At 39.0% G+C, this 60,948-nt stretch overlaps 3 protein-coding genes across 7 annotated transcripts in view; 1 reads left to right on the plus strand and 2 right to left on the minus strand.

Annotated features, from left to right (window-relative positions):
• The window catches only part of cdh4 (cadherin 4, type 1, R-cadherin (retinal)), a 412,242-nt gene extending 411,534 nt beyond the window's left edge, over positions 1 to 708 (plus strand). For all 5 annotated transcript variants that reach the window (XM_046875037.1, XM_046875039.1, XM_046875038.1 and 2 more), the window contains one exon: positions 1 to 708. This exon is cut by the window's left edge and continues 967 nt beyond it. The gene's annotated coding sequence lies outside the window, so the exon portion shown is untranslated.
• A 21,317-nt stretch (positions 709 to 22,025) lies between these two features.
• Positions 22,026 to 40,637, minus strand: taf4a (TAF4A RNA polymerase II, TATA box binding protein (TBP)-associated factor). Its single transcript, XM_046874772.1, has 15 exons — positions 39,369 to 40,637; positions 36,977 to 37,104; positions 34,533 to 34,643; positions 33,407 to 33,499; positions 32,951 to 33,073; positions 30,737 to 30,826; positions 30,216 to 30,500; positions 29,145 to 29,286; positions 28,858 to 28,960; positions 27,936 to 28,105; positions 25,412 to 25,542; positions 25,077 to 25,202; positions 24,660 to 24,716; positions 24,411 to 24,530; positions 22,026 to 22,912 (listed from the first exon to the last, which is right to left on the minus strand). The coding sequence occupies exons 1-15, from the start codon at positions 40,072 to 40,074 to the stop codon at positions 22,745 to 22,747; spliced, it is 2,553 nt and encodes an 850-aa protein (XP_046730728.1). The 5' UTR covers positions 40,075 to 40,637; the 3' UTR covers positions 22,026 to 22,744.
• A 3,597-nt stretch (positions 40,638 to 44,234) lies between these two features.
• On the minus strand, positions 44,235 to 60,679 carry si:ch211-253b8.5 (dysbindin). The gene is made up of 4 exons (XM_046874773.1): positions 60,376 to 60,679; positions 45,543 to 45,692; positions 45,304 to 45,447; positions 44,235 to 44,956 (listed from the first exon to the last, which is right to left on the minus strand). The coding sequence occupies exons 1-4, from the start codon at positions 60,416 to 60,418 to the stop codon at positions 44,703 to 44,705; spliced, it is 591 nt and encodes a 196-aa protein (XP_046730729.1). The 5' UTR covers positions 60,419 to 60,679; the 3' UTR covers positions 44,235 to 44,702.
• Positions 60,680 to 60,948: the final 269 nt, after the last annotated feature.

Genomic DNA, 60,948 nt, shown 5'->3' on the forward strand with positions numbered 1-60,948 from the left:
GGACTTTGTTTTTTAAAAAGAAGCAAAAAAATAAGGGAAAAAAAGACAAAAAATAATGTAGAAAGACTTTTTAGCTCTGACACTTGCCTGCCTTTTTTTGCGCTGCTTTCCAATCGGCCAAAATGGCGTCCACGCTTAAAGGACTGCATCACCGGAGGAGCGCTTTATTCGTCTTGAACATTCCCCTTGTCGAGGTTTATCGACTGATCGGACTTGTACGTGCATGATCTCTCTAAAGAGCGGTGTCTCTAATCAGCTGCACTTGTTCCTTGTGGTCAGAATGTGAAAAGTAGTTGGCAAAGAACATACGATATACAGAACAAGCATAACCTGTATAGTTAAAAAAAAAAAAAGACTTGACTTGAAGAAATGCTGTAAATACATATTTTTTGGAAGTGTTACCCGAACATTTGCTGCTCTTGAGGTCCTTGCAGGGCTAAAAGAGAATTCTTTTGCGTCAGTGGTTTCGTTAGTGTGTACGTGCGCGAGCGTGTGTGGGTGCGCACGTGAGCCCGGTTGCCGTTTTGCTTTTAGCAGTCTCCCTTTTGCAAATGTTTTCATATGTTCCTTATTAGTTACGATTTAAGTTCTTTCTATATGAGCCGTGGTTACAATCACGCCTGCTTCTAATGTGTGTCTCTGAGTTACTTGTTCATTCCCGAAACCATTACTGGAATTTGTGCTTTAGAAAATAAAGACATCTTTTATTTAAAAGGCCTAGTGGCCTTGTGTGGTGGCCTAGTGTTGTATTCTGTTATTTAAAAACCCAAAGGCAGCTACTGCTTACCTGAAGAAGTTCTAGTGGTGGGCAATACATCGTATATCGAAGTACACCGATCAGGCATAACATTTTCACCACCTGCCTAATATTGTGTTGGTTCCTCTTTTGCAGCCAAAACAGTTCTGACCTGTCGAGCAGTAACAACATCGACTTCTTCGGCAGTTTGAGCTACAGGAGCTCGTCTGCCTTCAGCCTTCGCTCCTCACGTGCATCGATGAGCCTCGGCCGCCCGTGACTCTGTCGCCGGTTCACCACTGTTCCTTCCTTGGAGCACTTTTGATAGATACTGACCACTGCAGACCAGGAACATCCCACAAGAGCTGCAGTTTGAGAGATGCTCTGACCCAGTCGTCTAGAAAACGCGCTTAAATCCTTGTCTGATTCATAATGTTATGCCTGATTGGTGTATATCGTGATAAACATTCTGTATTCAAATTTTAAGACCAAAAGATACACCAACATCTATGTAAAAAAAATTATATTCAGATTAAGTCCATTTTCTAAATGGCATGATCACAATGTTATAATTGCCTGTGGGTAGTTCACACCTCCCAGGTCACCTAATGTTTCTTGGGCTTGGTTTTTTGTCCTTATACCCTAAATAAAACGGGCATTGAAAATGTTATAAATAGTCCTAATTATCACAAGCAAATTTGATTTAGTATGTAGTTATAGATAGCATAGTTCATATTTTTCATAAAATGTACAGCAGCAGAAAGTGTTTAGCTTTGATGTGCATGAAAAATACAGAGTTGCAGCACTTAACAGTCAAACAACTGTTCTATATTTTATGCCAATACTTTAAAGTTTAGGCAAATTAAAACAGATACAAAATCAGGGTCATGAAATATTATTTCACCTCTAATAATTCAATGTACCTACAGTTTGTACCTGGTACATTTACATCTTTCTTTACAAAAAACTATTATGATTTATCCATATAAAAATTTGCCTTGAGATCAATAGTGTCTTCAGTATTACAGACTTTACAGACACCTCAGTTTTCTTTAGTATGATTACAGCCACACTGTACTGGGGTGAAGTCGAACTCTCAGACAGTTGCCCTGACTTAATAATACCACAAGTTTGTTTGGAGAAACCCTGTGATTTTGGCATAAATTTAAAATAGAATCAAATGTTTGGGTTTTAAACCTGGACATATGCACATAAACTTTCAAAGTGAATCTTTTAACAGTATATAAAGTCTGTTAACTTCTAATGTGCATTATGTGCATTTTGTACATTTTTCCTCAGATTTGTTTCACTGCAGGATTACGTTTGAATTCAACTGTATCTGCAGTCATAATTATTTTTTTGAAGGATTAAAACCAAGTGCCCTGATGTTGTCCTATGCTTTGACTTGTGGACCAATGTTTCTCTGCACAGGAACCGTGTTTGTGCAAACTTGTGCACTCGACGGGACTATATATTATTACTGACCAAAGATAAAATAAAATGTATATGAAGGCATTGGAAAGCACTTCCTATGGTAATACACACTTAAAGCCTACAGGAGGAGAGAAACGATCCAGCCACCCACTCATTCCACTGGTGACGCATCTTTAACCCACTGCTGTGGAATATTTCATGACTTTCATCCCCCCTCGTAATTAAAATGAGCTGAGAGACGAGTGGCGTGACCCGAGCACATGAAGGCACGCTTCTCTCTGTGCACATTCGTCATCATTAAAGCAGCAGGCCTGCCAGCTATGATGAAGGCTCTGTAGAGGAACTGTGGGCTGCAGACCAGAATAACGAAGAAATCAAAGAGGAGAGAAAACAGTTCCCAGAAGTAAATGCAGGAAGAAGCTCAACACAGAAGATGGAGCTTTACTTTCATTTGCTAATTCGACAGAATTTATTTTGTTGGTCAATGATGAAATCTATATGAGGAATGGGTCTGAAATCATTTGTTCTTCTTCTCGAAACACTAGCTATCAAACTAGCTGATTCAACAAATTCTAGTTAGTTGGACAAACATTATTTCCTCAACTAAGCCCACAATCTCTGGAAAACTAAAACAAATTTTAAATAACATCCCACAATGACATTCAATTTTAGTTCTGATTGGTCCAAAGTTTCATTGTCTATGACAGCATTTTCCATGACATTAATTTTCCTTCACAGTATTCCCAGCTACAAGGCAAATCACTGGTTTCTATTGATGTGTTCCTGTTTCTATAGCAACAGCTTGTTCCCAAGCTCTTATATAGTGGACACACGACAGACATTTAACGATATTATTTTATGTGCAATTGGTTAACATGGTGAACTTTATTTTAAGGAGATATGCAATTAGTCTCCAGTGTCAGCACTTTAAAACTAAGTATAGCTGTAAGTTTTCAGGATGTGGGATTTTGTCTTATAGAGATTAAAAAAAGAGGAGTCGTAGTAAATAATAGTGGTGAATCATTATTTTTTGTAGTTAAAACATTTGTGATTACAATTTGTGATTATACATGTATGCATGATTTTTGTCATAATAAAAAAAAAAACGTATATTTGCCAAATTGCTGTGGTATAATGGGAATAAAACACTTTAGGACATACTAAGAAAGTAAATGGTGATAAGACTATAGGCCATATGTTTTATTACAAATGCACAATCCCAAGTCTTTTTTTACCTTAATGAACTCTCCTAATGTATTGTGAAATGTTTTGCATGTTCTTTGTTTACATTCAATGTTTAAATGTCAGAGAAAGAGCCATAAATGGGAGATTTTGTAACCAAGTCCCTTATCAACACACTGTGTTCTCTCTAATGGAGACCAACAACTATGGCAGCCTGCTGCTGAACAGCATGCTCTACTTTCGGGCTAATTCATTATTTCTCTGTTCAATTCCTGCTTTTTAAAAAAGAACAGGAAGGTCAAAACATGTAGTCTGATATTATGGTGTTCGAGAGGAAACAAGCAGAGAAAATGGCGTAATTTCTTATTCATACTAGAACAAGGAACAGATCTGGGAAGGAAATGACGCTGTTATACAAATAGTACTTCTAAAAGGTCATTTGCGAGGATCGCAATTGGTTTCACCGAAAGAGACTTAGTTTCCCAGCATCCTCTGGTGCAAAAGCCATTAATGCCCTGCTGATGGCCTGCTCTTTTTAAAGAAGTGCTTAATGCATGGCCGGTGGCCAGCAGTGTGTGCGTTATAAATAAAGTTTGCCTTTTCAGCCGTGCGGGCCATGCTCTTTTCATTTCCCCCTAAATTAGGGAGCAAATCTCTGCGCCCATCAGGCGGAACAATCTAATTTGAGAGTGACTCGGACTGTGTGTGTATGTGTGTGTGTGCGAGTGTGTGGGCATAATTGAATGTTTGCAGTTCAGTGCTGATAAAGTCGGCGTGCTGACGCAGCGTGCATTTGTTTTGACCGGGCCGAGCTATACTGACTGAGCACCGAGCGCAGGATATCTTGAGCTTTTGTCGCCTATTTTTTGAGGGGAAGGCATGAAAAAATCTAATTTGGATGTGAGCTTAGATTTCAGTATAAAAGAAAATACCACATTAGCATTCACTTTAAAACTTTAGACTTCAGGAAACCATACAACAAACTGATTTTTTTCTTAGTGGGGAAAATAATAAACTGAGCAGACAGGGAATTTTTTATAAATTAGGAGTGGATAAATGTCAACAATTCAGGCTACGAGCTGTATATAGTGCATCATAAATCAATACAATAGACACTAACTTGACATCCTGCTCAATTATGAATGAATCACCTGTATGGTGACTAAAAGTATTTAAAAAAATGATAATCTTTATGTGATGATTGAGCATTTAGCAGGCTTTACTAAATCATTGCCTCATTATAGTACACTCTAATGAGTCATGTCTAGGCTTCAGCAAAGACACCAAACATCATGCATTTCAAATTATGAACTCAGTTGAATGCAATATGTCTCGGGAAGGAAAGTTCATGGACCCTGCATCAGCAGAAAGCTTTTAATTTGATGACATCATCTTGCTGATGTCAACATTTAAAAAAACCGCACTGCTGAGTTTGTTTGTTTTTGCCACGACAGATTTGATCCCAAGTGTTTCGTTAGTTGTGGAATGCAAGAACTTAACTTCATGCTGGAAAAATTACATCTGCTGAGTTGACACGAGCTACGTTTATTAGCAATCGCGTGCAATCAGCTGCTCCTTGAGTATACTTAACCCGCACACTGTCCAGTGTGGTGAAATGTAAACAAACTGAAGTGTTTGCAGACTCAAGAACTGATGGACTTGAGGGACCAAATTTTAAACAAAATTGAGTATTTTTGTGTTTAATGATTCTATTCAATGGTGTGGCCAATCTGATAGCCAGCATATTTTTGCAATGTCATATGAAACAGGAAAACCTGGAACAACACAGAGCTCCAGATCGAACCAGGCATCCTGGACATGTGAAGCAGTATCACCTGCTGCCACATTGACAAAGTTCAATGCAAATTTACACCAAACATCAAAACAGAGGGGAAAATAACTGCTGATCTACAGGGATTTCAGACTGTACTGTCTCTAGAATTTATATAGAATGATGTGGAAAAAGGGAAAAACCAAAAGAGTGAAATTCAGTTCTGTGGGTGGAATTGGACTGCTCATGGGAGGTCAAAGAGGAATGGACAAACTGGTTTAAGCAGACAAAAAGGCTAGATAAAAATAACCAGTTTTTCAAAGGTTGTGAGCAAATAAAAAGGGTTAGGATGAGATCACACAACGCATAAAACCTTGAGGCGGATGGGTTCGAAGATCACATCAGGGTCATCAACTGTCAGTCAAGAACAGTAATCTGAGACTACACTGGTCACGGCTCACCAAGACTGGGCGGCTGAATATTGGACAAAGACTGAGCGATGTATAATGGTCCAACTGTACCGGCTCTCCCCCTATTATCGGAATATGAATCTGCTAAGCCAATAATATGGTGTCCTTCTTCTAAACTAGCTTAGGGCTGCAACCCTGTCACCGTAGTGTACAAAAACATTGATTGGCACAGCCATGGTTTCCTCATTAGTTAAAAAATAATTGACAGGACATACACAAATCTGGTGCCATTACGCATCCTTACAAACAAGCTTCCATCAATTACTGACAGAGGCGATGCGAGATCGACTCATTTACCGCTCCTGCTTTTGATCTCGTGCATACACCATGTCGAGGCAGCATTTTCTCCATTTGAAGTATGGATGAGTCGAAAATAAATAGCAGACCGTAATTCATCTTCCGTGTGCGTTCAGTCTGTTAATGGCCCCCTTTCTCACAGAAAGCAGGACATTCCATTAAACCAAAGAAGAAAAAAAAAACAACCACGGAGGTGCAAAGTGTATTTTGCACACACGTTGAGACAATTTTTTCCTTCGTTCCTGTTCTGAAACTTAACCATCGGTTTGCAGACAGTTCCCACACACGGTAGCATGATTGGCATATGAAAGACAATATCTATCTATGCACTCAATCGTGCATTTTGTTTGCTTTCGTCAATTAAATACACACACCGAGTCAAACAGTCTATTGCATGATGTGTTGGTGGGATTTGTTTATTTGCAATGCATGTTTGGGGAAGCGGTGTGCCAGAGTTCATGTTTGGTCTCAAGTTAGAAAAAGAAGAAAAAAAAAAACGATTCCCTCACAGCACGGCTCTTTCTTTTGGCTGTCATCCACCTAAGCAGAATGTGGCTGTTAGCGCAACATCTGAGAGACAAAAATTAAATATTTGTCTCGGTGTCTCGGCTTGTAACGAGACCAAAAATCTGTTCCTCTTCAATGAAATTCTTCTTCAGGCATCCAGCACTCTGATTTACAGATAATTAGCTGACATGCTTCATTGATGTTTATTTATATGAAATCAATCAAATGAGCCCATTGAAAATTGTGCATCAGTGACAAGATAAAACATTATTTCTGAAGAAATTGGCATACGCAATGATGCCAAGGCTTTTCAGGGGAAAGTTTGCTCAAGATGCTGTTAAAAATCGCCATTCGTTCGTAAATGAATAAAATTGTCTGTTTGTGTCGTCTAAAATTTGCTATGATGCTAATAAATTTACAGTAGTTATGAAAAGTACTTTGAATACTCCAAAGCGTTTGACAAGGAATCTATAAAGCCGCCAAACAGGAGGGGAGTCTGTATCTTAGGAACTTCGTGAACCAATGCAAAATTTGTTAGGCATCTTCAGAACTAGCAAATCTTGTTACAGCGCCACCTACTAGCCAAAAGTTACAATAACGTACAAGCTGCACTAACTGCCATTTGTGTATAGGATGAGGAATTATCTCAGCATTGCATCTAGTTATCATCACAAAACTTGATTAATGTGGACACATACTCGACATCTCGACATTGCGTCACCATGAGGTCAAGAACTTTCTCTTTCCTAATATCATTTGTTAATATACTTTCTGTTGACCATTTGGAATGTCAAAAAAAAATTTTTTTCATTACTGACACAAATCATGTACAATTAACACCAAATTTGGCACACATCATCCTTAGACCAACATGGAAAATGTTTGAAATAAATTTTCAATACTCCAAGCGTTTTACCGGTGATGGGACAACAAGCCTGACAGCAAAGCTAGAAATGAGGATGTAAGTCTGCAACAATTTTGCACACTAAAAAAGAATTGATAGGCATCATCAGGGCCCTCTCCTGGGGTTCTGCCAATATCAACAATTAACTTTTAACCACTGCAAATTTCATAAGCACGCCACCTATTGGTTAAAAGATAAATTAGCATGCTAAAAAGGCTTACATCTAACTGCCCCTTTGCTACACCTCCTTCAAATTCACCAGATTGTAGCTCACTTCATCTTGCCAGTTTGTTACTAAAAACCTGGCCTCCTACGGTCAAAGAGTTTGACCGCCGTCTGTAGTCAAAACATACACGTCATGAGTTACTCTTGAATCTCTCCTGTGAGGGTTTAGGCAACAGTTGTCTAGATGATGTGTTGAATTGAGTGTGAGTTCTTGTTCTGTTGCTGAGTTTGGGTTTGAGTCTCATTCTATACATGCTTTATGGTAAACTAAATAGCAGATGGTGTAAAATGAAATCAAACACCTTAAAAAGATCTTCAGTGCTTGCTGAAGCTGTTGGCTCAGTGGGTTAAGATTTTTAACTCAATGAGGGTCTTGATTATACTTTGAATCCCGGTTTAGGTAATGATGTTCTATAATTGTGTCTTACTTTATCAATAATTTCTCATTTTGGTAGCGGTATGAAAGATAATTATGTTGAAAGAAACACAAACACCAACCGCTAACTGAGGGCTGGTGGCTCACTGGGTTAAAGTTGGTGTTTTTAGGAGAAGTCAAATCCCAGTTTGACTCTTGGTCCAGGTGATGCACATGCGTCTGTTTCTTTCTTCATTATAATCTCTCTCTGCATGGAGGGGAATAAAAATGTCCAATGGCTTTGTGGGTTAATTCTCAATGCCTGTCTGATAGATGATGTTTGGTTCAAGACCCCAGCTGAGCCATAATTCTCAAAATTCTGATGAAGACCAATCTCTAACGCCAGTTTGCCATGTGACAATGAATCAACCAGTCTAAGATAGTTCTGTTTTCTTTGCGAAAAAACTAGGCCATATTAAATTGTTTTTAAGAGGGCACAGAGGTACAGAACCTAAACCCAACACACGAGTCAGTTCTCATAGCTACACTTCCTGATACTGAGAGAAACTACAGTACCCTGAGGTGCTAAAAGAAAAAAATGTATGTTCAAATGAGCCATTTATAAAGACAAGAGTCCAATAAGCAAGTCTGTTTGCTTGGCTTTGTTAGTGTAGTGGTTAGTGTTGCCACCTCTGGTGAGTGAAGTCCCTGGTTTAAGTCTGAGTCTTATATTTAACTTGTTAAGCTTTCAAATTCCCTTTCAGTTAAACCATTAAAAAAGATAAGTCCAGTAAACATCAATAGGTACAACTACTACCAGGTATAGTGGTTAGCGTTGCAGAATCTTAATCTAAACCTCCCTTGTTCAAGGCTGTACTTAAATTTTTATGTATTACTTTTTCATGTTGGAGTAAAATTGAGCAATTTGTAAAGACAAAAGTCCAATAGGCAACCAACACTCCTGTTCTGTGTTGGTATAGTGGTTAGCATTGTGGAATCTCCAAGCTAATGTTCCAGGTTCGAATCTGAACTCTGATTTTTATTTGTTACTCTTTTATGACTACGTTTAATTGAGCCATTTACAAAGACAAAATTCCAATAAGCAATCCCAAACTCTATACCAAATTGGCCTAGTGATTCTCTCTGAGGGGTGAAATATGTGTATTAAGTTTGCACTTCAGGTTTTATTTGTCACTCTTTCATATAGGCGGTCATGTGAGCTGTTTATTAAGACAAAAGGTCAATAAGCAAGACTAGCTGCAGCTCTATATTTGTGTAATGGTTAACGTTGCAGTCTCTCACGTGTGACCTCTCTGGTTCACGGCTGCACGTTGATTCTTATTTATCACTCTTTCATGTTGGCAGTCAAGTGAGCCATTTGTAAAGAAAAAAGTCCAATATGCAACAGGTAGCCCCATTGGTCTAGTGTTTAGTATTGATGCCTCTGATGTGTGAGCTCCCTGGTTCAAGGTTGCGATTTTTTATTTTTTTATTACGCTTTCAGGTTGGATCGTAAGTGAGCAATTTGTAAAGACAAAGGTCCAGTATGCAGGAGTGATCCTTGTTCTGTGATGGTGTAGAGGATAGTATCGCAGACTTTAGTGTGTGGTCTTCCTGGTTTGAGGCAGTGCATTAAGTCTAATATAATACTTTTTCATGTTGGAGTGTTAAAGACATAAGTCCAATATGAAATTTCCACCCTGTTTTGTGTTGGTGTAGTGGTTAGCTTTGTAGACTCTTAAGCCTAACGTGTCAGGTTTGAGTTTGTGCTTAAACTGTTCCGTGTTGGTGTAGTTTGTGTTTATTAATACAAAGTCCAGTCTGCAAACACAAAGACTTGTTTAAGCTTTAGGCTCTATTTGTTTCTTTTTTATGTTTTATTGAGCCATGTTCAAAGACAAAATTCCAATAAGCAAACATCCTCTCTGGTCTTTGTTTGGTGTAGTGGTTAGCATTGCATTCTGTAACAGAAGACCTCCTGGTTTGAGTCTGTACTTCTATTTTTATTTGCTAGTCTTTCATCTGTACTGATACTTCAGCCATTAACAAAGACAAAAGTCCAATAAGCAAACACAAGCACAAGAGTTTGTTGGTGTGATAGTTAATGTTGTAGATGTGAATGTATAACTTCCCTGGTTTGAGTCTGAGCATTAGATTTTTTTGTTACTTATTTGTGTGTTTGCAAGTGAGCTGCTTAAAAAAACAAGTCATCCAAGCTAAAGCGAGCACGTGGTGTAGTAGTTAACATCACAGGCTTTGACACAGCATTTAGTGGGTTGAGCTTTTGTGTTTATTTGTTAGTCTTTCATGTGCCCTGTCAAGTGAGCCATTTATTAAGCTAAAGGTTCAAAAAGCATCAAAGACCATGTACTGTGTTGGTGTAGTGGTCAAAATTGCAAACGCTACTATTTCATCCTCCCTGGTTCAAATCTGAGCTTAAGCTTTTTTGTTGTTACTTTGCTTAGGCTTGCAACTGAGATGCTTATAAAGACAAAAGTCAGCTAAAGAAAGGGAAGCCCATAGTGTAGTGGTTAGCGTCACAGCCCTTGACGCTGGTGTGCGCCGGAGTTTTTGTGTTTATTTTTACTCTTTCATGTTCACTAAGTGAACATTAGGCCAAAAGTTCAAGAAACAACAGTGAGGCTGGTACTGCGTTGGTGTAGTGGTTGAAACTCGGACTTCAAATGATAACCTTCCCAGTTTGAATTTGACCTTATATTTTAGCTTTTTGCCCTTTCAACCCATGTAGCCAGTTATAAAGACAAAAGCCCGATAAGCAACATAACACATACCAGTCCTGTGGTGGTACAGTGGTTAACAACTCAACCTCTCGTGCTGGACATCACTGGTTCACGGCTGTGCATTCATTCTTATTTATCACTCTTAAATGTTGGCAGTCATGAGAGCCATTTGTAAAGACAAAAGTCCAATATGCAACGTAATGCCCAGTTTTGTGTTGGTGTAGTGTTTAGTATTGATGCCTCTAATGTGTGATCTCCCTGGTTTGAGGCAGTGCTTCAATTCAAATTTATTACTTTTTCATGTTGGCGTGCCAGTGAGCCATTTGTAAAGACATAAGTCCAATATGCAAGTTTCCACCCTGTTCTGTGTCAAGGTAGTGATTAGCATCACAGACTCTGCTAGCTAACCTTCCTCGTTAAATCTGAGCTCTTTAGCTTTAATTTGTTACTCGTTCATGACTTAATGCGATTGAGCCATTTAAAAAGACAAATGTCCAATAAGCAAACTCATACCTTATACCAAGTTGGTTTAGTGGTTAGCTTTGATGGCTCTGCTGTGTGACTTCCCTGGGTTGAAGCTGAGCTCATTCATGTAAATGTTTTATTAGAACATGTGTTTAATAAACATGGCTAAGTGCTGTTTATTATTGGTGTGGTGGTTAGCATTCCAGTCTCTAATGTGTGGCCTCTATGGTTTAAGTCTGCTCTTTTGTTTATTACTCTTTCATGTACACGTGCAAGTGACCTGTTTAGAAATACTTAGAAGTTGAGTAAGTGAGAGTGAGCACTGTTATGTGTTGGTGTAGTGGTTAGCATCGTAGATTCTCGTGCCTAAAGTGGCAGGTTTGAGTTTGCACTTTAATTTTATTTGTTACTCTTTCGTGTGGTCATGCAAGTGAGCAGTTTATAAAGACAAAAGTCCAATAACTAGGAATCAGCCGTGTTTTGTATTGGTGTAGTGGTTAATATCGCACTCTCTGATACTTAATGTCCTAGGTTCAAGTCTTAGCTTGCTTTTTTCTTTGCTACTATTTTATATTTACTTTAAAATAAGATGTTTATTAAGACAAAGTCCAATTTGCAAACACAAGGACTACACACGTCCCTCGTTTAGGCTTTAGGTTCTATTTGTTTCTCTTTCATGTGTGTGTTCAATTGAACCATGTTCAAAGACAGAAGTTCAATAAGGAACCAACCTCTCTGGTCCTTGTTTGGTGTAGTGGTTAGCATTGCATTCTGTAATATATGATCTTCCTGGTTCAAGTCTGTATTTCCATTTTTATTTGCTAGTTTTTCTTCTGTACTGACACTTGAGCCATTTACAAAGACAAAAGTCCAATAAGCAAAGACAAGCGCGATGCTTTGTTAGTGTAGTGGTTAGTGTTGTAGCTGTGGATGTATAACTTTCCTGGTTTGAGTCTGAGTATTAGCTTTTTTTTTTACTTATTTGCATGCTTGCAAGTGAGCTGCTCATAAAGACAAAAGTCATCCAAGCAAAAACGAGCCCATGGAGTAGTGGGGTTGAGCTTTTGCGTTTATTTGTTAGCCTTTTATGTGCCCTGTTGAGAGAGCCGTTTATTAAGCCAAAAGTTCAAGAAGCACAAACCAACCATGAACTGCGTTGGTGTAGTGGTTAGACTCGCCAGCTCTAATGGTCACCCTCCCTGGTTCGAATCTGACCTTAGAATTTTGCTTTTTGCCCCTTCAACCCATGTAGCCAGTTGTAAAGACAAAAGCCCAAAAAGCAACCTGACATCTACCAGTCCTGTGGTGGTACAGTGGTCAACAACACAGCCTCTCATGTTTGACATCACTGGTTCAAATCTCAGGTAAAGTTTTCTTTTGTCAGTTTTGTCCTAATATAAGAAAAAAAGGAATAAAAAAAAAACCTCTTAAATAAGATGGGGCTAATGTGAGACCTGGTGGCTCATTTGGATGGGTAGCAAACCCTAAACTGAGAGATTGCTGGTTCGAGCCCCACCCAGGACTTCAGGGTTTGAGGTGGTTCGAGGTGTCAAAAAGTGGGCCTTAAAACAGGTGCATGAAAGGCTGAGGAGGGCAGAAGGTATTGGAGGGCGTACCTTGTAACATAAAGAGCTTGGTGGGAGTTCCATGCCACAGAAAGCATTGGAAAGGTGGCTGAGTGACTCGGTGGGCGTGCCTCCCAAGAGCAAGGGATGGAGAGCGGGCTGAAGGACACGGTGGGCGTGCCTCCCAACAGCAAGGGATGGAGAGCTGGCTGAAGGACGCGGTGGGCGTGCCTCCCAACAGCAAGGGATGGAGAGCTGGCTGAAGGACGCGGTGGGCGTGCCTCCCAACAGCAAGGGATGGAGAGCTGGCTGAAGGACGCGGTGGGCGTGCCTCTCAACAGAGAGAAGGTGGGAACTGGCAGAGGTTAAGTTGAGAAACATAAGACTGAAAGAGAGGGTAAATTTTAAAAAATTTATATCAATATTTGTCTTTAATAGTTCCTATTATAACCTTTTCCTTGTCCCATTCTACCCTGCCCACCCCTACTTTCTCCACATCATCTGCCCTTACCTTCTTTCATCACACTCACCAGCCCATTCCACCACACATACACAGCCACCTTTCTTTGTCACCCAGCATGAGGACATAGCCGATTTGAACCAGCAACCTCAGAGACTCCCACCACAAAGCCATCACAGTGCTTTAACCCACTGAGCTATCTGGGGTGACATACTAAGAGCTTTTTTTGGGGGGTTTATCTTTTATTTCTCTACCAACCGCAAGAGAAATTATCAAGGAAAAAGACAAAGCACTTACATTAGCCGAAACAGGATTCGAACCCTGATCGGTAACAACAAAGAGGTACCAGCCTTAACCCACAGAGCTATCAGCCAGCACATAAAAAAATATTTTTTAGGGGTTATCTTTTGTTTTACGCCACCTGCTGCTGGATTAAACATAAAACATGCAGAATGAAATTCAAAGCCAAAAGTGCCAACAGAACAGGCAATTTTTGTTGCTATCTTTGTTGTTTCTTCCTTAGAACCACAAAACTTACACACCTGAAGACACACAGATGCATGTGTAGACACTGTAAATCTTGCCTTTTAGTTGCTCAGTAAAGGCTCAAGGCTCCACAACCCTATTATCATACACTTTATACACACACCCATCACCATTTTTAATGGCCAAGCACCCAGACACTGTGAGCCTTAACAACTGTTGCCTACACACTCACAGGAGAGCAGAGCCTTAACTAAGCAAAGGGATTAAAGAGAGATTTGTAATATTACTCATGATGTGTATATAAACCCAGTCATTAGGGAGTCACAAGCCAGTGCCGGTCCCAAGCCTGGATAAATGGGGAGGGTTGCGTTAGGAAGGGCACCCAGCATAAAACATGTGCCAAATCAAATATGCGGGTCACTCATTATGTGTATAGGACTGTGCTGTAATTTTCTGACAGCATTGGAAAAGGTCCAGATGAACAAATGGGCAGCAGGGTGTTGAGATGATTAGCAGGGTTAGTAGCAATAATGGCAGTTAGAAGTAAACATTAATTGCATGCTATCCTTACTTTTCACCAGTAGGTGGCCGGCTAAGATTTGTTGCACAGTTGCAGGTCCTGGTGCTAAAAATAAATTAATAATTAATTTTAAAGCTAGATAGATAGAACTAAAAACAGGCACACAAAAAGAAATTAGCAAATGAAAAAAAAAGTATTTTTAAAAAGTGAACATTTCAAGTCACATCTGAGCAAAGAAAGCATCTTTATGAATATTTTCAAATTAATTTAAGCCAAACTTTCCACAAAACCTTTTGGATTTCCCTTGTTAAAATGTCTTCACAAAAGACCTGACTGAGTAATACCATTTTCTGATGGCATTAAAAGTAGAACAGTTCAGTAAAATGTGCTGTAGAATCAGGAGTCCTGAATGGCTCTTCACCCGATTAATAAAAATATATGGGTTATTCCAGAGTGACCTACGCAGCATGTTACATATACGCAAGTCTTTCTTCTGCCAACAACAGGATTGATTGTATGCAGATTGTTATCATTTGCATCCAATTTGTTCCTGCCACTTCCTTACAATATAGTAATGTTCTCATTTCAAGTCTTTGAATAGCTTTGTCTGCATGCTCATTACCAGAGACCACTCAATGACCTGATAGCCATCACAAAAACAATGCAGTACTTGATCTGTTTGCGTAAAGGGTACACTTTAGACAATATGCAGACTATTACGCTTTTTTAATTAAACAAACAAAAGTGCAATAATTATGGTTCTTCTTCTTTCGGCTTCACCCATTAGGGGTCACCACAGCTAGTCATCTGTCTCCATACCCCCCTGTCCTCTACATCTGCCTCTCTCAAACTAACTACCTGCATGTCTCCCCTCACCACATCCATAGACCTCCTCTTTGGCCTTCATCCAGAGCAGGGACCCAATGTCCCTGCTCTGCACATGTCCAAACCATCTTAATCTCACCTCCAAAACATCTCCAAAACGTCCTACATGCGCTGTCCCTCTAATAAACTCATTTCTAATCCTGTCCATCTTTGTCACTCAACATCTGCAGCTCTGCTACCTCCAGCTCCACCTCCTGTCTTTTACTCAATGCCACTGTCTCTAAACCATACAACATCTCAGGTCTCACCACAGTCCTATAAACTTTCCCTTTCACTCTCACAGATACTCTTCTATCACAAATCACTCCTGCTATCACTCTTCTCCACCCACTCCACCCTGCCTGCACTCTGAAAAAGACGTTCTAAGTAAATTGTATCAAGGTATACCAAGTATACATTTGTATACTGCATGTATGTATAGAATCATATAGGTAGCCAAATTCAATTTAAAATGCAATATGCAAAATGGCAATGTATTTCTGTATTAAAATGTACATTTTTCATTACTATATGTGCAAATTCAGTGCAAGTTAAAGTGAAATTATATAATTTACATTTGCTATTTCCAACAGTAGTTTTAATATGTAAATTACCTAATTGAAACGCTTTATATGTTGCAAATTTTAAATGAAAACATAATATCGAAAATGTTTTTTTATGTTTAATATGTCCATGCAGAAATGGTAGTCAAACGATCATTTAACTGTTGTTTGTCACTTGTAACTTGCATTTTCATCATAATGCTGTGGGATGTTGGTAGCAAAACCAAATTTAATGCACTGAAATTTAAGACGTTTGAAAATGCATTTTATTGAACACCCCGCTACGAATGTAGTGGGTGTGGATTTGTAAATGAATTCAGAGCTGACTACGCCCACCGTCTGTCATGGCGAGGTTCTCAGAGAAGCTGCCCAAGCCCTGGAGAGGCAAAGTGCAAGTTTTTGCTCTTCAGCAAATCCATTGTCTGGTCTGCTGGGAAGTTGGCAGATAAAAACCAAAGCAAAAAGAAACATGCTAAGGGGCTATCATAAAAACAGTTTGTGCTAGAGTTGCCAACTTTCAATTGGGATCTGGGCAGGTGGGCTGTAACTGAGGATCCCATTCGTTGAACATTGTCTGTATGAAAAATAGTACAATTTGGGCAGCTTCTCGCAGAAACTGTGGAAGAACTTTGCTAATTCATTTTCAAATGCAAATTGACTTAACTACATTCGTCGCGGTGTATTTAACGAAAAAGCATTTTCAAACGTTTCAATGGATTAAATGCATTTAAAAAAAGACATTTAAAATCACCGTTTTGCTATTTTTACCTTTTTAAATATACCTTTTACTCAGAATGCATTTATTAATCATACAATTTTTATTTTCTTTTTGCACCACATATGGTAATTGAAAATGTAAATTTAAATACAGAAATACATTTCCATTGCTATTTTCCATATATTGAATTTTGATAACTCTATGCTTCCAGATGTATGACATTTTCTTTAAAGAAATGTTTGAATATCAATATAAATATTGACCTTTACATAGGATGTCGTCTAAATGATATTCCATAACCTTAAAATTGAAGAATTTTATCTACATTTAGACTTATGGTGACCACATCACAATAAAATATAAAGAGTAGACAATAAGATATATAGGCAATATACGACAAATCACTGTCTGTCAAACATTAAATTGGGCTGAACTTGGGAGTGCATCCTGAATCTCCACAGCTTATCGACAGGGGGCATCCACCAACCACAGCTAAGACACTAGTAGTCAGTAGCCAATAGAAAGCTTACAAAAAAACTTTCTTATGGCACTCAAACATTAATTCTTCTGTGTCTACTTTATACACTTTACAGGCATCAGGTGGAAACACATACAACATTGTCATATTGAAAGCTCCCCAAAACACATTTTATATCATCCTGCACCCTATTTTGTCTGCCTGGAAAGAACGGATGGAGTTAATCTGAAATCTTGGATTTTTCAGTGGAAATAATGGTATTCAGTCAAATAATTTCTCTCAACTCATATCAACTCATATTTAGAGATCAGAGATTTAGAGCTATTTAGAGTAAGTTGTAAGACATCAAGCAGAGTGACATCTAAGTGATTGAGAAAGAAAACAGCAAAAGGAAAAGTTAGATGGTTCTGGCAGACCCTTATTTGTAAACCTGATGGTTCTCAAACAGAAGAAAGTGCTGCTCGAACAAACAGACAGACCAAGAAGATGAAATTGCTGAGAGCACCAGATTTATGTCTTCACACTCCATATTTCCCGCTGACACAAAGCTCGTTATTAGCTATCCAGCCTACCTGTCTCTCATACAACATTCACATAGATGCCTAAAATATGCTCATCAACATCATGGAACAAAGGTAGATATTTTTAGTGAGCAAAAGCCTTACCTGGTGTTACATATATCAAAAGTGTCAACACTGCTAAGAGGAAAAATCCTAGCAAGCAGAATTTTACCACAGAAAATTAAAAATATATATACTGTATATTTGGCCGACATCCTCCATTTCACAGTCTGGACCGCCAGTTTTCTAACGGCTCACAAGACACCATGATATTCACAATAAAACATTCACTATAGTAGACAGTGCAAATGTAAAGGACAATCTGGACTTTATTATATTTTGCCAATAAAGAAGTCGAAATGCTAAGCCACACAATAAGCAGTTACAAAACTCACTTCTATCCTGCTGCTTCCATTAAAATCATCACACAACATGAAAGAACTACATTTTATAGTGAATTGTTTTGCCAGTTGTTCCAAATTGAAGTAAATTCGATTAACCACCAGGCTAATTTTGGAATGTACATGTAAATTGTTTTGCAGGATCTATGTTGTCTAACAAGACACAAGGTAGTGTGGGGAAATCTAGAAAATATTGATGGATTTTGTCAATAAGACTAGCTTCTTATACAAAATCCATCCAATTTTTTCCCCCACATTCTCTCCTACAAAATAAAACGTAGTCCTGACATTCTCAGAATACACTACTGGTTCCACCTATGAGAATATTTCTTTGTTAGGAGTCAGTGATACAACATTTCTAGTACAGACACAACATTTATCTCCTTTTCCATGCAGCGTGTTAGCGGCTGACATCATTGTGCAAAATGATCTTCTACCACCGTCGCTGTTCATCAACATGAAACAGATCAAACTGGAAAAGGAAATTGTGCTTTTTTTTTTTTTTTACTTATCAACTAAACTTAACGTAGTAGCTAAAACTGAAGTTCATTTACTGTTGTAACTAAAAAACATTTTCTTTTTATTTAACTCAGCAGCCTAACCATTTACAATGCTAGGCTGACCTAGAGTATTGCAAATAAAAGGATATACTCATTTGCAGACTGGTTTCGAAGCAGTCCCAAAGTCAATCCTTTCAGCATCATCTGTTTCTCCAACCTCTCCTCTTGTTGATGACACCTCATCTTCTCCCTCTGACTCCGCACTCTTCTGCATCACCGTGTCCTCCGGATGAGATTCTGGAGGTTTTGACTGTTGACAGCTACTGTAATCTCAACTCTCTCTGTCGATCGGCATTCCGAACAGAGTTTCCCAAACGTCTTCATCATCTGAGCTGTCACAGTGCGTACGATTTTGCGGTGTTGATCTTTTTTTCTCCATGCTTTTCTTCTTGTTATCTTTTCCAGGTCCTCCAGGTAGATGTTTTTTTTCTACAGGTAAGTAGTCATATGGTAAACAACAGGTTTGCTTGTTTTTCCCTTTCCCATTTTCAGCTCAGACTTCATATACGGCACTATCCGGATACTTCCTCTGAGTGACAACAAACATTTGCTCTTTCCAAAATGGGAAAAAGGTTTTCCAGGTCCATTTCACTGTTTAAAGTTACAGACAAGTACTCTATTAACAGAAAACAATTCAACTTTCTTGTCATACAAAGCTTTTCCTCTCTCCTTCTCTTTGTGTGACGCTCTTGAGGCCAACTTATAAGCTTCCATCATTCTTTTCCTTCAGCCCTCCAGAAGATATCACTTACAATGTAGATTGTTTGTGAGGTTAAAGCTTAGCATCCTTCAGTGAAAGTACAGATTCCCGTTGATAAACAGCGATGGTGGTAGAAGATCATGATGTCTGGTGCAAACACGCTGCATGGAAAAGGGGAGATAAATGTTCTAGTTTTATAACCATAAAGACTGTATAAGACTGTAGAAAGAACATTACTTATAATCTTATACTCCAGTACTCATGTTAGTTCTCACTCTCCAGTGTTCTGTATTGTTGAAAGATTTGTGATCAAACTCTTGATGTCACCCAAATGAGGATGGGTTCCCCTTTTGAGTCTGGTTCCTCTCAATGTTTCGTCCTCATAACATCTAAGGGAGTTTTTCCTTGCCACAGTTGCCACGGCTGCTCATCAGGGATAAATGCACACCATTTACCTTGATGTTAATTTCTGTAAAGCTGCTTTGAGACAATGTCTGTTGTGAAAAGCGCTATAGAAATAAACTTGACTTGACTTGAGTGTGTGTGGCGTGTAAAAGTATAGCACGAGTACTAGAAAAGTTGAATCACTGACTTCTAGCAAAGAAATAATCTCGTAGGTGGAACCAGTAGTGTATTCTGAGAAGTCTGTGAATACATTCTCTTTTTTATACTCACAGCTAGGCGATGAGTGTCCAGCAGGTGGCAATATAAAGAGGGAGAATCCCCAGAGTAGGCCTGAAAGAGAAGAAGAAGTTAATTGTTGTTGTTCTTTTTTTTGAGAAGTTGCAATAGTACCGTCTTCTGCTAAGAAGCTGTGGTGAGATCTGTCTCTGGTAACAAACATACTGGCTGAATAAAAAGAACCCAAATCAATCACACGCTTGTTGCCTTCTTCAAGTGTGCTACAATAGTTATTCTGCATCAGCAAGTTCTCTCCCAGACAAAGATTTCAGAGCAGAAGAGGGTTTCAAGATGTGCTGTTCAAGCTATATTGTAGATGTACAAAATCTGTCTGATCAGTAGTCTGACCAGTAGTGGTCTTCATGGAAGAATGATGTCAAAAGTCAAAAGAAACAATTCTGAAGAGCCGCCATCTTGTTTTGACCCTCAATCTTTTTCCACAAAGTGAGCGTTTTTCACGGAAAACTCCAAATACAAGCTGAAACTGTACTATTTATCCATTCTCAACTTTAACTTTAAACTAAAAGTTGTGCTGTTTATCACAAAACAATGAGGTGTGTATCCCTCTGTTTGAATTTCTTTCTCATCTCAATGGTTTTACTTTCCGTATAATTCCCTTGCAATTATATTTTTCACCTTCATTTCAGACAGCGATCATTTATGTTTTTGTCTATTTTTACAAATGATTACAAAGCATTTTAAGAAAAATATTAAACCTTGAAGTGGATGATCAGCAGACCACACTGGGTTCCACACCTCAACATTAAAAAAACAGGAGTAGGTCCTAGAGCGGTTACTTGTGTGGTTACACCTCAAGGTTCGATGTTGGTTGAATGTTGAGAAATACTTTTCAGCTCACCCCAGTTGTAAAGAATGATTGAATTACTATATCCTTTCTCAGAACGCAAACCAATCTGGCAATTTACCTTTACTCATCCATTTTAACCCACAGCACTGTCCCTCACTTACTGTTTTTTTTGTTTTTCACACTATTCTCTGTCCTGATATGTGACAATCCCAGATCAGCTGAAATACTCAAACCATAATCATCTGGTGCCAAATGCAATGTCACGGTTCAAAGCCACAGAGACCATTTTCCCCACACCCATTTTGAGTTTTGAAGTGTACATTCGCAGAAGCTCTTGAATTGATATGTATGCAGTTAGGGATAAATGTGCACTGGGTTATTAGCATTGCACGTTCACATGTATGTGTTTACAAGAACTGCAGGCACCACCGTTATACTTTACCTGATCTCAACACAGTTTACTGTAATCGAGCTGCTGTTATTTCAGATCCCCTTCATCCTGCAGCTTCATGCATCCCTCACGCCCAGCTTTGCATTTATCTCTATTTAAACAATTCTCTTGTGCCATCTGGTGGTCAATAGATGCATTTCCCAAGAAATCCTGCCATTATCACGGCTCCTAGTATTATATCTTACTTTATGAGCATCTAAAAACATCTCAAGTGATTTTACTCAGAACAGCTGTTCGACTTACAGCGTCTTTACACTGAAACCATCTGGTGACCATGAATATGTATAAGTATACACCCCTGGGTTATGAATATTCATCAGCTGACTTACAAATATGGAAAAAGAATGCCAGCAAATAAATACAAATGAATATTAGATTGTTCATCATACAAAAATAGCTTTCAGAGTTCAAATATTTTTTTATTTAAATGATCCAGCTATTATTAGACTTAACATTCGGATGTGTTTGATAATAATGTGGGTATTCACTAAAGCCAGTAATTTCTTGGAGCACTTTTTGCTCTGGGATTGTCCACTCACAGAAAACATTTGTTATTAAAATGACTTGTGATTATTGAAAATTATTATATAAATTATATAACCTATTAATAAGTTGTTGTAGTACTAGCAGAAGTTGTTGTGGTATTATTAGTAGTATGGTATTGCATGTTTTGTGATCCCCTGAATCCATTTGGAGAACAATTTGGCTAATTAATATCAGAAATTGTATACTTTTTATATTAACAAATAAAAAACAAAATGACCTGCTTTTCTTCAAACCGTGAGCAGCAATCGGTCTACTTATCAATCAGTTGTTTGAGGTAGTAATGACCTTCAATCGATACTGTCCCGAGAGACTCGTCTACATCGTTACAAGATAAAGAGCTGCAAGAGTATGAAGTATAGCAAATAATCCGTATTATAATACGGATATCACAAATAATATGAAGCTGGGACACGGCCAGTCACAAACGAAAAAAGCTGCAACTAAAGTGGCAAATTAATGGGCTTCATAAAAATGACAAAAACAGGTGTTTTATAGAAACATTTGTGATTTTTATTTCGTAAAACCTCTTTTATAAAAACACAAATACAAAATGAACGGGCAGTTTCATTGTGTATTCTTTCTTTTTTTTTTCTTTTTCTTTTTTTTTTAAACATCGGCAAATTTGCGCATTACAAAGCCACCCTCTAAGAAAAAAAAACATTGGATATATAACTGCAAATTTCTTTAGACACATTTTCATTAGATTAAAATCAAGAGCACAGGGAAGCTAAAACCAACATGAAACAGAGTGGGCCGGGAAACAAAGGGGTGAAACAGGAGTGTGTGAGAGAGAGAGAGAGAGAGAGAGAGAGAGAGAGAGAGAGAGAGAGTGGGCGTTTGAATGACTAAGTTAGAATAGAGTGTAGAGGAAACGAGTGAAACAAAGACAAAGATGGCATGAGAAAGAAGAACGAAGATAAGATGACACACAGGAAAGGAGAGAAAAGACGATGGCCGGACGCGAGACGGAGCAGTAGAGACAGGTTGCTATTTGAGCGGCGCTGCATACGCGTTCCGCTGCTCGAGCTGTGCACAGTAGAGGATTCGTTAATAAAGCAGCATCCGGTGGAGCTGCAACCATCAGAGACGCTGCTGTCTGAACGCAGCCTGTCGACTCGACAGAGCCGCTGCTGTCTGAACTCAGCAGCTCTGTAAATCAGACTGCTCTCGAGTGCTCATTACTCCGCCTTCTATTCGAGCACTGCTCTGAAATGCAGCTGCGACCTGAGCGCCGCACAGTAATTGTGCTGCTCCGTAATCAGCGGTTCGTGTGAGCGCTGCTCTCTAATCGAGCTGCTATTTGAGCAGGGCCCGGTAGAGCAGCTGCGAGCGACTGCTTTCTCTCTCGTTCTCTAAGCAGAAAAGCAGATCCCTGAGGTTCACACGCGTGATGCGGTGGCGGGTGAATTGCCGCGATGCGCCGCCACTTAAACCTGCAGACGAGCTCGATGAAGACCCGGAACCCTGAGAGAACAACACACACACACACACACACACACACACACACACACACACACACACACACACACACATTGAGAAATGTAATTGATTTTCCATGTTTAAAGAGAAACCAATGCATTCTGGCTCGTCAGTACACGTCAGACTTAAATTGCTCAGAAGGGATTATGGGACGAATGCCCAGTGTGCGCTCTAAACATAATAGAAATAAATAGAATGAAATAAATAGCACGTGGAAAAGAGAGACAGTGATAGGCCACTCCCGTCAGTAAAAAAAAAAAAAGATTAATAGATATGTCAACTAAATAGTCTGACAATTATTCGCTCCACTCAACGCAGAACAGGGACAAAAGCTTGGCAGCAGAGTGTATGGATTTAGTACGAGAGAAAAAAACAGAGAAGCGAAACGTGATTTTATTCTGCTACAGTGATAAATAAACACCTTTATAAAGTGCCCCAGAAAAAAAGCTATGTATTCTGTGTATGTAAAAATACCACGACCTTAACAGCAAAAACAATTAACTAAAATTAAAATAAAAATTGGACTGGGAGGTTTAAAAAGGACATGCAAGGGTTAGGATCAGATGTCCACAAACTTTTGCCATTTGTGTATAAGGTGTTTTATTTGCTTACTAGGCAGATTCCAACGTAATGCTTGTCAATCCAATGGTTTGGCAGCGGATTTATTATTCCATTCACATGGCTTTGATTTATACAACAAATGTAGCCAATAACATTATCAGGCCATGGATCATTTGGTAACAGAGTAAGAATAAAAACTCTTACAATTTAATTAATTTAGATTTTTTTTTTTACTTTAACGGTCTGGTTTAATTTTCTTTTTTAAAAACGACCACCTCCACTTGTGGCAATTTCCCACACTTGTTTATTTTTCTTATTTTTATTATAAGAATCAATAAATTAAACTCCTACACATTTCCCCCATTCGACAGATGATCTTATCAATATTATACAATCAAGAAGTTGAAGGTTAAGGGTCTTGTTCAAAAGGCGCAGCAGTGGCAGCTTAATGGTGGTGGGATTTGAACCTGTAACCTTAACGAGGCAGAGTCTAATCCCTTAACTTGTTTCATTGTGCTACGTTTTTCACTCAAAGTGACTTAAAACCTATGTGAGATACAACTGAGACAAAATTCAATTGAGAAATTAAAGTCTTACAGAAAGACAATGGGGTCTGCTTGGTGTTGCTGAAATTTAAACTCATGTCTCCCCTCACAGATTACTTTCCAATCAATAGTCCAAAAGTGTAGTGCTCCATGGGAACAAAGTGACTAATCCTCATAGGATTCACACTGTAGTGGAAGATAAACTACAATATACAGTGTCTAAAGTCTCATTAATGCCTTATAGAGTTTCCTCAAGATTTCCATTTTTAAAGCTTTCAAAACATCGTCTCAGCACTCCTAATGAAGATGGAATAAAAGGCTTGTTGAAAGGCTTTCAAGTCAAAAACTTAGAGCTCATATAAACTGCTATTTTGTACCTCTGCATCAGTGCCGAGAGCAGGTGAGTCAAGTTTCCGCTTTTTTCTCGGCCCGATAGCAGCCAGCGCTGTCAAGTTTGCATCTCTCTGTCTTATCTGCGCGAGCTCCTGTTGCTGCATCTGTTACACACACACACACACACACACACACACACACACACACAACAATATATACAAGGAAATCGGCTAAATATCGATCTCCACGCTCATTCATTTAAACAAGTGCAGAAACGGAGAACACCGACGCACCTCTTTGGCCTTTTGTTTCAACCGCAACTGCTCCGGATCCTCCTGCCGAGACCGAGACTGCAAAACATCGTCGCAGAAGAATTAGCAAGAGTGAAATCACACACACGTTGAGAGATCAATCACAAACCATGTCAACCGCAACTTCCTCTGCTATGGAAAAAAAAAACAAAAACAAGTATTCACCAGTAGATGGGGCTGCAGCCCAATTATTCATTACACAACTGCACGAATGGCCGAATGAAATACACTGTATTTTCAAAATCTGCTCAAATTACAGATAAAACTGCACGATGAAGGAATAGCGAATAAACTGGCATGCCAGGAGTGTGTATATGTATACACTGCTTGTGTGTTCATGAAGTGTGCGTTGTAAAAGTAGCACATCTGCTCTGGTATAAAACTGTTTGTGCGTTTTACCTTGGCCGCCTTCATTAGAATTTCCCTCTCCTGCTCTTCCTTTCTCTGCTTTTCCAGCTGGTCCAGCTGTTCGAAATACTTCAGCTGTGCGCGAACATCAGTCACCTGCTCGAACCGTGCGTCCTCCTGCGCAACACACAGTCAGGCACGTACACACATTAATGCAGAGGACTGGAAACAAATACAGCTGCATATTCATGTATACATTATTAGCAGGAACTAAGAGTTTATTGACAACCGTAACAGCAGAACTACAGCTGTTCTACACGGCGTTCTCGGGTCTTATATACACGTTTTGCAAAATACACTTGGACACCGGTTGCAGGAATACACACCTTATAGTTCATGTTCTTTTGCTGTGCAATGACGGTGACTTTCTCTAAAAGGTTTTGCAGTCTCTGCTGAGTGGCGTGAGACACCAGGTTCACCACTTCGGGGCCCATTTCAGTCACTCCAAACCGTTTACCTGCACATGAGGTAATGCAGTTTAGCATCTACCAGAAGTGCAAATAGTAGCAATTGTACAAGTTAAGAATGGCAGTAAATATGTAATTATATGTACAGGATGTAATAAATGAATATAAAGACTCAGAGTAAAAATGTAACTTGTCAGCAAATACATTTAAAATAAATATAAACATATACATATGAACATACACTGCCCATCCAATAAAAAAATTTCCAGCACATCCCAAAAATCGTCAATGGGGTAAAGGTCTGGACTCTGTGGTGGCCAATCCATAAAAATGATGAAAATCCATTGATGGAATAACCTGCTCATTCAGTATATTCAGGCAGTCAGTCAGCTGACCTCATTCTTTGGGCACATAACGTTGCTGAACCTCGACCTGACCAACTGCAGCGACCCCAGATCATAGCCCTGCCCCCACAGGCTTGTACAGTAGGCAGTAGGCATGATGTGTGCATTAATTCATCCACCTCTCTTCTTACCCTGATGTGCCCATCACTCTGAGACAGAGTAAATCTGGACTCATCAGACCACATGATCTTCTATTACTCCAGAGTCCAATCTTTATGCTCCCTAGCAATTTGAAGCCTTTTTCCGATTAGCTTCACTGATAAGTGGTTTTCTTAAAGCTACACAGCTGTTTAGTCCCAATCCCTTGAGTTCCCTTTGTATAGTGCGTGTGGAAATGCTTTTACTGTCACTAATAAACATAGTCGTGAGTTCTACTGTTTTTTTACAATTTGATTTCACCGAACGTTTAAGTGATCGCCGATACGATTGTTCGAGATCAGACCATGTTTCCTCGAAGATGATGTGTTTAATAACACATTGGACAGTTCTTAACCCAATTTTAGTAGTTTCAGCAAACTCCCTAGATGTTCTCTTCGCTTGATGCACGCCAATAATTTGACCTTCTGAAACAGATTAACATTTTTTCCACGACCACATGATGTGTCTTCTCACATTGTTGTTTGAGAAATGAGAAGCTACACACTGAATCAGTTCGGGTTAAATAACTTGTTGCCAGTTAAAACAATCATCCATGCGGTAATTATCCACTAGGATACTCTTACCTATTTGCTTAGCTGAAATCCAGGTTGAGAATTGAATTCTGTTATTGGACGGGCGGTGTATATGATGTTATATTAGAGCAGGATGTGTGTCAGGCACAATATGTGTACAGAATGTGGGATATACAATTGTACAATATGCTGTATAATATTTGGGGGCAGGGGTGTGTCCCTGTTTTTAAAACTTTTAAACATTTAATTATTTCCATTTCCTAGACAGGGTGCTTTTTTTTTTTAAAGTATAAAAAATTATTTTTATTTTATACAAAAAAAATCTATTTATTGCCATGTTACATGCTTGCCATTTTCGAGCATGTAACATGGCAATAAATAAAGTTAACCCAAGAGGACAAAATGCTGGACCAAGGAGATAAAAATAAAGACGAGCTGGGTATGTAAAGCCCTGATGGGAATTTGGTAGGTAGGTTCACTACTGAGTCACACCTTGGTGATGCTGAAGTTTGAACTTATGTCTACTGGCACTATTGAATTCACAGTCCTGGTGTAGAAAGTGTTAAATTTTCTCTAACAGCATGACTTTTTTCCCAGATGCCAAGTATAGATATATTGATTCACTCGTTCTAATATAGTAGGAAAGTTAAAATTACTTTATCACCCCTCTCCTTGTTAATGATTATTGTCCTAAAACACAAAGTCTCTGTTTAATTCCCTGCGTAACTCTTACACATAAAAAAAAAGAGGTGATAAGCCCCTATGGCCAGAGCTATCCCAGAAGATATTATCTCTTTGGAGATCATACACTATTTGGACAAAGTATTGGGACACCTGACTTTTCCAGCCATATGGGGTTCTTTCCCAAACTTTTACCACAAAGTTGGAGTCAAACAATTGTATAGGTTGTGTCTGGATTCCATAACATTACTTTTCCCTTAAACTAGGAGACCCAAACCTGTTTCACTAGGACCATGTGCCTTTGCACAAAACCATCTCCATGAAGAGATGTTAATGCTTTACATGGGTTGAACTGAAAGATCTTGAGTGGCCTGCTATAGAGCTCTGACCTTAACCCTACTCAACACATTTAAAATGAATGTGAAGGCTGACTGTACCCCAGGAATCCTCAACCCTACATCAGTGCCTGACCGACATTTATAGTAGACTGAGTGGGAATTCTCCACAGCCACAGAAGAGTAGAAGTTATTCTAACAGCAAATAGAAACTAACTGTGAAATGGGATGTTCAAAAAACACAAATAAATCTTAGGGTCAAGTGTACACGAACTTTCTTCTCCATAGTATCTGTAAAGAAAAACTCAAAATTCATTAGAATTGCAGGACACGGAGAAAAGTTAATACAAACCGATGTCCAGCATCCTGCGCTGCAGTGCAACTGAGAACAGAAAGGCTTCATCCTTGCAAGAGCGAGTCACGGCCCCTACTAAGTCCGAGTTGGTGGCCAGGATTCGTGCGCTCTCCTCCGATAGATTCACGCCGGCCATGGAGGCTACGTCATTGATATCGTCATCGTCCCTACAAACACATACAGGCATTTATTTATTTCACTGCAAAAAGATGTGTGATTGAAAGCAGTATTAGTAGTAGTAGTATTAGAAATAGTAATACTTGTAGTCATAGTAAAAACACTATATATATTTTTGCTATATAAGTATGTACTCCAAGTGGCATAAGTGAGCACATCTCGATGTAGGAAGTGTGCGGGAATTTTAATTATTATATATATCATTTATATAATAATGTTAAAACATTCATTTAAATGCAAATGTGTTTAAATAACACTTATTCTGATACAATGTTTGGACAGTACTAGCACTAAGGATTCTTTTATCATCAGATATTAAAATTAACCATTATTGAAATTATATTATATTTATATATGAATTAATTATATATTATATTGAAATTAATCATTAACTCTCTGAATACACAACAACATGTGATACTGATTTAATCCTTTGTGTAATCAAAAATTACTTTTTTTATAATTTTTATTTTTTATTTAAATAAATAACTAGAATCAGCATTTCACAGTTATACATATAACAACAATGTATGTACATGGTCAAGTACATTTCAAACCTGCTTGTGATTTTTATTATGTTGGTTATTGGCTCACTCACACACTCACACTCACACACAGACTCACTCACACACACACACACACACACACACACACACACACACACAGACTCACACACAGACTCACACACACAGACTCACACACAGACTCACACACACAGACTCACACACTCACACTCACTTACTTAAACGCCCCACCATCCTTCAGCTTGTTCCTCTGAGCGGCGTTTAGAGCCACAGGGCTGGGAGAGACCTTCACTCCACTCACCATCCCAGGCTTCATAGCCACTGCGTGTGACACAAACTGGAGGTTATTTCATCACATCATTTCAGTTCACATTTTATATTTCTACAGCGTCGCACCCAATAAAACATCAATTAAAAGCCACAGAGGGTGAAAGGAAGAATTTCGGACCCTGAAAATGGGGTCACTCGCTAAAGGTTGAAAAACCCTGCCATTCAGCAAACACACCTGTGTTGATCTGTTTGACCTGCACTTGAGGTTGCCCCACTACGATGCGGCTGTGTGGCTGACCCCTGAGCGTTACCATTGGAGCAGCCAGAGTCACCTGGGGGGGCTTCACGATCGCACCCTGCTGCTGAGACTGCAACACCTGCACAAAGACACAACACAGCACACAAACCAGCTCAGTCCAATCCAATACGCTGGCTACTAAGAAACAGATCAGACAAAAGTTTGGGGTCTTTTGGTAGCTAAAATTAAAAAGTAAATGTCAAATAACATCATATCAGAAATGAATCAACAAATCATAATAATGATAATGATTATAACAACAACAACAATCATAATGGCAGCCAATATTCACAAAAATGACCTACTGGTTTTATTTTCATCAATGAAACTTCAATTTAAAAAAGAATTATGAATAAAATCATATACATTGTCAAATGTATATGTTAATTTCATTGTTAATTGTAACCATGTTGTTGCATATCTATATGTTCTATATCTAAATATTTAAATGTATGTAAATTTAAATATTTAGATATAGAACATTCCCTATACAGCCTATATAACCCTATTGGTTTAAATCTTGATTTTTATTTTTTATTAAATGTTTAAGAAATCTTACTTTATAAAAAGATGCAATATTACTGTGATAGCTTGGGGAAATTTGCTGGATGTCACTGTGGCTGAATTCCAGCAAGAACCTTTCATTATTTAGGAAAGATCTTCACAATTTCACCAAATCAACCTGAGACTATTTCATTTACTTTCCAGTCTCACCCAGGCTATCGTCCTGCGAAGATGATTGGTGGACAATGAACCAGTTTAACGAATGCAGAGAGGGAAAATATTATCAACCAAAAAAAAATCTTAAGGAAAAGGTGTGAATCGTAGCCTGTTTCTGTAATGATTTAATAGCGTTATCCATCAAGCTGTCAGTTAAGTGAAGAGAATAAGGAATGAGCATTTCATTATGAATATTATTATTTGTATTTCTTGTTTTTGTTTTATCTTCACTGTTAAAATGGCTCCAGGACTTCATTTCAAAAGTGAACCAGAACTGCTCTGCATTACCATTGAGGCGGGCTGGCTGGCGGTGGCGAGAGCGGGCTGGGCGAGCGTGCGCGGGGCCGTGGCGGCTGCAGCGGATGCAACGCTTGTTGCGGTGCCCACGGAAACTGAAGGAGTTGCAGAAGGTACGGATGCAGCAGGAGTTGCAGGAGAAACGATGGCAGCATTAGCTGTCGTAGTGTTGGTCAGCACCACACTGGCTGTAGGTTTGTTTGGCTGTAGGCCTTGGCTCTGCTGGATGAAGGCCAGGGAGTCTGGGGTGAGTTTTCTCAGTGTGGGAAGACTCCTCTGCAGAAACAAACACACACACACACACACACACACACACACACACACACACACACACACACTTAATGAGGAGGAAGAAGTGCAGAGCAGATTACAGGTCTGGAATAAAAATGTATTTGAAGGGATAATGAGCTTTAATAAACGATGTAGTGAATGAAGACTACAAATACAAATTTAAAAGGTTCTGCTTTGCACTCGTAAGACTAATATACATGGGAATGGGAGTTTTAGTTCACCTTTAAAAAAGGCACGAGATAAGGCTGGGGTGAAGAGTTAAGCTCCTTGTATAACCTGCTGGTGAAGTCCTCCGCTTCAATCGTCCCTTCCTGCAAACACAAAGATTTACGATGGGACATTGTTTAACGATTGATAGACACGTTTTTATATCAGTCTCGGATCCTCCTGGGTGCGCCCCAGAGGCCATATCCTGAAGTTAAAGTGTAAATGAGTTATGCTAAGGAATGCTAAGTATAACTTTCTTTGGGGGTGATCAGTAAACTGACTGGGTGTTGTGAGGCATCAAGTGGATTAATTAGCATGCATGCAAAACACTGTATTCACTGTATTCACAGGATAAAACCCAAACAAAACAAAACTGGAGCACAAAAGCTCCTAATTAACCGTCAGATCACAGTTAAACATGAGTAAGCATAATGCTGTATAGGTTCTAATGTCTTTGGACATGCGATGTGAAGACATCTCAGACAATATGTTGATGAAGGCTCAAATCAAAACAATGGAACCTTTTTGAGATGAGGATAATGATCGTGTTGATTTCTTTTAGCTGTTAAAATAAATGCACTAAAAACTACTCCTGACACTTACAGTAACACACACACACACACACACACACACTACCCTTTTCACACTTTTACACACATTATCTAGGTGTCCAGATTACAGAGGTGTAATGAAGTACAAATTTTTCTGGTATCAGTATTTTACTTTTTACTTTCACTCATTACATTTTTACACAAATATCTGTACTTTCTACTTATTACCTTTTTAAAAAATATTTTTCCTTCTCACTGTTTTTAGCCCATCAACCTGTTTCCTGTCATTGCGCAGCTTTTTCAATCTACCACTACCAGAGACTCGAACACACCACAGACGTAGACTTGTTTACGAAGCTAATAATGAGCAGGCAGAAGGCAACAAGACGTCTGGGTTTAACGTGGATGAGACAGAGCGAGTCAGTGATGTAAACATGACTGAGAACAGAGACTTTCCTGATCATCATCATCTGTTCTCTGCTTGTGTACTATATGGTGGATGTTCATCATTAGGTAACAACATTTTTAATTAGTTTTGTATTAATGTATCAAGTAAGCCTGTCAAAATGCTAATTCATTTTAACGGCACTGGTTCTATTAACGCGCGATTAATGCAACGCGCTTTCCTGTTTGATCGTTTTTATTAAAAATATACATTTTAAAACCTTCAACGATCATTCAAGACGTCATTTCGTTACCCAGATATAAGAATTGAATAAATAAACAACGAAAATCTATTTTTAATCAGTAAACATTTGTTTTTTTATTGATGCGCCGAGTCAAAAATCAGCACCGAAATCCGCCATGATGCACACAATTAACCCTCTAGGGGTCGACAAACGCACCGGCGCGTTTTGTGGCATTTTTTCCTCATCACGCAAAAAAGTAACGTCTTTTTTTTTCGTACAGATAAGAGCAATACATCATTCGAAGGATTCACCTTTAATTGTACACATAATAACAAAACGCTGTGCGTGTGTAAAAGTCTACTTTTAATTCAACCAATTCACATCAAATACAAAAATTCTCTGATTATGTAATCCGTATAAAAGGTTGAAGAGGTACAGTTTTTCCGGTATCACCTCATCATCCGTCCGTGTGGAAACAAAGCAAAGGTTCCGTTTGGTGTCCTGATGATTTCCGTCATTTTAAACACCATAATTACTAAAAATCTTTTACAAGAATATTTTGTCTTTATGCTCTATGTTGAGTTTGATTTCACTAATAATAAACATGCATTTGTGTAAAGCATCCATAAATGTTCATGGCCATGTTGATTAGAGTATAAAAAAAATTGGAAAGTATTCATTTAAGGTACATTTAAAACATAAAAATGTGTGATTAAGTTTTTATGTGTGATTTTGAGTTAACTCACGACAATCGTGTGATTAATCGCGATTTGATATATTAATTGATTTACAGCCCTAAAATGAATATGACGTGACGTCCGGTTACCAGCGTGACACTAAAACAGGTAGAAGTAACGGCTACTTATTACTTAAGTACATGTCAGAGCCCAAACTTCTTTACTTAATCTTGTTAAAAAAAAAGTAGTCAGTACTTTAATTTTTACACGAGCATTTTAAAACATGAGTATCTGTACTTCTACTTTAGTGAAGGATGTGTGCACTTTTCCACCTCTGCCAGATCCACACACAACCATATCCACACACTCACCAGCAAGTTCTTAACCAACTCTTTGACGTTGGCAGCCGTTTGCGATGACTGCTTCGCACTGGTGGCCAGCTTGATCAGCGTAGACAGGAAGTTCTTACACTTCTTCACATTTTCCATGGTCTCCTGCATACACAGAGCAAAACAAAGTAAGTGACTGGGCTCAATCTTTATTACATCTTCATACCAAATCAGAAGTGATTACATAATTATTAAAACTGTTTCCAACAACACTTGAATATGTTTTCAGGTAGAGGATGTTACAGCAATACAGAAAAGAACTTGCATTCAGCGGTTGTGCTCGTCAAATATTCACTGCGCCCAAAGTCTAGCTGCTCGGGAAGCAAATATAAAAATGAAGAAACTTCTTCCCGAATATAAATATCAAGTGCAGGTGCTTGTCTGTGATGAAACTCCTGCCAGTGTGTTGTTTAGGGGCGTTCACGCCCAGGTTCTCACCGTTGCCAAGGTGACATTGGTCCCCGTAGTGGGAGTTACCATCCTCTGGGCGGTGCCCGGCTGCACCGCCAACACAGAGCCCACCGATGTCGGCTGAGACATTCACACACAGAGAGACATTAGGGAAAAGGACATTTCAGCATTAAACTTTTCTGGGAAAAGAAAAAAAATTACCCAAAAACAACAAAAGAATCTGAAACTGAAGCAGATTTAGCAAAAAAGTACTTGAGAAATCCTAAGGCTGAATGATTAATACTGAGTTTATATTATTAAATACATAATATTGAAAAAGCAGCTTCTTAACAATGTAGACAGACAGACAGACAGACAGCAAATTAACTACTTTCGCTTCTGCAACATATTCTGTCGCTGAGTGGTTAATGATTGGAAAGTTAGGGGGTTTCGCCAAGCTGACACTCTCGAGCCCTTGAGCAAGGCCCTAAACCCTCTGCTGCTCCAGGGGTGATGTATCATGGCTGACCCCAGCTTTGCGAAAAAAAAATAATACATTTACGGTGCTATAATTTACATATGACAAGTAAAAAAACCTTTGACCAAATTTTTCTAGACTTATTTTTATATTTTGGTTCTCTCTCCAGCATGACTATCAAAATAACAAATCAAAAAGGACGTTCCAATGATTGAACATTCAAAACAGGTGCGTCATCTGGTCCATAAAAGTAAAATGAAGCTCCACTATGAAACACGACATTCTGTATAGTCGACGTGATCACTAGAACGTACACGAGCTCTTTCTCAAAAAGTAGTTTTTGTGTGCTCAGTGTTGTATTGGTGGGGCAACACAGAAAAAAACCCAGACAGACAGAAAACAGAGATTAGTTGTCCACTAATTAAATAATCTGACTGAAGCATCTGTTCTTGTAAAACCTATTAAAGGCTGCATTCGTTCGAGACGCAATCGCTGTCGACGTCTTAAGCAACGTTAATCTCCGTTCACACTATATACAAGTTTGAACGGAGTCAAATGTGACTTGCGAGCACTCGGGCATTGTAGCACTGTAGAAAATAACAAGGAGCTCATGTGTAGTGTCTTTGGGAAGAGTTTCAGGTTGTAGGGTACTGTTTTATTATGTGGCTGTTAAATGTGTGTGTGTTTGTGTGTTACCTGCAGGGGTGGCCTCTGCAGTGTGGGAGCAGGGGTGCTGCTGGTTGTAGGTGAGCCCTGCTTGATGATGGTGGGAGTCACCGGTCTGGCCATGATGGGAGCACCAGGGGTCTGCAAAGCAAACATGATTGAGGAAAAGCAATACTTTGAGAAGCTTTTGGAACCTTATTATGCATCATTCTGTCACATTTCCTATAGCAGATTGGTAACAGAAGCGACACCATAACGAGTTTGACCATTCAGCAGACTCCAGCATGGTCATGATTTCGCCAGGAGCTGCTCTCCATCTCTTTCTCTTCGTCTAACAGGAAAGAACTATCTGTAATTTTCTAAATAAAATGTGCCAAGATACAAATAAGAGTTGCAGTACTGAAAAGAGTGGAATACTGAAAAAAAAAATCACAGTACTGAAGAGTCACAATACTGAAAAGAATTGAAGTGATGAAAAAAATCGCAAAGCTGAACAGAGACACAAAAATGAAAAGCGCAGTAGTGAAGTCACAAAAGTGAAAATAATTGCAGCACTGAAAAGAGTACTGAAGAGTCAGAGTGCTGAAGAGTCGCAGTACTGAAGAGTGTACAGAAAAGTGTAGCTACAGTGATATAAAGTGCAGTAGTGAGCACTGAAGAGTCACAATAGTGAAAAAATCTAAATAGTGAAAAGATTTTTTAAGATTGCAGTATTAAGGGGAAAATCAGTGCTGAAAAACATTGCAGTACTAATAACTCACAATACTGAAAAGTCAGAATACTCTAAAAAGCATAGTAATGAAAAACAAAATCGCAGTACTGAAAAGTCAGAAAACTGAAAAGAATTACAGAGCTGGAAAAATATCGTAAAACTGATGTCACACAACTGAAAGAAAGAAAAAAAGTCACAATAGTGAAGTACTGAAGTCACAATAGTAAAACAATTGCAGCACTGAAAAAAGTCTGAGTACTGAAAAGAGTCAGAGTACTGAAAAGAGTCAGAGTACTGAAAAGAGTCAGAGTACCGAAAAGAGTCAGAGTACCGAAAAGTTACAGTACTCAAAAGTTACAGTACTGAAAAGAGTCAGAGTGCTGAAGAGTCACAGTATTGAAAAGAGTTGGAGCGCAAAACTTTTTTTGTAATACATTACATAAGCTGGGTTTCAAAAGTACACAAAAAAGCAAATATTTTACAGAGAAAATCGCTGTGGCACATGACGAATTTGTAATCCTGCTTTAAAACATCTATAAAAAAAAAAAAAATAATGCTAAAAATGATCTTGACTCCTGTTTAAAAAAATAACATAATCTCGGAAAGTTCTACAAGTGTTAAAGCACGACAAACCAAATGTGCAGCACTGGGAGTTACAGGGGTCACACCGCTGCACTGTTGAACTGTCAGTTCTGACTGATCTGATTGGGTGTTGATTCGCATTTCAGTTTCTCTAAAATAACCAGCAATTCAAATTCATGTGTTTGTCGATACATAATTGTTCCAGCTTTCTGTAAAGAGATGTTTATTTCGCATTTTTCTGTTGAGGTTCCAGCATCGTCGCTTTTGAGTTGTTACAGCTGTGTTTTCCGTCACAGGAAACACTTTGCACTTTTTCTGTAGCATGAGAAGCAGCTTTTTTTGTTTTATTAACTTCAAGAGAGGAAGAGGGGGTTTTGAACACCTGTTTATAGCTGTTGTAAACTAAATGTAGTAACAGGAACGAGCTTCCATTCCATCAATGTATTCTGTACTCTGTACTCTTTAATGTAGTATAAAGTAAGACATCAAAGAATTATAAATACAGTACTGGAAAGAATTAAGAAAATTTCTAAAAGAAATAAATCTACTGAACTGATGAACTGGTGTTACTGGAATGTACTGAAGTTTGGGGTGTTTTATAACAGAGTAGATTTTAATTGAATAAACAAACCAGATAAAACTATTAATAACTACAAATTATCAAGTCAAGAAGCTTTTATTGTCATTTCAACCATATGTAGCTGATGCAGTACACAGTGAAATGAAACAACGTTCCTCCAGAACCCTGATGCTACATACAACAACAATCACAGAAAACAGAAAACACAGGGCTAAGGACTAGTAAATGTCCTCGCCACATAAAGTGCATGTGTGCAACCTGGTGCAAACAGTGCAAAGACCACACAAGACAGGACAACACAGGACAGTGCAGGACAAAACACAAAATAGCTCCGCTAGTAAACCTGTTATAAGCACCATTTTGGGTCCGGGGCGGCCGCTGCGAGCTACTGCCGCGCCGCCATCTTGAATCTCATTATGTCATCGTATAATGTGAGCAATTGTAAAAAGTTACAAAAGATACCATTATAAATGAACTATAATACAGGATTAAGAGACACTTATTGTTCCATACTGGATACGAGCTCAGTGGTAGAGTGAGTGTGTGTGTGTGTGTGTGTGAGAGAGAGAGAGAGTTAGATTCTGCGGTGATGTGGAATACCTGTGTGGAGGGAACCTGTCCGGGCGCAGTGCTGGCGGGAGTAGCCGCACGTGCGGCTTGCATGTGAGCCAGCACTTGCTGAGGGATCATGAGCAACTGGCCAGCTTCACTTCGCACCAACACCATACCTGAAAACACACACCCACACACACACACACACACGAAATACAGCTCATAACCCAAAGCACATCTCATTTTAATAGCTGAATCAGTTATGTCCGACTGGTCTCGCAGTAGGCTCCTTTAAAATCCAGTCTCTGCTCTGTGCCACTTTGAATAAAACAGCATGCCGAGTATATGTAAATGTAAAATGCTTGTCGGAGAACAAATGACAGCTCTGGTTTGGCTGTGAAAAAGCTTGTCTGAACACTCCACAGATGCTCATTATGTACCGAACGAGTTCAGACTTATCTCATCGTGTTTGATCAATTTATAAAGCAGTCCGTGCTGCACTAACAGGAAGAAAAGCAATGGAGGAAATTGTCGCACGCTCCATTCTGGCCATTACGGCACACACACTAGCCCCCCCACAGACACACACACACACACACACACACACACACACACACACACACACACACACACACACCGCAGTTGGGGGCCCATTCACTGTATGTTCGTGTCTCTCGTTGAACTAACGCAGCTTCGGACAGAAGCTGTTGACAAGAGAGCCCAGATGGCCCTGTGCAAAAATCTGTCCCGACCAAAACCTGACAGACGACAGATCCGCGATCGCTGCTGCTGCATCCTACATCGTACGTTCACGCAAGAGTTGTTACGGTGTCACGCTTAGTCACGGACTACGAGTACCTCACTTTTAAATTTCTTTCGAAATGCAATTCGTTTCCCCCTCCTCATAGCCGCTCTCCTTTTCATCTCGTAACGACAGCAGAAAATAGTGGCATTTTCGAGATTTTATGGAAATGTCACTCTCAAAAATGTCTTTGCCGAAAGATTTCGCCGTGTCCTGAAGGAAAAGCGTTTTCCCACCGATTTTTATAAAGACACCCCAGGAAGTCAACGCTTCGGTTTTTTCTACACTAAAAGTGTGATAAGTTCGAAAAATGCGCATGCTCCGAACAACGATCCTCTCTTTGCGTTTCATACGGACGTTAATTATCCCGTGCAAATCCATCATAATTAATCTAGGAGCAAAAAAATCAAACAAATAAATAAGCAAATAAGACACAATAAACAGTTTCTCTTACTTTTACCAGTGGATTGTGTTTTTATGTGAACGGCCCATTAATGACACCTTCATAACTAATAATATGGACTACTTAATTATCACTTTATTATCACCTTATTAAAGACACTTTACCTGTTCTAGATCATGTTTGCACTCATACAAAACTCTCAACAATAAAATATATTTTTTAATAGTATGTTTTGAACGAGAGACATAATGAATGAGAACACTGATTTCAGGAAGCATTTCTACGACTTGAACATTCATAAATACTTTCTCGATGCCAAATTTAACATCAAGTGTCACGTAGCTAGGGCACTGCAGTCAGGACGAGACGGAGTGCTTTCACATGCCACTGCTTATTGCGTCGGATCAAACGAAACGAGGCGGCGGTGTGCGTTAATGTAGCGCTCACGCCGTTGAATACTGTAGTGCAGGCTTTTAGTTACAGGTGCATTGACCTTGAGCCTTCATTGTTATATGCGCATATAACAATGATATTACAGATATTACAGATACAGATTTCACAAGGTCAAATTTCTCGTTATTTACAGGACCAATTGTGTTGGAATAATTGCTTTTGGGAATAAATTGATTAATTAGTTTCAAAGTAAGCAGTCCAACAAACTAATAACCAGCAACTCTATAATAAATGCTGATGGTGCATTTGGATTCCACCATTGTAAAAAGTCCCCAGATACTGTCTGATACAGTGCACTAATTTGGCACTTATGGCATCTCGCAGACTTTTCCGTTCACCCCCACAACGCAGATGTCCGGATCATACAGTGCCCATTATGACCACCATGCACCTTACATGATGTTTTATAGCGCACACTTTCAAAACACAGAGAAACATGACACCATTTTCCCAAGTGACTTAAACGGGGTTGGTGTTTCCTCTACTGCATGTTGCAAAAGTTTTTATCACATGATACACTGGTTTGGAAGTCCAGTCCTGGAGTTCCTCTTATGTGGCCTGTAGTGATTTTCACCCTGATTACAAACAAAAATAACGTGGGACAGTAAGTGGTCAGAAAACATGGGATTCTTCGGGAGGAATGTGGGAACCTTTGATATAACACACACACACACACACACACACACACACATTTGTATATATATAATATAATGTACAGGGTGGACTGAGTGTAAAGACCTGACACAGCAGATGTGAGTGAGATGTGGAGAAGTGTGGAGTACCTGGAGGAAGTTGGATGTTGTGGATGCTCGGCTGGCCCGGGGTACTCTGTGGGAGGCGGGGAGCGAGCACCTGTTGCGGCACGATGGTCCTCACGCACCCCGCCGCGGCTGATGCCACCGGAGCCCCGCCTCCTGTCACCGGGGCTCCGCCTCTCACCGCCGTCGTCGCATGCATCAGCCCAGCGCCTTTAGCTGCCCCGGGGGAGACCTGCGGAGATCCGGTATGGGCCGCGCTCTGGATCACGGTCTGCGGCGACTCGGCTTTGATTGACACCGCCGGGTTCGCGCTCACGCTGACAGGAGGCTGGGCGTTCGGGAGCGGCGCGTTGGCCGTGGTGGCGACGCCGGTCGCAGCTGTCAGCACGCAGCCGGCGCCACTGTTACTCCCGTTAATGGTTAAAGTCGCGGGTTGCATAGGTGGCCTGATGATGGCGGTGGTGGCGGTTCCGCCAGGCGCGCTCACGAAAGACGTCTGGATCACCGTGCCCGAGGTCGAAGGCGCGCTCGCGAGTCCTTTCACTACGCCGGGCCCGTTGTTCACCACCGGCGCGGTCACGTTAACGGGAGCTGAAGCGGCAGGCTCGCTCGCCGAGCCGCTCGACGCTGGCGTGCTTTCTGAACGCGGATCCATCGCATCGCCCCCGTCCAAAGTTTGCACTGTTGACGTCCCGAGCTTGACTTCGTGGCCAGGCAAAGTAGTTACCATAGCATCCGGAGGCACCGGATCGCGTTAACACGGTGCCCCGCTCAAGTCCGGAGCGAAGCGCCTGGTCTAATCCGTGTTTTAATTCGCATCCACAGCTAAAACAGCCGGGAAACCGTTCCCCCCTTTTTCTCCCCTCCTGTACGGGGCTACGAAGTAGGAAACAGACGTGTGAGGAGTGAGAGGAGCGCGGGTCACGGTGGAAAGCAGACTCCACCGAGCGCGCTGCTCGTTTTCACGCTTGTGGTGAATGAAATGTGTTGAACCGGGAGCGCAGGTTCACACACCGCGAGATTACCTGCTAGAAACACAAGCCTCGTAGCCAGTAGCTTCTTTGCTCACAAATGTTAACGTTAGCTAGTTGCATTCCCTACTATCCCGAAGTTAGCATCGTTCTTTACCCCTGCCCGTACTCTTCCCTCGGAGTTGACGCAATAAAAGGTTTTGCGCTCGGTCCTGGCACACGCTGCGATCGCGCCGAAAACTTTCTTGTCCACTCTTTTAATTAGAGAATCCTCCACCAGCAGGTCGAAGCCTGCCGCCATCTTCGATGTGAACCGTGAGGAGCGCTAGACGAAATGAAACTGCGCATGCGCCCGGACTAGGAGACGTCATTACGTATCGGGGAAGGCGCTTGGTGATTGGTCGGGGGGCCTGCGTGGGAGGCGGGACATGTGGAGGAGGAGGAAAAAAAACAAAAAAAAGGCAGTTGGTTGTGTGTGAGCGCGGTCGGGGAGCTCCGAGCGCTCAACTGTCATCGAGAAATAGGCCTTCGGACATGTAGAAAAACACCTCCGATCTGCGTCCTTTTCTCTTCTTCTGGGTAAGAAAGGCAGACTGAGGCTTGTCTTAGGGTATATACACAGTGATTCGGTTATCACAGAGCGAGCTGTGACTGATACAAGATGGCCTCGTGTTTTGGAGTCGCTCCCGACATCCTGATCTCTGCCACTAATCCAGTCCAACCCAGGGGACATGCAGGTCTCACCTCAGTCTCCACAGCCTGGTTTTTATTGCAGAAAAACAACAGCACAACCGACAGATGCACTTCTTAAATCATCATAACTTAGACACGTTTGTTTTATCGCGCACGTGATTGAAAGTTTTACAACACTGATTTCCGGCGGTATTGTTTTCCACATCTGGGTGCAAATATTCACCTGGTCGGGTTCAGTGGACTTGGAAAATATACCCCAGTTTTACATTTTTTGCTTAAAATCCTGTTTCTTTTATTTCTACAGAAGTTTTTTTTACAAAATCAATATTCCAGCAGCTACTATCAGTTTATTTTATTTATTTTATTAAATTTAGTAAAAAAACTTTTACCAGAACTATTTCAATGAAATGAATAGTGTTTGGGTTAAAAAATGTAAATTTTACTGACCAGAAAAATATACACTTATTATAACAATGTAGTAATAACAATAATTTTTCATAACAATTCCTCAACTCAAACACTAAAAAAAAGTAAATAAAAATAAATAAATAAAGACTACCAGCAATGTGAATCAGACCTAAAATAAAAAATACAGATTTTTTTTAGTAAAAGTCTAAAAAGTGAATATAACCACAAACGTACACAATCACATAGCTGGGAAAAAACAGGTAAAAAAATAATAAAAGAAACATCTTTGCACCTGATTTATATACGTGTTTAGAGTGAATGTAACTTAGAAAATGACTGGTTGGTGTCATCGTTTCAAAATGAGGATGTGAACCTTTGCACTTTCGCAATAGATTTCCAGCCAGCAGTAATCAATCGGTTTTGCATCAATAAGGGGTCAGTCACCAAGTTTTTTTCTGTTATCAATACTATTTGACTATTACACTACTAAGTCAACTTTGTCCTGATTAGAAAAAGACTAACGTCATTTTGACGAGGTTTATTGGGTCATAAAGTGCCCAGAGGTCCTCGTTATTAGAGATCCAGAAAATATAGTGTGTGTTAATTAATCTGACCTTATAGTTTATCATTATTTAGCTATACCTCATAACCTGTAATTGTTAGCATGGTGAAGTTTCCTTTAACGATGCTTATAATTACAATTTTTGAAAGAAATTATTATCATAAATGTTTATCTAGGTGGTTTTCATTTGCAAACCAGTAAGCAATAAAAAAAGTGAGCAAACTTTTATATCAGACATTCCTGAGACTCGACTAATAAAGTCATGCTGCTTGTTCAACGTGTTAATTATCTTTTGTAAAATAGCGACTTGTGATTTGCGACTTGTGATTTGGCAGACTGTTGTTGTTTGTGGAAGATAAAATCCTCTGCACTCTTTTTCTGTGTTTATACAGAAATAAAGGAATGTGCTTTTTAATTTTTTGATGTTCACAATATTAATGAGAGCCAGGCAGAGTGAAGGTGTTGCTGAGCTCGGGTAGAGTTTGAACTTTGTCACTGCCCAATGTGTTTATCACTTAATCACATTCTCTGAGTGTTAAGCTGTGAAACGGGTTTTTGTCCAGTTCAGTCCGACCTTGTTGTACGTTTTTTATTTTTTTCCCATAACACATCAAGAATTGAAAATCCTGAATGAGAGTTAATAAGACAAAAACCCCAAAACATAATTTTTCAAGGGAAGTCTCTAAGTACTCATAATGCTTTCACTTTCAGAAATTATACATAAATTAAGTCCTTTATTTTCTGGCATTTATAAAAGAAAAGAAAATCATATGGTGTAGATTATTTGGAAAAAGCCTCTGTAATCAGCACCTTGTCTTACGACTCTTCAGGATGGAAATATATGTGGTTATTCATTGTAAATGTGACATGGTGCTCTTTAATAAATAACAAAATGTACCAGTGATCTCTTCTTCTTCCGGGACCTGGAAACCATTCAAACATCCACACGAACAGCCTAAAGCTCCGTGAGGTTACTGTAGAAGGTTTAACTCAAAAACCATGAAGATGAATTTGTACTGTAAATGATATAAACAGTTATAAGCTGTAGTATAAAACAGTTACAGTTATAATGGATTAGGGCTTCAATTTCTGTGAACAGTTTTGCACTCGAGTCTTCAGCAGTGAACAGTTGATATCCTCAACAATGATGGAACTACATCACAGATGAGGATAAGTTCTCTTTTGAATCTGGCTCCTGCCAAGGTTTCTTTTCATACCATCTCAGAGAGTTTTTCCTTGCCACTACTTGCTGCTTGTTCATTAGGGATAAACTTACAGGGATCTTTGGGACAATGTCTATTGTTAAAAGTGCTACACAGATCAAATGGAATTGAATTGCCATCATTCAAGAAAAGTGCAATGTGCTGTCATTAGACCTTAAAGAACTTCATGTTGTCCCACAACATCCCAAATGATCACTGATCATTTAATACGACAGCTTACCTCATAGTGTTTTATTCCATACATAAAACAGCGTAATGCTCCATATAGGCTGCATACTAATCAGTCTGCACTTTAGAAATGATATTAGCGCTCAAAGTAATTGAAAAAAACAATAAAATGGTCAAAACAAACACAGTTGATAGTAGTATGAATATAGTGAAAGTTGTGCCAAATGCTCAGAGCCGAAGCATAATATACAGCGTGTGTGTATATATATATATATATACAAACACTGTACTATATTATCTATATTAGACAGCATCTTGATCACTAGTGCACATTTGGGCAAAATGTAATTTATTAAGAGGGTTATTTGAGGTCGTTTTCATTTATATCACAATATTAGTAAACAATTTCGCTTTCCCTCATGTGTCTTGTAAGGTAATACAGAATGTTGACGGAGAGCTAGTATTAATTATGGACCAGTATGCGATGAGATGTGCAAAATCAGTTTTTTAACAATCAATACTGTATTAAACAATGACGTTTTAAACCGAGTTCATTTAGATTTATACAATATAAGGACAGTATTCTGTGTCTTAAGGGCTTAATATAGCAAAAGTTTGTACCAGTTGTGGTCAAATATTATGTTTTTTTTCATATGGAAAACAATAAATGAAAAATTAAAGTGGCAAATAAACACATTAATTTACCTTGATGAATGTATTGTATAAATAAATAGGTATTACATCAGCATTATTATCACAATTATGCCATGCTCTGTTATAATTTGTCTCAGTTATTACATTCCATGCTGCCACTTATTAGTGAATAAATACTACATGTAAACAAAATTGTATTCCAACACCAACATTCCAAAGTTAGGGTAGACTTTATTTTAATATTAAAAAATATTTAAGTGTGAGTTGAAATCAAGTAGACATTACTCGAAGGCATGAAAAACATTGGACAACAATGCACAGTATAGCGATGTACATTTCATATGACAGAAGACTAAGCTTTCTTTCTCAAACATATAGAAGTAGACAGAAGAAACAGTTCATTTTGTATACCTGCATCGTTAATCCTAAATAAGGCTTTGCTACTCTGCTGTCGTTATAACCAATACAATATGGCAATTATTGTACATCTGTCAGCTTTATAATCTACAGCAGCAGTCCAGGTGAACAGAAATGTTCTCTGCAGACAAAGTAATGCACGCAAAATAGAATCCGTGGGGACGTCGAATCAGGCTAAAAAGAGGCAACCTACCAGAGAAAGTCTTTAACAGCACACAAACACTGAAGTACAGGATTCATCAGTAGTAACCGGTGACGCCATTCATAGTGACAGCTCAGGGTCTTCTCCTGCACAGTTGGCTGGAGGTGTACCGTTTATCAAAAGCCCATCCTCGTCCTGAACATCCTCGTCATCCGATTGGACAACGGGGGTTTCTGCGCCGTCCTCTCCTTGGCTGTCTGAGGTGGCAGTGGAGGAAGTAGAGGATATCCGGGATTTGAGCTGGCAGGTGTCTGGGACTCTCATGGAGATTTCTTCCCTCAGCGCAGAATCAATGTCGTTACTGCCACTGAGACCTTGAGGAGAAATCACAGTTACAGCCATCAGATTCATCACCACGGATGGCTGCTATATCATAACTCTTTTATACGTTAGCTGTCTTTCAGATCTCACTCCTAGTCCTCCAATGATTTCAGTGTTTCCATTATCTTCAGTAAGTGCATTATCCTACAGAGAACCCAAAGGAAACCCATACAATAACAAGGACCAAGACTGTCATATTTGCACTAGAACATTTTTCAATTATGCTCTGTTTTGTTCATGTCCAGTCATTTTGTCTTGTAAGTAAACACTTGCAATAAACAAAACCCAAAGACATGAACTTTTCTTTTACAGATCTGATTTGTAAACTGTCTACTGCTACCTTCTAGTGGACACGGACATGAGTCGTCCTCCTCGGTCGAGGCAAGAAACACGTCCAGCGCCTCCTGATCCGAGATGTCCAAAAGGTCCATTTGCTCCAGCATGTCCACATTGACCTCCATGGATGAGATGCTGCTCATGGGCGCTAAAGAGCATTTAAAAAAAACGTCTCAAATATTATAATGAGAATAAAGAACCACATTTCATAAGAATGATTATCAAAGTGTCAAAGTACTTTACCCCTTTTGTAATCTATCTGCAAGTGTGCAGAGGAGAAGTAAACATCCACATCATGCTGGAAGGCCTCTTCGAAGAAGCGCTGACTTTCTCTGAGCCTCAGCTGCTGGGCCACGTCCATGTCCGGAATCCTCAGAGCGTTCTCTGTTTCAGCTGGAAAACAAAAAATACACAAAAGAACAGATTTCCAAGACTAATTAGGAAGCGCCATGTGATCACTTCTTCAGAGGTTTCAGTTTGCAGCCTAAAGTGCATGAATAGTAAATACGTATACCACCACCAGGGAGCAACAGTCAGCCATTGCTTCATTAAGGTTGGTGCCAGAATTTGTACTAGGGCTTAGTTTAATTTCTCATAGCGTAACCCAAACTCAGACCAGGTAAATCATCTATCTCTGGCCTTTGATATGTTTCTATCTGTAGGTTGGTCCATAGGTAATAACTCTATGTAACAGACACACGAATACTCAACGCGTATAGTAATCTCATATTGCCGTAAATCTGTCAAGGCGTGCAGTTCAGTCACAGCATCTGTCAATTCTAGGGCTGCTAATCAGATTGGGCTGGAAGTGCAATCTCATTTACTCCCTACATCAGGAGCACTGTAATAGCCTAAAGAGGAGAGCTGTGAGAGCTGTGAGAGGAAACAAAAATGAGATCTTATAAGATTTCCATCTTAAAAATTTGAAGCTGAAACCAGAGGCTTGGGTCATTTTTAAAAGTGGAAATCACTTATGTATACACTCCAAAGCTAACTAGGTAATGTTTTAAGAAGAATAGAATACACTGAAAACATGGTGTGTGTGTGTGTGTGTGTGTGTGTGTGTGTGTGTGTGTGTGTGTGTGTGTGTGTGTGGGTATGCGTTTGTGTCACAGCACATCCTAATCAGCATTATATGAGACTACATTTCACTATTGAAGTAGTGGCCACTTATTTAGTCTCTGCACCATCCATTAGTCAGATGAGCAGCCTGACCCTCTGCTCGAACACGAGACCTCGACCACTCAGCTATTTATGGAGGCACACACAGGAGTCGGAGTAAATGACTCATCAGTAATTATAACCACAAAAATATACACAACAGAAACAGAACAACCCCCTGAACACACATATGATTAATGTATTTTCACATTTTTTTCTACAAGATATCTTATTCACATGATTATTTTATGTTCACGTTTTGATATGAATTTATTTCCACCTGTTCTAATGCATGAGGGTTTATTTTTACACATTTGATCCCGTCACATGCGATCATTCGATATATTACTCAGGCAGTGACACGACAAGCATATTATATGCATTTAAAAACTATATAATACAAGCCTGCTGGAATGCAGGCAATCTTAATCTTAACGTAATGTAGGAAAGTCTCTCAAAGAATGTCTGCTGTGTATTTTCACTTATTTTATATAAATTATGCATTAAGTGTATACACGAAATATGTTTTGCCATGTATCCCGGGAGCATATACCGTTTGATGAATAAGTAGGAACTTGGGATAGTCTTACATCAAAAGTAAATTAAAATGTTCCCTGTTTGCTATTTGTACTACAGTGACCTTTTTTGTAAACGTATGTCTCCTGTGGAGTCATACAGGCATTCATTAAGCTACTAAAGCAAAAAAAAAACCTCATAAAGCTGTGCCCTGCTATTCATTGTTTTTAACAAAAACGGATTCAATAATCATCTAATTATCAGGTTCTATCTAAAAGGGCTAAAATATGTTTTAGAGCATGACCAGGGCTGAGAGAGTGTTTCCTTTCACGGTCCGTCAATACCACTGAAGCACGCAAAAACAGCATTCTAGGATTAGGCTGTAATTAGAGCGTACAGCCCTAGATTGGGCTAATTGGATTGGGTTTCAAAGCCTGGGTCAAATCAGGAAGAATAAAAAGACTTGACTGTGGTGGGAAAGCTTACGGTTCACATGCGAACACTCATATGCTCATTACCACAGTAAGTACGAAAGCACAGTAACAAAGTCCCAGATGTATAATGCAGCATCAGCTATTATACGTTAACGCTAGTTGCTAGCTTGTGTTTGTTACAAATGATTGTCATATCCACCACATTATCTGTGTAATGCTGCTTTGAGACAATTTTAAAAGGGCTATACAAATAAAAATGAATAAATTTTAATTGAATAGTCTGAGAGAATGATTAAACAGTAGCTAAACGGCTAAAAATACAACCAAATTACTAAATGAATTTTGTTTATTGCTAACAGTAGTAGAGTTAGCCAGCTTAGCATGCAAGTTGGAATACTCATATCTTTGTAATATTTAATTGAGCTCATATTAAACACTCAACAGATCTGTCAGTCATAATAATAAGGTTTATCGGGTTTATTATTTAAACTTCATGAAATTCACTCGTTTATTACTCAAGGCCTTTAACCTAACTTCACTAATTGCTAAGACTTATTTCCATTTCCATGGCTTAACCATGTTTTTTCCCCCTTTTAGAGAGTTCACATGGCTTTTCATGAATGCAAATACACTCGGTCAAGCGTGCTCATCTCTGATGGAAAATCTGTTGTAAAAAGGTGTTCAATAGCAGCATAAATTAAATCATTCGGTCAAATTATTTTCCCTCACAAGCCTTCGAAGGTGTGTAAATTCGGGGAATTCATGTGCTTCTTCTGCCAAATGAAAAAAAAAAAAAACCTTAGTTTTTCACTTGGTTGCTCAGTAATATTGAAAACCTGATGACTAACGATGCAGACATCCTGACTTTTTGTTTCAGTTTCCTGAAAAAAATATATGACTTGTCACATTTGGCAACGGAGTATGTGCTCTCTGTGGCAGATCAAGAACAGTCAGTGACCCTGTCGTGTGAGGACGGCGAGTCAGCCAGCGGACGAAGATGTCACAGTGACTCAGTCGCTGACTATCAGACCGTGTGTGTGTGTGTGTGTGTGTGTGTGTGTATGGGCTAATGCTGCATTCCAGCACTGTTTCCTCATCATCTTTTCTAGCCACATCCCATGAAAATAATCCCCATCAGTGTCTCAAAAGTCATTCTAATACTTTATAACTCAAGTGATGTATTGAGTCAACATAACTGTAAGTCTCACTAGCAGAACCATTCTAGGAGGCCTATATATCTCATATACATATACATAAGCATATAGATAACGTTACTTATTGTTCAGATTTTGTTTAACATATTCAAACACTCAATACATGAGCTAACAGAACTTGACAGCATCTGATTAGCAGGTCTTTTAGAACACCAAAACATAAAAACCTATATTTTATTCCATTGGCAGATCCTTTGACTATATTCAAGGTTACATCATGCTAAGATGTAACTGTTTTGCAGTGTGCACTCCTGCTTTCATTTTCAAATACCGTACATGCAGGTCAGTTCTCTCTATTACATATTGTTTTACTGCCATAAAATCTTAGACCAAGAACACAAAATGTTCATTTCTAGAAGAGACCATAGAAAAAAACATGAACAGAGATCATTTAACTGATCAATGATGTTCTTAAGTAAGCAATAAATTTCTGTAAAAACATACTGATTGACATTACAGTGCATTGCTTAATAGCAAGTACGTCATTTTTACCGGTCCTTGATCCAAACACAAACTCATTACTATAAATAAAATCAACCATCTTCTCCATTCTGTACGCTTTTGCAACTTTTGTATTTCTAGTACAGTATACGCTTTAATGCGCCAAAAAAAACATTTTGTCCTCAAGGCCCATGTTTATGCCCTTTTCTGAGTCATCTAGCTCTGTTATTTCTTTAGAATTGTGTTCACCCATAGTGTGTGTTTAGTGTAACTGAGCCTGTAACTATCCTAGATTGACGTTTATACTCACACTGAAGCTGTTATACTTTTATAATATGACCTTACACAGTTTAAAATATTAAAGTGTAATCTTCAAGAACAGGACGCTTCAAACCGCGAGGAGAATTATGGGACTGCAGGGGAGGACACACACTCATTTCATTTCACTCCTCATTCTTTTCTTCTTCTTTTTTATGCTACATTAAACTAGCATCCTGCACAACATCTTAAACAACCCATGGAGCTGGAAAACAAGGACAGGAAGGAGAAGCAGGGTCACTGCTTTGCTTAGAATTAACTTGGGGTTAATTATCGTGCTTGAGGGACGGCTCGAGCGCTCTCGCAGCAGAATCTCTCAAATCCTTAGCTTTTAGCTTATGGATTTATTTTTCCACTTCACAGCCTGTTAACTCTCACAAGCTCAGCCACCTGCTGAAAAAATGGTACACATCCGGACGCCCACTAGTCGGGCATAGCACAGCATGGCATTTTGCGCACGACTGGAGTGTCTGATGCCCTGCTTGCTTCCACAGGTTACATAAAAACAGACAGTATATTTTACCTCTGGTCAGGCTTAGAGACAGCAGGGATCTGATTAATAATGACAAGCAGTCACTTGCAGAACACAGCAAGACTGCTGATGTTTGTTTTTCAGCCATGGACACACACGCACACACACACACACACACATACATTTCGAGTGGCTTTCATTAGTGGCCTCTAATTTTAGATATGGTTAGAATGAGGCTACTGAGGTCATGGTATTGATGGACTGCTCTCTAATGATACTGATTGGTCAGCTGATTAACCCCTTTAGATCCAGCATCTATTGTAATGTGTATCACATGATTTATTCAAAGGCATACATTAAAGAAGATTAGCAACTGCATTTCATGGACTTTCAATAAAAAATGCATACTGTTTTATCTAAATTCTTTTATATCCTTATTTGTGCTTCAAGAGAAAAGCCAGTGAATGCTGATGAAAACCCTGTTCTCCTTTAGATCTCCCACACACACCTCCGCTAATTTGTAGTTAACTTTCTCACACTCTCTCTCTTTTGAATGTGCCAGACCAGTCACATCTGAACCTAGTTCAGCGTCCTCTCCCTCGTTATATCACACAGTGTCTTTTAGTCCACCGAGGTCTGAATGAAGGAGGAGGGAGTAAGTAAGATCCCAGGTCTGAATGCGGTGAGGGCAAAAAAACCTAAAACTGATCATCCAGGAGGCTCGACTTGACATTCCCTGAGGAGAGGGCGAACCTCTCTTTCTTCTCCGCTTCCTCTCTCTTTTATTTCCTCTGTGGGATTGGCATTGGAGTAAAGAGACAGATTTGAGCCCGACTACCGGACGTGGCACGGCACTCACACTCGACTCGCCCACGCTAACAAACCCAGGCCCTGAGCTGCTTCTTGGAAACCCACAATACCAACACAAAGTGTTCATTTCACACACACACACACACACACACACACACACACACACACACACAGGTTGTTACAGTTAAGTAATGATGTTAGATCCTGGCCTGTGGGTTTTCCTTGTGGTTTTGCTATTTTTCAAAAGCCTCAAAGCAAATTCATTATTATAATAGCAACCTATTCGCTTACATCTGTATAATTGATTTTTTTAAATACAGACAATACATTCTGCTTCCTCTGAAGAGTTCCCTAAGAGCGTTCCTTTTCTCCTTTAAAGGTGTGATATGTAATTAAATATCCTAAAATACCTCAAATAACTATAGAACTTCAAACATACTTTAGAAATACTGTCAGTCCTGAAGTTTTCACGCAATTAATATATGTATTTATATATATATATATATATATATATATATATATATTTTTTTTCTTCACTTTTACAGCCCTGAAATCTCTGAACAATAAAGGCCAAAGCATGATTTTTAACACGAGTCAGTTGGAGTAAAGTGGAAAGTAAAGGTTTTTAAAATTTGTCTTTTAGATTTTTGTAGTGGTCGAAATTTGCATACTGCTCCTTTAAAATACTTTTTTTTCAATCACCATCTATCGACAGAATAAAAAAAAAAAAGCCACAGTGAAGTGTTACACGAAAGTAATCAACATGCATCTAACACAGCTGCAGTTTTCCAAGAACAGCACATGTATTCACATACAGAAATACAGAAATAGTTGTTCCGGCACCGGCTCCTCTTTTTCTTGCTCTCTATTTAGGTTAATATGATCCAAAACAACTACAGCTACTAAAGACACTGATTTATCTCTGTGATGAAGCCCTGACACTGAAGACTCCATCTAAGCAAGCAATTACGTGTGTTTATGTAAAACACTTGGTCAATGTGAATGAATGTGTTACTATAGAAACAATAACATATACACAGTCTCCTGCTATATCCTTATTTGATCATATCCCTGTGACGAAGCAAAGAGAACATAGCCAGGGTGACACTATCTTAGCAACTTCTTGTTTTATTTATTTATTTAAAGTTTTGTCCCTTTTTTTCCATTCACACATCACATTTTCCATTTTCCACAAAACCTCTCAGGCTTGATATTCCCCAGAGACAAAGAAAGGAACTGTGAAAATCTCAAAACAAAGGCACACTGCTAAATTTATTGCTATATATCTCTCTGAGAATAAACACTGCAGATTGTCTCGGGGCGCTGTGGTAGCACGACACAGGAAACAAGTGTTCCAACATTCCCAAGAGAAGCACCAGACTGAGCTTGAAACCCCAGAGATCGTTTAAGCTGCATCCCATAAGCTGGTCGGAGTGACTGTGGGTTTTTTAATGCTGGTTTTTATAGGCGAGCTACAATAAAAACTCTCCCACAGGCTGTTCCTGACCAGCACACGGTTGGAGAAAATGACCCTTCCAGATGCTTTAAAGCAATTTTCGACCACATAAACAAAAATAAGGACAGACTGTGGTCTGTGTTTAAAGAACTAATGTAGCGCTTGGAAACAATAAATTTTTCTGTAGCAATTCCTATAAATCACACTTTACCTCCAGAATAATAGAAAACTGCGGTTTATTAATAATATTGTCTTTAACATTGACTGCTGATCTGAATGAATTTTACTGTATAACACTGAATCAGTGAAGATTAGATATGGCTTGACTGCTTGTTTTCACCTTCTTAAACTCTTCACACCATTAGTCATTTCTCATCGTCGGTCTCTGGTGAGACAGTTCAATGACTAAGCATTTCATCTCCAGCTAGTCATGTCAGCCACCTGACACTGACGCACAATCATGCTGCACTGAACCACAGCCTCAACTGGTCCCAGATCAGCTGTTTCAGGTTAAACTGGAAACATAAATAAACACAAAGTGGCTTCAGATCAGTATCTATTTTACAATACGGTGCTTTAGGGGAAATCCCTTTTGCCCTTATAAACCATTTCCGTCAGCTCAGCTCTTGTTTTGTCCAAAGAACTAAGTACGAATAATTGTAGACATCCGAGGGAAAAAACTGTTGACTCAGCAGTTTAATCAATAAGTTCAATAAGTCCAGTGCTGCCACCATTTCACGGTCAGAACGGAAACCTGCTAACAGGGCCTTGTATTCAAACGCAATCGCTTTATTTCACACTCCACATCAGTGACGAACTCTAGATTCAGAGTCGCCGAAAGGTCATTCATTTGAATAATTCTTATACTGTATATTATTGATTCTATAGTGACCTGTTTCATTCAAATGGACATCTAATGCAAAACATGCACATAATCTGAAGCTAATAAGCTAATTTTTTTTTTCGGTTATGTTTATTTATCATTCATTGAAGGAGCCAGTTTCGGGTTTAGCTTTTTCTGACACGGGAAAATCTTTCAGACAAAGGACTTTACACTTCCTGGTTTGATAGCACCATAATAAACCAATTCTTTCTCAGTGAAAGTATAAACTGTAACTATAAATGTATAACTATATGTAAGTAAAAAATAATAATCAATGTCAAATCATTGTGGTATGAGAGGAATACATACATCTCAGGAAAATCATAATCATGAACAACACAGTAACTTTCTGTCCCATTACCATGAGGATGTTGGTTGTTTCCTTACCACAGCACATCCCCAAGTATTTACCTTTTAAAGCAAATATAAATCCAGTCAGGAGGCTCGGTTAAACAATACACCTTTTCAGTCTCAGTTAGCAGATGAATTGTTTATTGAATCATCCTGTTTTTCTGTCTTCGAGGACTCTAATATAGAATATCCTAACAAGTGTCCATTCTTTTACAATAGTATTAGTCCAACTGTTGCCACAGATAGACTGTCATAAATATTTCATGAGTGGTAGTAAACCTGCTCAATACAGGACTGAGGAGGCAGCACGAGTCTAAGCAACACAAAGGTCATCTTACCCTACGCTTTTTCCTGAGTAAACCACAACAGCATGGCCGCGTGGTTTAATTTCCCCCCTCAAAGCTTTGTTTCCATTTAACAAGAATCATGGCACATGGCAACTATTAACCCGTGAGCTGAACAACAATGTCTGAAGACAAGACAAAAGCAAGGGTTTCCAAAAACTGTGTATAGAAAAGCTCTGAGTTACAGGAAAGGTTGAAGGATGACAACAGATGCTGAAAGAGAGGGAGTGTGATTCGGCAAAACATCATTCAGTTCTGTGTAAATGTGGTGTAAAGGTGTCTGTTGAAACTTCTTGTTTATTCAATGTAAAAATATATTTAATGACATGGCATGTTTGTAGTGATCATATACACCTTTAATTCTTGAGACAGTCTAGAGTCAGGATATTTTCATTTTGAATTCGTTTTAATGTGCTATGTCGCTAACTTTGTACTTATTGTACGAGACATATGACAAATATTTTTTTCTTTATTATATTCAGCTGGCAAACAGAATTCAAATCCCCAATCAAAAAGCTTGACATCGAATTTGACATTTCACATGTGTTGGTCCTCATTAGGATAAAGTGGCTACTGAATGCTATGTTATGTGTATGGACACAATGGAACGCTAGCAAGTAGAGAATGCTATGCATGGTATTCCCCCTTACAAGATCTATAGAAACTCATATAGAAGCTTAGTGCTGTCTTTTTTTCAATTATTTTTCAATGAAAACACATCATGAGGCAATTAATTGGGAAGTAGTAGCTCAATGGTTAAGCTGTTGGACTTCTTATTAGGAGGTCATGAGTTCTAATCCCAGCACCACAAAGTTACCACTCATGGGCTCTTGAGCAAAGCCAAATGCTGTAAATGTAATTGGTCTTATACCACAGAAACCTCTGAAAATTCAAGAGTGCATTAGAACTTAATTTCCTTCACCTCTATCTCTCTTCAAGTCAAAGACACTTCTAAATTAGAAACTACATGAACATCTTGTCTTGAGAAGTCTTTTTCTTACATCGTTTTGGTTTCAGCACAGGGTGCGGCTTACAGGCCAGTTGAAAATCTGTTCGCCGTTTGCCGGAAAACCCCACATACTTTAAACCAGACTCTGTCGTTATTATCTTGGTTGCATATCATATATTTAAAGCCAGGCCAGCAGAAAAGAGCTTTCTCATTTGTACATCCTGCACGTGTTTCTGTACATCGAAATATACAGTGTGACATATGGGTAGGATTATAACATGTATACTGTACAAATTATGTGGATGTGTGATTAAGTCAACTGGAATGAAAACTCTGTCCTGGCCTCGCAGCTGTCTTTATGCATTTTACATTCCACAGCTGTCCACAGCAGAGATGGATTTAGGTAGGACTATGTGTTCAGTCTGAAAACAACAGAATTAAAACACACTGTCACACATTCAGTCCTGAAGTTATATTGATGTTCACATTGGGAAAGTTAGGGGTATTCAGAGTGAGGTTATGCATGTGCTTGGGTTAGTTTTTTCTGGGTGAAAATGACCATATTATCCATAAATACAAAATCAATTTAAATTAAATATCGTAAAACATTGTTGCATACTTTAAAGAGAAGATGATAAATTTTTAATAAATAGCATCACTGTGCTGGACATTTATGCTCTTCAAAACTTTGTGGACACCTAACCACAATATTCACATCCCATTCCACAATAAATCACTATTTGCTATTATAACAACCTCCACTCTTCTGGGAAGATGTTCCACTAGATTTTGGAGTGTGCTTGTGGAGATTCATTTAGCCACAAGGGTGTTGGTAAAGTCGGGTACTGATGTAGGTTAGGAGGCCTGGGGTGTAGTCAGTGTTCCAATTCATCCCAAAGTTTCAATAAGGTTGAGGTCAGAGCTCTATAGCAGACCACTCTTGATCTTCTACTCCAAACCATGCAAACCATATCTTCATGGATCTGGCTTTGTGCACTGTCATGCCTGAACAGGTTTGGGTTTCGCAGTTCAAGTGAAGATCACATTTCATGTCACCACATCTAAAGACATATAATACAATTGCGTTCCTTTAACTGTGTGGTAACGGTTAGGGGAAGAACCTCTATATGGCTGGAAAGGTCAGGTGTCTACATACATGTGCCCATATAGTGTACGTCTTTTATAAATCTCTGAAAAGCACAAAGTCTGAATCTGAAGTGTAGTGTACATTCTCCTAAATCCAGATGTTAGATCCCCAATTAAAATGCAAGAAGTCAATATGGGGGGAAAAAAAACTCCTCGATGACAGAATTCAGTTTCCAAACTGAACTCAGAACCCATCTTCTTCTTTATGGCACTATTTTAAATCAATATGATTCTAAGAATACGCTATAAAGACAAATAATACTAAGTATGTTAAGAGTATGTTCTCTAAGATTCAATTGTGAATTGGTTGGGATGAGTACAGAACAGTCTTTACGATTAAAGCAGTACAACCAAAAGTGCAGATCTCTTACAACAAGAACGTCTGCGTTTGATGAGTGCAAAAATCTCCCTGCACTCCTCTTCATCTCTTCTCTCCTCCTCCTCCTCAACCACTGAGCTCTCTCATTTGGGCACGGATCCAGGAGTAAATTATTGATGCTGCGAGTGTGTGAGTGAGTGAGTGAGTGAGTGTGTGTGTGTGTGTGTGTGTGTGTGTGTGTGTGTGTGTGTGTGTGTGTGTGTGCATCAGAAGCCTGGGGGTGAAGCACAATCCAGCACTAGCGGATCCTTGCCTACTCTCGACAATGACCTCATTGTTAACCCTCTCTCCTCCCCTCAATAGAGGTCTTTAAGAGCAGGTCAATAATAGGTCAGATACTATTTAGATCAGCTATAAAAGACTTAAATAGCAGAGTGAACAATTAGGGCTCAGTGTAATAAAGAACATCTCTCCCATCTCTCATAGGAACGAGGATTGAGCAGACATGGCATGAGTAGTGTCTCAGTATAGCGAGGAAGTTACATCGTCCGTCTGGAAAACAGGTGTATGAACCTGCAGTTAAACATTAGAATGCTGACTCTGAATCAGTGCTCTTTTAGGTTTCTAGGCTTAACGTCTTAAAAATCAATTACACTGAATGGATTCGTTTGGTTGGAAAAAGAATAAGAGAAAAATAGAATAGTATCCAAAAAAAACATTCAAATATTGTATAAAATATTGCATGGATTAAATATTGTAAAACAGTTACATACTTCAGGGCAAAATCAATGATTTTTGTGTTATGTTCTACTTGTAACATTTTAAAATCTAATAAATCTAATTTTAAATATAAAATATAAATATAAAATGTCAGCTTTTACACTCCTTCCCTAACACCTTTGTAATGATACTGATGAAAGAAGTCTTGAATGAAAGAACTTTAGAAGAGCTAGAATTAAAGCTATATCTTTATATTTTCCCCACACAGGAAAGTTTTCAAGACTTTGAGATTTCAAAATGTGTAACATGAAAAGCCACATTTTTCTCCTGAGTTCAAGAGAGAAAAATGAACCAGGTGTTGTAAAGCAGCTGACGGTTGTAAAACAAGTTCTGAAAGGTCTTGTTTCTTTTATGTAACTGTAAACTGATAAAAAATACAACGATGCTGTTTGATATATGTTAAACTGTTAGCATTGGCAAGCTTCTGTGGTATAATAGGAATAAAGCTGTTCAGAATGTACCGTTACAGGAAAACTTGATATCTAGAAGACCCTACAGGGTACGGCACCTCATTATTTGATGTGACTTTTAACCGTCTACACTCCAAGTCGAGATCTCAATTCCTCCGATTCTGGTCTTTTAGTTGTTCCCACTAACCGTTTATAGGTGATCAGGCTTTTTACCTCACATGCACCAAAGCTGTGGAATCTTCTCCCAACTGAGATTAGACAGGCCGAGTCTTTTACTGTTTTAAAAATCTGCCTCTTAAAACTCACTTTTTTAGAATAGCTTTTATGTGGTTTCTTATTTTTGTGATTTATTTATTCTGTAATATTTATTTACTTTTTTTTTTTTTAATACTTATTTTATTTTACCTCATTATTATTTTTCTTATAAAATGTTTTATTATTATAAATATTATTTAAAAAATGATTTTTTTTTCCCTCTTATCTTCATTTATTAATTTTTTCTCTTTTGGGTTTGGAAAGTGCTTTGAGATGCTATTTTTGAAGGTGCTATAAAAAAAATAAAGATTATCATTATTATTATTATTATTATTATTATTATTATTATTATTAGGCCACATTATAAGAGTATTTTTCAACATACCAGTAGTGAATTACATATAAATATAAAAGGAACAAATTCTACATAGTGGTAAGAGGCCCTATTTTTCAGTGTAGTCCACTATATCGAGGCCTTTCTACAAAAAATCAGATTCACTGCTCGTTCCTTCTGGTGCGCTATATAACAGTGATTTAACACTTTATCAGAGGACAAAAGTGGTTTACTGGCCAACATGTTTAAGGCTGGTGCACAGAGCTGTGGCAGTAAAGTGCTGGCTGTTCCTTGCGAGCTCTGTTCACAAATGCATGATGGCAGGCAATGAGTCGAGAAGCTACAGCACTCATAAATGTTTTTCAGATAAACACTGGACACCGGCCAATTCATAAAACATAAGCACGGCTGAAACAACTTGTATTACAGAAGAGACTTGGAATAGCCACTCTTGTATTAACCGGGAGGAGGTACAGTGTGTAATTTATGTCTGGCATAACGAGAACACTCCATCCTACAGGCTGCAGGCTCACCCAGTGCAAGTCAAGCAACAGAGTTCTTTGCATGATAAACATTTTCGCGCATGAGGGCCATGCCAGCTGGATTTCATTGAGAGCATATGACGTCCTTAAACCAGACTCATAATGTAATCAATATCGCAGAGGGTCTTCAGCCCTAAACCGTGACAATGTGTGATTAATCATTCACTGATGTTTTATTTCTGCTCACAGTACTCAAGAAGTGCATGTTTATGTTTGCGATAAATTGCATTACGATACAAACAGAATGAGCTTTGAGTGGGAACCAAACCGTCCGCTTGATACATTTCTCTAAAAACGGCCACCAAGTGATGTTTTGGAGTTATTTTAAAAAAGAGGTCTTCAATAAAAATAGCAGGTTTGGTACAAACACCTTCCAGACTTGTCAATTCCTTAAAGACGATATTGCCCTTGAGTGTGCCAGTATAAGAAACAAAACTCGCACTGGCCTGAAGGATCGCTTATTCAACCAGAGGCAGCCCATATCATCTGAACAAGCCTGAAGAGATTTGACTCCAAATAAGGGAAGGAATTAAGGGTGCCTGAAAACCTCTGCACAATACACTTTAACACTGTTAAAGTGAGGTTTTGTTAAGCCACAAGAATGCTTTTAAACGCATAATGTATAATTTTGGAAAAGTACCACACTTTACCACACCCTAAAGGGTTAGGTGGGAAATGTCATATGAGCAATACTGAACTGAACATGGTTTCAAATGTTTATTGCATTTGTCAGGACGCTTTCATCATTTATTGGTTGTTACTCAGAGTTGAGATGTCTCTGTGATTGACATTTTTGACATTTTTAAGAATTCACTTTAATTCACAGAATGTCAAGAATTCTGGATATAAATGTAGAAATACATTCTGGATTGAATGACAGACCATCACAAGTCAGATTCAGACGCATCCAGATTCAGACATTTAAGGATCACTAGTCCAACTAAAAAACATGTTTTTGGGATGAAGGAAACCACCAAGATATGAAAATGCTGCACAGCCAATAACCTGTGATAAGCTCACGATTAAACCTGGAGCTTGATAGTAAAATCCCTGACAGTACACTGATTAAGATGAATTTCTAACTAACACTCGTTCATTTATCTTCTGTATTTGCTTTATGTCAGGCAAACCCCCAGTCTGTGACAGATATATTGAGCATATCTGAGCGCACTTTAGCATAAGCCAATCTACCTTTGGTTTTAGAATGTTGGAGGAAACCCGGGGAACCTGGGGAAAATAGAAATTGAAACAAAAACAGTACAAAGAATAACCAAAGTTTTGTTTGAAGCTCTGTTCCTGAAAATCTCAGACTGCATCTTTAAGATGAAACCTCTGATTGGGGCTGTAGTAGTCAGTAACTGGAACTTTGAGCTCAATTTCAGACTACATCTTTAAAATATCGCAATTACTGAATTACTGGTTATAAATATATAGTACTGGCCACATAAAGTGACATTTTTCAGTCTCCGTCATAGGAACTGAGTAATGAACAATGCAGTTATTTTTTCTATTCATTCCACTAATTACATAATGACCGTGCTAATTATCTTTTTTCAGTTATATTGGGTTTATTATAACGTTGAATCATGGTATATTGTCGCTGATCAAGACATCTTGTTTTACACTGTGTGGAGGTATAAACATCTATCAGTATGTTGTACATAGTTGTTAAATGTCCAGGTCTGTTTACTGTCTCCAGCTATGACATGATGCAACAGTTCAGTATATAGAATATATAATAAATAGTGCTTTATTAACTTAAGCAAATTTTACAGTTTGGAGACTAATCTAGCCTTACACTGTGTTCTAGATAGTACTGTACAGTCACTGGATCTTCACAGATCAATTGTTAACCTTGATATTTATATTAGAAAGCACTTGTGGTGAATGACAAGTGAACATCTTGAATCCTGATCACTGAAGAGTGAAGTGTGTACTTACATGGCTGATGTTTGATGTTCAGGTTTGCCCCCTTTGAGCTCATGATCCCTGGTTAGAGTTGCACATACACTCACACACATAAACAGGCACACACAGATGATAGAAAGGAGAAGCCTTACACAAAAACTGGATCCTTAGTTAAACGCTGTGCAAAGCATCAGCAGAAAGATTGAACTGCATCATAATATACATTCATCTCTGTCGCTCTGTCTGGCTCTTTCAGCATGCTCCCATTCCTGGCACATTCACACAAATGAAGCTCATCCCCTCATCCCTGTCACACAGTCTAACTTAGGAGACTGAAGACAGAGAGGGCTTAGGCCAGTGGAGCGTACCATGTGGTCATTCACAGGGGAGAGCTCACTCACTGTTCAGACAATACCATGCAAGGAAAGGAAAAGGGGGTGAGGAAGGAGTTGCGCAACAGGAAAAGGAGGGTTTGGGGTTTCCGAAACTAGGCCTGCTTTTTCTCTTTCTTTCATTCAGCCTCTCTCCCAGGATGTAACTTTGACACGAAGCAGGTTCACTACCAAAATGTATTAATAGAAAATTCACACTGAGCATTTTCCGCTA

The sequence above is a fragment of the Silurus meridionalis genome, chromosome 19, assembly GCF_014805685.1.
Source record: "Silurus meridionalis isolate SWU-2019-XX chromosome 19, ASM1480568v1, whole genome shotgun sequence".
Taxonomy (NCBI): Eukaryota; Metazoa; Chordata; class Actinopteri; order Siluriformes; family Siluridae; genus Silurus; species Silurus meridionalis.

Excerpts from the sequence above, each read along its gene's own strand:
- taf4a (XM_046874772.1), bottom strand. The coding sequence starts at position 40,074 with ATGGTAACTACTTTGCCTGGCCACGAAGTCAAGCTCGGGACGTCAACA. Across the intron at positions 30,827-32,950 it reads AGTTGGTTAAGAACTTGCTG|GAAGGGACGATTGAAGCGGA; the intron begins GTGAGTGTGTGG and ends TTGTGTTTGCAG. Across the intron at positions 29,287-30,215 it reads CCAGCCAGCCCGCCTCAATG|GTGTTGCAGTCTCAGCAGCA; the intron begins GTAATGCAGAGC and ends GTCTTTGTGCAG.
- si:ch211-253b8.5 (XM_046874773.1), bottom strand. The coding sequence starts at position 60,418 with ATGAGCTCAAAGGGGGCAAACCTGAACATCAAACATCAGCCAT. Across the intron at positions 45,693-60,375 it reads GAACATCAAACATCAGCCAT|CTGAAACAGAGAACGCTCTG; the intron begins GTAAGTACACAC and ends TTTGTTTTCCAG. Across the intron at positions 45,448-45,542 it reads GCAGATAGATTACAAAAGGG|CGCCCATGAGCAGCATCTCA; the intron begins GTAAAGTACTTT and ends AATGCTCTTTAG.